Here is a 60,948-nt window from a genome sequence, read left to right on the forward strand (position 1 = left end):
ATGTAAACATTATTTATCAATGGTTTAGATTAATGGTGTAATGGTTTGGAAGATATTTTCTTGTCACACTTTGGGGCCTTTAGTGCAAACTGAGCGTTGTTTAAATGCCTACCTGAGTATTATTGCTGGTCATTTACATACCTTTGCCTGTTTTCAGCTTGATAACATGCCATATCATAAAGCTCAAATCATTTTAAGTTACTGCATTTTAACTGTCACCAGATTTCAGTCCAATAAAGCACCTTTGGGATGTGGTCCAATGGGATATTTGCATTGTGGACGTGCAGCCAACAAGAGTGAGTCAGTGAAACATCCAAATCAAAACCATATATAAAGATAAAAATCGTAAGTAGCCGCTTAAACAATGCTTGATGAGGGAACTCAATGAGAAAACTCACCCAACACAGTGGAAACGTGTAAAACATGTTTACGAGTGAATTTCAATGTCCAATAAGTTTGGCTTTAAAATTCCAGGAACTACTTCAGGGCCACAAACAAGTAAGACTTCATTGCAGAAAATATACTCCAAGTGTACCAGTGTTAAGGGAATATCAGGAATAACATAGAAAACAAAGACAAACTCCTGATAAAAAAGACAATAAATAAGTGTTTTAAGTCTCCATGAAACAGCTGAACCCTCTTTTGATGAAGAAAAAAAAACATGATGAAGTGCATTTGATGAACTCCTTTATTGAGTGTAAGTAGATTAGTGTACATAAATAAATCCGAAACAGCCATTTGGCTGTACAAAGTATTTAAACTCATGCTTCTTTCCTTCTTTTAGATGTATTTATTTACTTGGCACTATGAATAAATAAGAAAAACTTGGGCAACCATTATAAAAAGGGCTGAATATGTTTTAATGAAACTCTGCCAAGGTAGGTTTTAACAGTTGTAACAAACAGCAACCTATTGTACATTTATACAGCCATAAAAAACAGACTTCTGTGAAGTCATAAGAGATGAGCTGTTATCTTACTTCCCATTTTCAATATGAGAGTTTTTCACTCTGTCTTTGATGAAAGATCTCTCGGCACATGATTGCTGGATTTCCCTGCCTGGAAACCCCACGTTGTTTTGTTTGCATCTTCAAGTGTAACAATACCAACGTGAACAACAGCCCTGCCACCGCCTGGATTCCCAAGGGTCCAATTGCAAATACATGACAACAGAGAGAGACAGCAAAACAAACAGAGGAAGGAGGCACTTTCTAGATCACTAAGTCTCTGCCATGCTGTCACACTCGGTTACTCTCTGTCTTGTGTATATTTGGTTAGCCTTGAGGATAGGAAATGAACACAGGCTGGTTTGAGGAGATGAGGGGGTGTTACGATGTAGAGCTATTACCGACAGCAGCTGCTGACTCAGCTGTCTCAGGAAGCAACTGTCACCCTTCAATTCTGGACCGCAGCCAGTCAATCTGGAGAATCAATGAAGCTGTACGTGTGGTGGCTGGTGTGTGTGTCTGTGTGTGTATGAGAGAGAGAGAGTGCTAAAAATGATGACACTCTGACAAGCAGGTGAGAAAATGAAGCCATTAATTTCTACAGCATCACAGGGGATTTCTCAGATTATACTCAGCCACAATTGAAAAGCAAACTCTGGACTTTTTCAAATTAGGTCATAGGTAAAGAATACTGTAACAAAGCACATCTTTACAATTAATGTACTGGATTTAAAAAAAAAAAATCATTTTTAAGAATAAAGTATTCATCAATGTATAGCTGATAGACTATCTGATAGTTCCTCCTTCCTCTTCTTTTATTTTTTGTTAGAATTAAAAACACAGAAAAAACTAAATGTCTTCAATGTTTTTACACATTATTTTCACAGCATTTTCAGACCAAAAGTTAAAAGACAATATTTCACATGCAGTAACCTATGAATATATGGATTTTGGTACTTCTTATTTATCTATGAGATAAATAAAGTAGCTATGATACACTTAAAATGAACAAGTGTTTGTTCTTCAGTGATGAGCAACTGTTCACTTGATGTCACCATTTTCTTTATTTAGTGTCACACAATAATGTGTGGCTCTCTGTTAGATGGCTCCCCGAGGCCACACTGTCCTCTAATTATTTGTGGCAGGTTTATCTTTGGTCTCTGCCACCTCCTGTTTGTCTCAGCCTCTCAGCCCACAGACTGTTAGATTGTTAATAATGAAATATTGAGTTAACTATGGGGCAGTTTAGCTGCAGAAAAGTAGAATTTAAATATTCCTTTAAGCCCTTATACTAAAAATACAAACAGCTATGAATGGTGCAAACAATATATACATTTTTTTAAGTTTCTTTCGCTTTGTTGTTGCTGTTTTTAGAACGTTATGTTCAATTCTCACCAGCAGGTGTCGCCATTCTTCAATTTGTGGGAGACTTATTATCGTGTGGGAGATTAGGCAAAATCTAACCAACGGATCTACGCGTACAATGTGCAGCAGAGAAGAGCTCTGATTATTATTGTTATTTCCTTTGGTATTTTTGGTTCTTAAGTAGGTTATCTTTACATCCAATATGTACCGTGGCCCAAAGCATTGTTGCAAAGTTGAAATTAAACGCCGTGTTGATTACCCTAGCTATAAAATCAGACTCGATGAAACGTACATAAAAAAAACAAATCTGAAGTTTCAACATGGAGAACACGGCTGTAACAGATTTATTTTGTGCGTTTTTACTAAATGACAAAAAGCTTTCAGAACCTCCCGAAATCCGTCATCAGGGCAGAAATCAGTAGAAACTGTTACTCTTGACAGACGTGCAAGAACCGCCGGAAGTGGGTGGTTTGTCAGCGAGCGAGAAAGACACACACACACACACACACAAACACACAGAGGGAGAGATAGAAAGAGAGAGAGCGCGCAGTGAACTGTGAAGCGAACTGTTGGGAACTGACTGACGGAGAGGTCCATGTTGTAGGTTGCACACGTCTCTGCAGCCTCACCCCACATTTTATGAAAAAGGACAGCAACTTCATTCGATCCACAGAGGTGAGTGTAACAGTTTAATTCGCCTTTTCTCCCCCCGAAGAGGTGAATGTCCTCGCCTTGTCCCACTGAAGGTGCCCGTTGCGAAAGAATATTGTGACAGCGCTTTGTAAACAAACTGCGAGTGCGGCAGCGCTTCTCCGTCTGCAGACGTTGTGAACCAATTTGGATGCCAGTGATATGAATTGTGCTGGAGTACGCTACTTTTCCACATTTTATCTTTGAAATTTCTGGGGCTTTATTAACGCGGATGAATCAACAGGCAGGTCCCCCTGCGCGCGCGAACATTCCCAGTAATATTTCTAAATTCGGGCTGACAGCGTCTCTGTCGAGCCAGTGAGTTTGCTGTCATCTTGGCCTACTACTCAGCATATTATATCTCTTTTTCCCCCCTTCTTTATGATGCTTGTATATTGTTAAAGGTGTAAAGCTCTATTTATGGCAAGCAACCATTTCATCTTCGCTGCTGTAATGGCAGGCTTGACGCACGGTCATGTATAGCTTTAAGTTTTCTCTATGGTCAACTCACCCTTCCAGCCTCGCATCTAGTACTGAGCAAAAAAAAAAAAAGTCTTGAGCTACTCCTCATTTCTTTAAGTTTTTTTTTTAGGAAATGGGTGAAGCAATTTCCAGAAACGTGCAAACATAAATGGAATCACAGTACATAGGGCAAAAAGAAAACAAAACAAAAAAACAGTGCTGGTGAGCTTGAAAGTCAATATTTGGTGTGATCATCTTTATTCGTCAACACAGCCTGAACTCTCTTAGGCAGCTTTCTTTTTATTTCTTTAAGTAGTATTGAGAAGTAATTCTCCAAGCTTCTTGAAGACTATTCCAAAGCCTTTCTTTGAATGTTGGCTGCCTTTTTGTTCCATTCTCTTTCAAGATGATCCCACACTGCTTAAGTAATGTTGATGTCCACGATCTCGGGATTCCAATCCATGACTGATAGTGTTCCACTGTGTGTGTGTGTGTGTGTGTTTTCTATTCAGGTATGCTTTTACTGCATTGGCAGTGTATTTGGGATCATTGTCATGTTCAAAAATGAAGCATTTGCCAGTCAGATCCAATCCAGATGGTAATGCATAGTGGATCAAAATCTGATGATATTTTTCTGCATTCATAATTCACATTAATTTTGACAAGAACCCCAGCACCACTGGTTTAAATGCAGTGCCAAACCATGACTTAGCCTCCACTGTGCTTTCCTAGACATCAGGAAAGCACGGTGGAGGCTGTAGACATCAGATGTTCATCTGCTTTCAGTAATTTTTTTTAGGCCTGTCACGCCTTCTTTTATCTTGCACTTATCTATTTTCCTCAAATTTTTTAAGACACACTGCACACCACATAGAGATATACCAAGTTTATAGCTAATAGCTCTTTGGGAATCAACTTGTTGGTGTTGAAAGAAAAAAGTGGGAACAAACTTTAGGCACTTTGCTAGTAACAAAGTACCCAAAGGTATAATTTAATGAAGTTGTTTGTTATGTGTAGATGCAACACTGGTTCATCCCTTGAGTTAGGTGCCTTTTCATGCTTGAATGATTAATAGGTCAGTGTTAAGTGGCTTAAAAAACAAAAAAACCTCATTACTTTGAAAATGGTTGGGTACAAGGACTGGACTGAAAATAGGTGAAAAAGCTGCTAACATAAGTGCTCTGTGCCAGCTTTGTACTAACTGCCATATTCACATAAAAATTGAGTTACAAATTTAAAAGGTGCAAGGACATTTTGAGCGTGCCTCCATAATTCATTTCAGCTCTCCCAATTGTTGCTGTAAAACAGAACATTTTTGACACTGTTTGCTTTTCCTGTTGATATTTAATTTCCCAAAAGCATGAAAGGATAGTGCTTAAAGGTCAAAACAAAGCTGTCAAAGGCATGCCTTCTGTACCAAGTCTACAGTTTGTGCATCTTGCAAACAACATTAAAATGTCACTGTTTCTTTGTTGTATTTGTGTCATTTTTAAGAATTTGCAGATGAGCTTAGCTACAAAGATCATACTATCCTCTTATCTTTTGTCACTTTGTTGCTCTGGGAAGACTTCATATTTTTTTGCCTTCGATAAACCTGTAGCATTTTTTTCTTGATAACTGGGGTGACATTGCCTTTGCTTCTTGTGGCTCGGAGTAATTGAGCCATCCTCCATCCTCCTGTGATAATGTCTTCTGGAAGACGCTATGACTACTCTTTGACTTCTCTCATCTCAATACAGCAGCAGGAGTTGGTAGCTTGTGCCTCATTTTAATTGAGAAATTAGCTTGAGGTGAGTTTTTAGTAGTGCTAGAATCAGTTGGTGAAAAAGCGGCTGTTGTCATAATTGTTTCATTTGTTGCTGCAATTTTCTCTTTTAGGCTCCTTTGCATTTGGGAAAGAACAATTTCAGAACATAACCCCAAAGGCAGGGAAGCAGAGATATGAATTGTTTATGTTTATAATTTGTGGATGTTTTGGTATTTCATTGACTGATGTTTACACCTCTCAGTGTATGACTCAAGACTATTTTCTTGTAATTTTTTGTTTTATTATTGTTATTATTTCTTTTAATTGTAATATTTTTAGCCATTTTTCCATTTCTGCTCTTTTAGTCATGGAAAAAAAATTAAATCAGTCTGTAGGAAATAGTTGTAAGTATTTTTAGCATTTAACCCTGTTGGCCAGAGCTATGCTATGCTGCATGATCCCTACATTGCTCCTGTGCATTGTGCATTGTGCATAGGAATTAAGTTTCTTTGAACAGGAAGACATTTTCAGTTGACATGGGAACATGGCATGTTGGCCAGGCATGAGTTGGCTGGTACACGCCGTCCCTGACAGGAACCCCTGATGCAAGAGGGATGGCAGCAGGGGAGACAGGAAAACTCAATGTTTTGTCCTATAAGCCAGCGGTCCCCAACCTTTTTTGCGCCACGGACCGGTTTATGCCCGACAATATTTTCACGGACCGGCCTTTAAGGTGTCGCGGATAAATACAACAAAATAAAACTAGTACCGGTACCGAAAAAAAGAAGATTTATTCATAACACACGTGAAAAGACCCAGGAAAACCGAGTTAACGATAAAAACGATAACAAAATAACGCTGAAAACCGATAAAAACCCTGAAAACCATACATTTCACACCTGAGCCTCAACTCTCGCGGCCCGGTACGAAACGATTCACGGACCGGTACCGGTCCGAGGCCCGGGGGTTGGGGACCGCTGCTATAAGCCAACTGTGCCGTGTGGTCAAAGCATCCTTAAGCTTGTCTTTGCCTTTCCCTTTATCCATCCCCACTTTCATACAAGTATAGAAAAAACATTAACATAAGTAGAGAGGTTAGTTAGGAAGATTATCACAAAGGAGTTGTTCTAAGCATTGACCTCATGAGTGGCTGGAAATGAGAATAATAGGGCAGTGGTTTTGATTTGACTAAGTTGGTGAGTCAGAGCTGAGGTGTCAAAGATGTCACTTACACACTAATGATTGTGATAACCGTGGAGCTTCTTGTCACTATGAACAGAGGAAGAGAGTGCGCAGAAGAATTACTTGAATGGAAAGAGGGTAAGAAGTTTCTTTGCTTGTGGTCCAACTGTGTGTCGATGAAAGTGACCACAGCCATTTAGTAATGTAGTAATAACAGTTACGGACAAACAGGGATTAGGGGAGATTCAGGGTGAAAGAGAAAGGGGAAACACATTCAAAGGGAAGTGATCAGGAAGCATGTGGTGACATGCTTGCTAACCCCCTCCTCCTTCAACTGGGCTAACACTAATCCATTAGTCACGTGACCTTGAGCTTTTAGCCCAGTTTAGGTCAGGAGTGCTCTGATCCATCTGTCGAATGGCATTGCTGTTTGTTGGCATCCACAGCATGTACGCTATGATCCCTGCCTGCCTCACACAAGACTCGTTTGATTTCCATCAGCTAATTACTTCTGCAGGATTTTATCAGCAGTTTCACAAGAATTGCCCTCCCATTATCAGTTATTCTTTTGTCTGTCATTTTGCCTAACTTAAAATGAGTTGTCTTTTCTTCAGTCCTTTGAATGGGGGGGGGATGATGGTCAAACCCTGTAGACACCAAGAAACACGATAAGGCTCTGGGTTATTATCTCAGTGACACATCAAGAATAGGATGACTACTCGTAAGTTTGCACTGTGCCAAAAAAGCCACTGACAAGTCGTAATAGCAAAGTACATGCATTGTATGAATTCCAGTGAATGCAAGCATGCAGTGTAATCTGAGCATACTTCCAATTTTTTGTTTTTATTTTACATTACGTAAAAAGATTTCGAACAGAGTTCAATCCAGAATACACCTAACAGATTAATGGTCTGGATTAATCATTTCCTCATGTTTACACAATACTCATTTGGAGCCTAAACACACAGGAGCAAAAGGCACGTCTAGCACATAAGATTCTAAGTATCCAATTTGTTTTACGTCTCGTGATAGTATATGTTACAAGTGCGGACAAATATATTCCAACTCCCCCCAAAGTTAATTTATTAGAGTATGGCAAATGTTGCAGGTGTTCAGCAGTCATATCCAGTGGTTTGATCCACACTGTTACTTTTCAGTAGGGAGACATACACAGCTGAGGGTTGGCAGCTTAGGAATCCGAGTGAGTAAAAAAGACTTTGACATCAGTGAGCTCTTGTAAATGGATTCTTAACTCGGAGAAAACTGTGTTTGTGGTAAAAACCGCAGGAATAATATATATAAAAAAGCAAACCCTTCTCAGTTTGCTGCTGCTGTGTTAGTGTAGTTGTTTAAACATATGAAAGCTTAATGAAAGGTTTTTGCAATGTTGTCACTTGGTATTGATCTCCCACACTGCACAGCCTCTTTTTATGTTTTATGTATGCCTTAGGCTCTGAGTCATGCTTCGTTTCTCATGCATGAATTATGTGGATGAATAACTTTAGTTGTGCCCTAAAGGACATTGTATCATATGAAGTCTTGAACGCGGAAAGAGAGGAATAGATGCTTTGTTTAATTATCGAAAATGTGCACTAAATATTGTCAATATTTGTGATAAGTAGTGCGGTCTTCTATTGTTTGAATTGGTAAGAAGTGCAACGGTATTAACATAACCAATATACCCATGAGCAAATTAACAAGCGCACATCATAAAACTGATCCAGTTGCGAGTATACTTTGTCCTGACAAATGATGTACAACAGACACAGGATTATACACCAGACCTTTTCATATTCTAAAAAAAAGTTTTTATTAAATGTTTGTTTGCAGTTTTAACTGTTTATTTTTGACAGTAATGCTATTTCTGTTGTGGGTCGTGACCTGATACAGGTGACCTGCTGGCCTACTTCTAAGAGGAGTGTAGATTATCACTCAGAGGACCACTGAAAACATATTTGTATGCATCAGCTGGTTGAATGTCTGCATCAGTACTGGTGCAAAGGAAAAAGACTGTAACTATATTGGAAATTTCTAATGGGACCAGATAGTGCATTTTAATGCAGCAAAGTCTCAGGTAATGTAAAAAAGAAAAAAACAAACAAACAAACAAAAGAAAAGAAACTTCCTCTGTGTCAATATAAAGTCTTGCAGTAAGGATTCAATGTTTATGTCAGTATTACTTAGCATAACATTATTGTAGACTCCTTTCTCTGCAGTAATCTATTATTAAAACTATTATTATTAGATGTTTAATTGTTCTAGTATTAAACTTGGCAAAGACAAAATCCTCCTCAGCTCATCTTAGGGCTGCCCTTTTTAACATCCCAGCACATATCACTTTAATTAGGTGTCTACCCTGAAATGCAGTGTAACCTGAGGCCAGGTGACCGCATCTCTTGCCACAGAGGAAGCAGACAGCAGACAGGAAAGAAAGTGCCAGGTCTCAGCGTGCTGTTAAACATCATTTTTCATGGCTTTTTTTGCCTCTTACAGTCACGTTTTTTTTTTTTTTTACAACGTTTACAGCATCTTGAGAGCTGCTGTTAAGCACATCATGGCCCGAATTCTGTAGCAGTTCAAGACCTGAAAGTAAACTCCACTCAGCAGCTACCATTAAGACAGATCACATAGATCAGAGTTGAAGTGACAATGGCTAGTATAATTAGGCAAACTAGGTAAACTGCAGCAATCAATTATATTGAATGGCTTATTGGCATACAATTAGATAGCACAGACAACCAGGCAAATTAAATGTAGAGTTGGTGTACAGTCAGGACAGCGGACTGATTAAATACTAAAAAGTCTCACAAAGCCTAGTGCACATGATTGCATTTCGTTGTAATCTTGGGCAGAAAACACCAGTAAAAGACATTGTAAAAGACGTTGTACAAGATGTTTTGCAGTCTCTAGTTTGCAGTTATTATGCTATTTGCAAGTTAGTAAAGAGATGCCTTTCTTAATTTAGCACTGCAACTTGTTGTTGTTGTTGTTGTTGTTGTTATAGCCTTTATATGCCATGAATATAGAGGATAGATTTTCTTTCTAAAAGAAACAGTGCTACTTTTTGCACTGCAAGTTATTGATGCTAAAAACGGGTCTTCAGTAATGTCTGCAGAGAGAGATCGAGCGAGACACGTAGTATTTTAACTGAGCTGGATGATACCTAACTGCTGCTGCCACCACTGCTGTGTTCAAGCCTATTACAGGCTTACAGCAAACGAGACATATTGGAAACCCAACTGGTAGCTCACAGATAAAGTTTGTAGGGGAGGAAGAAAATGTTGGAGACAAACAGGACAATATACTCAAAGTAGAAAAAAATATTCTGCTAGTTGATGAAATTATCTTAGCAATTGCTTCTACAGTGGCAACACACAGATAGCTTGTGTATGCACATGGGAGACACAACATAAGCAATTAAATTGGTTATCATTATTCATGAGCCCTGTTTGAATGCTTTTCTGTGTCTAAGTGTGCATGTGTGTGTGCTTTGTCCAACTAGATTGAGGTCATGGATGCTTTCTAGTGTCTGGGGAAAGGGCTAACATCTGCACAAGATTACTGTAAGGAGCATTTGATTAAAAAGTGATTACAATGATAAAAAAAGAAAAAAAAGATTTCTCAATTATTGAGGCTTATGTTTCATTTATATTTGATTGTAGAGTGGATTAAAGTGTGTTGGATTAGAGTAAAACTGGGTTGAATGTTACATTCTGATTATTACAAAGAAGACCAGATCTCTCTATTATTTAACAGTGTATATGAATTTCGCTGCCTTCTCTGATGTTTTTGCACGTTTAAACTATGTAGTGTAACATGTATACACCAACAAAAGGGAGAAGTAAATGTTCTCTGTCTCTATTCTTGCTTGTAGAGTCACTGGCACAGTATAATGCAAAGTCGGTCTAGATTTGTAGAGCTGTTATCCTGTATTGATCCTGTGGATTCATCCATGACCACAGCAGAATATCCCTAACAAGGCTCTCGGATGAGCCCTGCATGACATCTCCAGCTAACCCACCACTCCTACTGCAAAACAAATCATCATTACATAGGTACTTTTGGCGTTTTATTTAAAGAATGGTTGTGATGTAGCACATTGCATTCTTGTGATTGCTGGATGTTAGCACAACAAAGATTCACTTCCTCTTTTATTTTATTTTTGTGCGCTTGTGCCTGTAATATCTGTGACTTAAAGCAAATGTTTAGCGTGTTAGTTTAGTTTCCACAAAACAAACTGTTGGTATTTAGGCCAAAGAGTGTAACTACATCTATTTAAGATTACATTCAGACCTTTTCCCAGGCTTGTGTAATGTTTCAATTGAATATTTGGCAAGTATTAACAGAAAAACATACGAGATTTTAGTCTGTTCGATATAGTTGATAATTACGTCCAAATCAATGTTTCTGTCTGCTTTTGACCATGTGAGTTAGTCACATGGACTCTTAAAAAAAAATACACTGAGACATGGGGTTAGGGGAAGATATTGCACTATGGCTAATGATGTGTGGCAATACCATCAAATCACATTTAACACTTTTTTTCATTCTCACATGATCTGTTATCCTTTTTCTTTGCTTTACACAGAGAAAAGCATGAGGCAGTATGTGTATAAACTTTAAAGTTATGAATTATAAATTGACAAATATTCCCTTAGTTACAGGGAATGTAACTGCTGATATTCTCTTCAAAATTTGAAAGGCAGCCTACCTATTGAGATGAAAGACCTATAGAAACTTCCTTTACATTCACTGAACGGGCATGCAGGACTATGCTGTATTTGTAATGCAGCACACCTTTGTCATTCTACATATGTTTTTATTCAGTCTTTCATTTAGTGATCACAGATTGCAGTCACATTTTTCTATACTGTTCTTTTCAGTGTAGCTTATACTGAAAACTGTCTTCATTCAACAAAGTTGACTAAAGTCTGATGGTCAAGTGCAATAATGGGGAATGAAGGAATTATTTTGCCCAGCGTAACAGGATTAATCATCTAGCATTTACTGCTGTGATGCTTCTGCAGGCTGGACACTACAATTGTATTCTCGTGAGTATTAGGTGACCATGAATATAATCAGGAAGGATGCTATAGAAGGAACCAAAGACGTGCAATGAAACTTAATATGAGATTAGGTGTTGTATAGATGAGGTATGTCAAGGAGTATTTTAATTATGCATTATCAAACACAATGCAAATGTATAGAATTCACACTGAATTCAGAAAAGTGTGACCAAGAGGGAGGATATAGCTGTGGTACTCTGTATAACCTCTGTGTCCATGTTTAGCTTATCCAGATAATCCCTCTGCCACTACCGTAATCACTCAGACAGCTACCATGTATACAGGATCGTAAGGTTGATGCCTTTGTTTTTCTATTTTAATATGGCAGAGGTGAGAGCTCCATCCTGTTTTTCTGTTTCTAAAGGATGGTATTTCTATCAAGAGCAGCTCTGCCACATATAGCAGCAGGCCATTGTGATGGTAAATCCCCATATGTCCCAAAAAAATACTATCAAAATATATATCTGAAAGTTGTCATGTGTCAAGAGCTATTCTGTTAACATGCTGTGTAAATAGTACTATATATATGTGTATTATATGTATAAGAGAAAAATCCCTTTTTTGTAATTCTGGTGGCTGGCTATTAACAAGTATCTAACAAACTGACATCCTGGAAGCTCTAAATGAATTCACAAGAAAAGGATGGATTTCCTCTGGGAAAACATTATAGCTCATACACTGCTCTCTCTCACTGACAACAGACAAACACTCCCTCTACTGAGTGTGTTGTGCTTTTTGATAAGCTTAATCAAGAAGCAACATTTTATACTACTTATATAAAAACACTTATGTATTTGTGATTTTTGGTTATTTTTGAATTTAATATTCAAAAATTGCTTGTAGTGTCATTGGCACAATATCATTTGGTAAATTGCGTAATGAATTGCACAACAAACCTTCAGGAGTTCCCAAACACAATGTTCTGCACTGGGACCAATACATCTCATGCTATTCATACTTTCCTTAGGCAGCATTATTAAAGCAAACTTCATACTCTACATTTGCTGTACAGATGATCGCTGGCTATATCTACCTGAGACGAGATGTCACCAATCGCTTTGTTAAAGTACAGGTATGTCTCTAAGATATAAAAATCTGGATTAGCTGTAATTTTCTACGTCTGCATTTGGATAAACAGAGCTTAGTGTGCTTGACTCTCTAAATCTCAGAAATGTGGTTTCTAAACTGAATTTAAAGCCCTTCTTTAAGGGAAGGCAGTTTTCAAAAGTAGAATGGGAAGCAGAGTTTTTAGATCCGTCATGTGTAGAACTCTTACCAGTTTAAGAAAAACTAGTCCTTAAATTTCCATTTTAGCTTAGAGTTAGGACTAGAGCATGTGACCCTGAACCATCAGTTGTATAAGACCCCGCTGCTTGGTGACCTTCCAACCAGTCCTGGTGGATGGCTGCCTCTCCCTTAACCTAGTTCTGTCTTAGGTCTTTTCCTACTAAAAGTGTCTTTTGGGGGTTTTTTTTACCCTTCCCACAGCTGTCAAGTGCTTGCTCTTAGGAAGTCATTTGAATGTTGGGGTTTTATCTGTAATACTGTAGGGTCTTGACCTCACGGCACAACGTGCCTTGAGACCACTATTTTTGCACCATATAAATTAAATTAAATTGAACTCAATAGAAATGATCTTCCCACTTTTTTGTTGTTTATTTTGTGGTTGGCTTGCAGCCAGATTATCACCATCTTCTGGCAGCAGTATTGTAACAAGGATGGGTGAAAAGAACGCTATTTGAAGATAAAAATAGCTGCTGACCATTGTCTCCAATGAGTACTCCCTGACAAACTGTGGTTTCCCAGTAAGATACTCCATTATCCAGGATATTAAGTCATCTCGGTCAGTTTACCTCTCTGAATGAAGGGTTGGATAGTTGGACAGTATAAGAGAAATCACAGTTGCTTACCTTCATTTGGTAAGCAAATTGATATGTGTCTACTGAATGATGGACCTGAGGTCTTTTGAAAATGTAGCTGTAGCCTTTCCAGGGTCTTCATGATGTCAGATGTTAGTATAATTGGCCTGAAATCATTCCGATCGCTGACATGTGACTTCTTCTGGGCTTGTATAAAGCATGGAGTCTTCCATAGGTCAGGACTTTACCCGGTCTCAGGTTTGTGTTGAATGTATGTTGAAATCTCCCCCAGTTTGACTGCATGTGCCCTAAGCATCCTTGAACACACTTGGCTACTAGACTTATTGATGCAGTCTTTTCAGTCCTCTTTTGTCCTGATCTGAGGTAATAATAGAAGAAAGTAGAATTTTGAGGTCCCGGATGTGCTTCTATGTCTGGTGGGGGAGGTTAGGTGTTGAGAACTGTTTGTGTTTCTCCAGATGGTCGGCGGAGGTGTGGGGGTGATAACAGGCCAGGTGGCATGGACAGGGCAAGCCTGTTTTAGAAAAAAGAAAAAAGTGGATAAACTGGTTTGCAGCACCATGGCTGTTCTGTGATGATTTTCATGCTTTCCAGACCTCCTTCACATTGTTCTCCTTACAATTCTGTTTCATTTTTCTTCTGTATGATTCCTTTGTCTCTCTCAGCCTTAGGTCAACCTGTCCGTGTATCGGCTTTGTGTGGTCTCTGTTTTACTAATGAGGAGATCCTTGACACGTGAAACAAGCCTTGTCATTTGAAAAGCAGCAGTTTTATTGAAAACCACAACATCCATACAGAAGTGGATGTATTCAGTGGTATAATTTGAAACCTTTGTCCTCAGTCTTTTAGCATACTCTAATCTGTAGATTCAAAGCTGTTCCCTAGAGCCTCCTTTGCTCGACCGTTTTCTTAGGTGTGGTAGCGGGTTGCCTCTGCACTGGTGGCTTGAACCTGAGGTGTAGAAAGACCAGGTTTTCAACTGATTTTCCTAGTGGGGCCAGGGAGTGATTCTGTTTGCATTCATCATATTAGCATAGACGAGATCACTTGTTGTGTTGTTCCTGGTGGGGCTATTCACAGTTGGGTAAAAGGCAAACCAGGCTGAGTATTGTCTCACACAGTCTCTGCAAGCACCCATGAAGGAATGTAAACACCAACACCAATAATAATAGCGTGCAAGAACTCCATCAGCATGACATACGGTCAGAGACTTACAAGCAACAGTTTGATATCGCAACGGCAGATCTTGTTTACAGTCACATACCCTGGGTTGCACCACCTGTTGTTGATAAAAAAACGTGCGAGAATCCTGCCTTTGCACTTTTCACTTAGCTTTGGGTTCCTGTTTTCTCTCCCAACAGATCAGCATTAGCTGAATTTCGGTGAAGCCCATTAAGCTACACTCTGTAGATCTTTGGATTCCTCACTTGGCAGCCAGCTTGTCAGTCTTATTAACCAGTGAGTTTACATTCCTCATGACGCCTGAAGGAATGGAGGCTGCTATCTCCACTGCTCCGCAGTATCATAGCCTTGAGCTTAGCAGTATCTCTGCTGCCTTAAAAGAGTCTCTTAATTCCTCTGGTATGGATTAAAAGGCTTATGGTATGTCCCATTGTTTTCAGTGAGCAGCTCATCGTTGGTATAAACAGTAATATTGCTACTGATTCAAAGTTGTTATATCCATAGCAAGAAATATATATCAAAGTTGTAGCTAGAGAGAATCAAATAAAAGTTTTCTAAAAAAGTAAGAAAATGTATTAAACATACAGAGCTACTGGAAAAGCTGCTACTTGTGTGGGCACCACCAATCCAAAGTTGCACTTTTTGAAATGTATCGACTGAAGCACTGAATCACAACTTCACTGGGAAACGTTCTCCGTTTCTGGTTTGCGTCACCATTTTGAAAGTTTACATTTTTAAATTTTCACGACCATTCAGAGAGCATGAGTGTTTGCCGACCAGTTGGCGCTTCCAAGAGTTTAAACATTTAAATTCAAAATCCTGCACTGTATATTGCACCTTTTAAAGTTTCAAGATCTGTTCTCTTTCATAAAATGGTGCTAGTGCTGTTGTTGCTGTGGGGGCAGAGCTCTCTGTGGGGTAAAGGTGGAGTTGACCTTTACTGAAAGCAATGAGCTTGCCATGAAGGGAGGGGAGACACGGTAAGGGAAGCAACTGTGTGTGGGGGTGTGTGTGGGGTCAGGGCTGGGCAGAGGTCTGGTGAGTGAGTTAAGATACTGTGTGTGAGAAAGTGCAGCTATCTGACCTCTGACACATGACGAGCTGGAAAGATCAAAGGTAGAGCTCTCTAAAGTTACGTGCATTGGTGTTTACAGATGCACTGATATAGTGGAAAACAAGAGGGTGAAAGAGAGGAGGATTTACCTTCCAGCACCAGTAAAGCTGTACTGGATATAGAGCAACAGTGAAATCTAAAAAAGGAATTCAGTATAAACCCTATTCTAAGAAATGAATTCTCAAGGATACTTTCATAGATGCTGGCTGGATTGTCGTTGGACTAGTTCGAAGATGTTGCAACAATACATAACCCATATTTGCCTACCACCCTCCCCCTGCCACACACAAATACAGCGTGTATGCACACAAACCCTCTGCTTGATTCTTGCAACATGATGTGCCTCTGAGATTGTGTAGAGGTCACAAAGTCCCTTATCATACCTGGTTTTTCCTAGTGTATCTTGAGTGATTCTTGAGTGATTTGATTTCATTTGAATTACTTCATAAACATTAATGAAACAGGAAATGAACAAGAACAGAAGTTCTTGTGTTTAAAAATAAAAGCCAAATGTTGTAGAATTAGGATGTTTAAATACAGATGAATTTGGTGTGATTTGAATTTCTCAGGTAATTTTGTTATAGTTATAGAGGCTAACTAATGTGATCACTTCCAAATGCCCCGTGATAGACTGTATTAAACCAATTTAGCTGCCTGTTTTTTGTTTTTTCGGGGGGGGTTTTCTTCTTGCTGATGAAAAGCATTGATTGAACAACCTTAATCTGATCATTTTCCTCATGGATGCAAACTCATGCAGTGCATAGTCGACTCCTAACAGCTCCCCACACAACAGGAAGCCCGAGTTCATGCCAATGAGGGTTATGAAGCAAGGCCCTCTTACCATACATCTGTCTACAGGGAAATTACTTGGTTACTCATAGTCAGTCAGGTTGGGCTAGAGAGAAGTGTTATTTATTAAATTAGACAGAACAGAAATAGCCTGCATGATAAACTGCATGAATGAAATTAGGAAGGAGCTGCCTTGTCAACATAGGAAAGAATGGACAGGCAAACAATGGAAACGTCAGTGTCATTGGAAATGCAGTGTTGTGTTTGGTCAAATGTCAGATCAATGAGGTTCTGTATTTCATCACTACAGATAGCAATGGCAGAGTACATAGCTTATGTTTGCAGTTTCTTTTGAGCTGTGTGATATGTTTTTTGTTTTCTTTTTTAATTTTCTTTTTTTTTTTTTGGTTGTGTTTTATTACCTCCACCAAAGGACAGGATAAGCCTAGTGCTGAAATCTGCTCTGGCTCCCACTTTATCCCCTGTCTCTACTGACCCACTCCTGTTTTCTCATAAAACTACTACAAAATGTGCTGCTTTTATAGGGTAGCCTGCAAATAATGAAAATAAAGAGAAAACTAGACAGCAGTACACAAATCATTGCATATGTGTATATGCTTTCAATCTTGACAATAGTATCCATATAAACTATTTGTCTTTGTTTTAAAGGCGAGCTCACAGTATAACCAAATGTTAATTCACTTAGACGTACTCATGTTGGAAAAACCTCCCCAGCAAGCATCGTTTTATACAGTTCTTCTTTGTCATTTATTAACTGCCTAATTAAGTTTTCCCCAAAACACTATCAGTTGTGTCCGCAAACCCCCCCCCCCAGCTGTCTTAATTAAATTGCCAAAAGCAAGTTTTGACTGTATGCACTACAAAGACTTGTGTACCCATAACATGACGGTATTTTTAACCCAAACCATATTTTTGTGATCCAGCTTTTATTATTTTTATGTTTAGAAAGCACAGACAAGCGATGTTATCCTGCTTTAATAGCCATTCTGGGGGGAAGTTACAAACGCTTTGGTTTGTTTAATGTGAAAATGTGAAAATATTAGCAAAATTTAAGAATAATGCGTTACGTAAAAGTTTACATTGAATATCGAGAAAACTGTCTCTAGAAGGATGCGAATAAGAGCATCATCATTAACTCAAACTGAGAAAAGGGAATGTCAATTTCATAACAAACAAGTTTAGAAGTAAACAAGATGAATGTCTGTATGCATATGTACGTATGTAAATGGGTATCTACACTAGCAATCCTCAGCCCAGCCATTTGAGATGAATACTGTCAAGTTTATCCAATAACGATAAAATTGAATTTTCTGTTTTGTGAGATTTAACTCACTAGGTTTAATTTCCTTTGCTCTCTTACAATCAAATAGCTTCTGAACATCTATTCTCATCCTCTGGTAAGTCTGGGGGGTTTAGGTAATACATTCATCTGAGGTCTTATTGCAGCTATTCAGGGGCCAAACAGCCCTTTTTACAGATCCCGTTTGGGGAATCTGCACCACCCGGTCCTATTTAGGCCTTTACGATGTTTGTCCACTTGTCAGTTTTATTTAACATGCTATGTGGGAAGACAATAAGGATGGTGCCAGAGGGGGTCAGTTGGCTGATAGCCTGATAAGCAGGATCAAAGTGTGAGAGATATTTGTACCCTGTTATGTAGGAAAACGAAAGAAGCCCCCTCCCTGCAGAAATGCTTAAAAAAATGCAAAAGTTTTTCTGCATTTGTTTTTTAAGTGTGTTTTCTATATGGCGTCTATATTTGTGCTGCAAACATGATTTTAAGTGATGAATATATTACCGTTTTACGACAAATGGAAGCTTTTTGTAAAAAAGTCATTTGGACTACCCTGTGTAACTAACCAGTGTAACTATAATGTTATCTTTTGTCAATGACATTTTTTTTTAACATTTCATTATTTTTTTTTATTGATATATTCCTTATTTGCCTTTTAAATTCATTTATTTTTACATTTGTTTTGGTAGACGTCAGCTGAACTGAATTTTAAGCGTTTCTCTATGTATGTGCCAGGTACTAATTTGGCTTAGCTTTCTCTCCAGTGTCCCTGTTAGCAGATCTGGAAAATGAGTCGTGACAAGGCCTCCCCTGCCAGGTCCTGCATATGAAGAATAGTTTCAGTGCCAATGTGCCGCTCTGCTACACTAGCTGAAATAAATAACTGGAGTCTAATTAGAGATTTACAGTTGAACAGTATTAATTTTCAGGAATTCTGTTTTGTCTTGGGCAAATTGCTATCTAGAACATCCACCAGAAGTAAAAAACAAAGATAAAATCATCTTTAATAAAAGCGTTATGTTGGAAAATGTATAGGCCGCAACATTAATTGTGACATGTCTATGAGACAGAATGCACTTTATTGTCAATTCATGCAATGGCAATGACACAGCAGCTGAGATTTAAAAACCACCATGTTGCCAAAAGCAGATTAAAGTTCCCACTGAATGTGCTTGATAAAGAACTCAAAGGGATGGGACATTATGACAAATACCCTAAATGCCCTCAGCTAACATACGGACCAGTGATCTTATTTATCTGGATCTGTTGCATGTTCATTGTGTCCAGTTCATGCTGTATGTAGGTTAAGCTTCGTGCTAGGTGATTATTTGGGAAAGGGGTTTTCTCCAGTTGGCAGAAACCGTAGCTTGCTGTTTGTATTGAAGTGCTTTTCTGTTGGTAACAATGGCTAACAAAAGAGTGTTAGTCAATAGCCCACTCTTTAATCAACAGTGGTGAGCTCACAGGAAATGAATTTGAAGCAAACATGTTAAGGTTATAGTCTTCAGGGTTACTGTGTCCAACAGCAGGATGTTAAATCAGTCAGTGATACATGGACAATATTTGGATGATCTGATTTTTGAATTCAAATTAAATTTACTATGACAACTTGGAAGAACAGCTTGTTTTTTCTTTATCTAGTTTCCAAATTTTGCACAATATCCAATGGCAGCCTAGTGTATTCCATTAAAAGTTTTAAAAAAAATGTTTCCATGAAGCACAACATCCTTCAAGGAACCCATATTAGTTCACAAATCTTGCCAGACCAGAGTGAGCAAAATACAATTTGTGGGCTGGCTTAGCAAAGCTAATGCATCCTGCTGATAAGTGTTGCTTATCGGAAGAGAATCATAGTAGTTTGTATGTTTGTGAACCCAAGACGCAATCTGTCATAGTCTAGATCGTAGTCATGTTTTGTTTTCTGTCTCTTTTGTGATTTAAAAACTCTGGAGAGAGATTTTAAAATACTTTAGTTAGACCTTGGTCTCAGGTTCTCATACTTGAGAATTTGCTGTTTTGTGATCTACTTAATTGTAAACAGATGGGTTTTTTTTCTTTTTTTCTTTTTTAGAAAAACATGATGTTTTCATCTTGGACACTTGGACACTTATCATATTTGTCATTTTTATTCTAAACATGCGATTCTTTCATTCCTTTCCATTTTATTTTATTCATTTACTTATTTGGTATGTGGTAGGGAGAAGAGAGTAATAACAATACCTAAGTAGTTTGGTATTGTATAGTTAGTCTTAAACCTAGAAGAAAATTCCTCAGCGAGTTTATGAAAATGGACTAATTTTACTACCTTTACTGTTATAAACACTCATTACACTGAAAAATGCAACATTACCAATTATTTCTGTAATGCAATGGATGCTAGAAATGCACACTTTTATTCCTACTACGATGATTATCTTAATGATTAATATTAGATATTTTATTTTTCCACTTTGGACTTCTTATTTCTCAAACATTTTTTAGATAATGTGGCTAAAATCACAGGCTTGTATAAAGTTGTGTGGTGTTTCTGCAATCAGGTCTCATTCAATCACTGTAGTTCATGACAACACCCCCTACATCTAGGCATGGGTTGTGGCTGCTGATTGGCTCTGAATGTAAAGGGCGACAGTTTGAGTCTATGACCGGTGTCTGTTTTTCTAAGTCAGCTGCCACTACCCTGCTCTGATGTCTCGTTTTAGCAGACTGCTGGACAGTGACAACTGACTAGCTGGTCTCCCCTGCTGTGTGGCTCTGCTCAGTGATTTTCTGCTGCTGGCTACTGCACCAAAAGTGGCTCCACTCCAATAAACTGGCATTCCTACTTCCCCTTGCAAGAGTGTGAGGCTGTGTCCACATTTAACTCTCCCTCTGGGCTTGATATTATATAATGTAATCCACTCGTGCTTTGTAGTTGAGACCCAAATGCATCAGTGCACCCATATGTGCAGACATGAACACCCACATTCACTCTGTGCGAATATTGACATGTAGCATAGGCCACATTCATCATTCAGAAGAGGAAAAATAAGATCGTCACTGTAGTGGGCAAGGTAGTGACAGATAAGACAAATACAGAAGTAACAGCTTTTAATAAACTAAAGAAGTCACTTCTTTATTTTATTCTATGCATTGCATTGTTGTGTTATTTGCTTTTCACACTTTGAAATACTTGGATAACAACAAGATTTGTAACTTGTTGTTTTCTCACTAGACACATAGATACATTACTGTCAAGTTATCTTGTGTTCACATAGAATATGAATTATGTCTTATCTCTAAGCTCCCACTTTGTCACTGCCCACAAGGAAAGATTGACCTCAGCTCAGCAGGGGGTGGGGATCAGTGACACTGTCTGCAAGGAGTTCCCGTGGTGGAGGTGGGGCTTTTAAAATGCTCACAGCATATGCAAGCAACAACACAACTGTCAAGTTCTGTGAGCAGAGCACTGACAGCTGAAGTTCACATCCGCCACTGAAAGGGAAGAATTAGTGTGTCTGTAGTCATTTTTTAGCAAGTGTGGAAGTTGTCTAAACTGTTTCTTCTGCTCTACTTCTTTGTAGAGCATACGACTATTTTTTTCCAGTACAAGACATTTGTATTCACTAATGAAAATATGTAAATGTAACATTGTTATCTACTGTCTTGACAGGATTTTATGTTGGCTGTGCTGAATTCTGTGCAGAAAGGATTGGAAGCCACTCCATCTGTTTAAATATTTTCTGTATCTGTTCCTACATCATAAAATAAAATGCACACAAACAAGCACATACTGTTGTTTCACATGTGCATGCTGAGCAGTTATATACACAAAGGAAAAAAGCATATGCTCCACCAAACCTATACTGAATTGATATAGAGAGACCTGAACTGCATTCATTCTTGTTATGAAAGGGAATATTCCACGTGACCAGCTTTCATTGTGAATATTTTTGTGCTTTGTGACAGTTTATTCTGTCAGAGCTAAGCTTTGCACCCAATTGACAAGATGAAGCTTATCTTGCACTTGAACAAAAGAGAGATTCGGTCTCTTATTTGAAGGTACTACAAAGCGATTTCCTTTTCACACAGGTTTCAACCTTGTCACCTCAGATACCTGGACTTGATCTTAGATGCCTGTTCACATGGTTGGAAAGTGTGAGGCGTCAGAACAAAGTAGAATGTTAGCTGGTCAAACTCTGGAAGGATTTTAGGGCAAAGGCTTTTAAGTCTATTGAGCCAGCTGAGCACAGTGAGGTCACGCTGCTAGGGAATCGGCACCTACAGCTGCAAATTTTTTGCAAGGAGCATTCACCGTCTCCCACTGAAGTGCTGGATGACGCAGCATGCTGCATATGTTTTGTTGCAATTTTGTTTTTCAGATTAATTCTAAAATTACTCAACCGCTATTGAGTGTCAACATGTCTCCTTGATAATTTCTGTATACATGCCTTTGTAAATTATAAACATATTTTGAGTTAAAGTGTACTCGCTGTGTACTCGAAAAGCTGCTTTGTTTGAACTAATGATCAAAATAGCTTGAAAAGATATTACAGCTTCTGTAGCAGGTCATTTACTTTAAATAGTCTCTTGCTTTTGCAAGGTTGCAAAAGGCTTCAATGGCTGCATGTAAAGTAAGCCTTCTCTGCTGTCGAAAAATGGCTCACAAGAGAAATGTGCGAAAAGCTGCATGAAGAAAGTATCTTTGACTAGCTAAATCTAGTAGAGTCTGTTCCCAAACCCTAAGTACCATTTGCTTGTTAGTTTGGGGCAGGTCAATGACACACAGCGTTATTTTAGAGGCATGACAGCGCAGTCCAGCAGGATCGGTTGGCTGTGGTGTATTATGTCTCCCCGATTCATTTCACTTCACACTGACTATTGCTTCATCAATCAGACTGCAGGCTGCACAGCTTATATCAGTAATGCAGAAATAACAGATTGCTAAGGTCTGGATTTTAATCAGAAAAGAAAGGTAGGTACCAAGCACAGACGCTGCAGTTGGTATCCTGTAACTGAGACCACTGGAAATATATATACTGTGCCATTTTCCAGTTTAAGCTGAGCGAGCACCTTAACTCCCGTGCCAGTTATTTTCCAATCCCTTCCGATCCCCTTCTGTAGACCAGATTTTTCCCTATGTTTGTTTGATTATAAATAATGTCCATATAAGGGTCATTTTTTCCTGGGTGTGATGAATGCATATAGGTAAAGAAATAAACATGCTTATATGAGGGAGGGGAAATAGCTGTACCACAGCATTCACATATATTCAGATAATTATTGTAATACATCACCAAAAAATAATATTTTCACAGTTAAATGTAATTTTAGTGGCTCTATAGTGTAGTGGTTTACAGATTGCCCTGGTTCGATCCTCACTGGTTCATCTGGTATAAAAATCGACAAAACAAAATCAAAGATGTGGAGCTCTGTGCTGCAGTGACCCCTTGTGAATAAGGCAGCGGTTGAAAGTAGATGTCACTAATCATTATTCATTTGGTTATAGCACTGACGCATCTTTTTATTACGTATACTCTTTATTTATACATGCCCATGCTACAGTATTGTTTGGTCTAGGATTTTGGTCCATTGTTAGGTGGTTGCTAAGCAACGTGATAAAGTCATAATTTATCGTGGCTAAAAAAAGGTTGGGATTTAAATGACATGTTATTACAGTGAAATTAAAGTGTTACACTGCTATTCTAAGGTGCTATAGGTTAATAATGCTACAAATAGGTCATGTTAATGCTTTGGTTGGCAGTTGTTAGGCAACATGCTGACGTCATAATATCTGATATTGACAAGAACTTTCAGACCTTTAGATGTACCTATGTGGCTGTTTTGGTTGCTCAACTTGATCGTGTTTACAGGCAAACAAGTTGACATTTCATTTGTTTTAGCAAGATTTCCTACTGGAAAGTTGACTTCTGCCATTAATCACGTTTCATTTAATGCACTCTGATTTTCTCAGCACCTTTAGCGTCACACCATTATCCTTTACTAATGGCTGTTTTATTTTAGATTTCTTTTCTTTCAAATGCACATTCATGCACTGAATAAGAACAGAGAATTCTCTGAGGGAATTTCCGTGTTCACTACAGAATGAGAAAATTCCTAGACAAAAACAGGGAGGTGATCGATGCAGACACCAAACTTGTCCCATTCCCATTATCTGTACCTTTCTGAATCCCACAATGCCAGCTGTCTGCAGACAAGCAAACCATTGTACTCCTCTTTGTGACAAGCAGTCTTTCTAAAAACATGTCTGTAGCACTTTCCATAAGAGCAAACCTCTACTGCAAGCCTCTTCATCATACCAAGACATGCAGTCTTATATCTAGTTGTAAAGCATTATTGCTTTGCTTTTGAGCAAGATTATATACTATGCAACAGAAAATCCTGTAATAGCTTTAGGATTGGATTAAAAATCTTTTTTCTTACTGGAGAGGATTTCTGAAAATCGATGTCATTATTTCCATGTATAAAGTCTGTCCCAAAGCAGCCCATCCTTAACGTTTAAAGTTTATCTTGAAACAAGATAACATCTCCAAGGTTCTGGGTGCGTTGTTATCTCAGACCACCAGCATGTTTTCTTTGATCTGACTCCCTGTGGGTCTCCCCATATGGGGGTGGGGGGAATGACAGTTTTCACTTTTCATTTCTGCCTCAGCAGATGACCTTCTGGTTACTTAAAATAGTGAGCTCTTGTCTGCTTTAAGGACGAGCATCATTGGGGGGATTTTCCTAAAGCTTTGAAAATTATAGTCATGTGCAGTCATGTATGTGGAGAAATGTGTTTCATCCCTTATCTCATCGTGGCCTGTTCTGTTTGCTGATGTGATCACTTAGAGCTGAGATGTTTGAACTGTAAACCGTGCAAAAAATAAAAATAAAAAATTGCATTGTAAGTAGTCAATAGGAGTAAATACAAGTATAAACTAGTGATTTTCAGCATAGTTTTAATGGTTTTTTTTCCCAGTTTGCCAAAATGTCAAAGAACAAAGGCCTTATAAAGCAAGGCTGAGGTGGGCTCAAACTGCCAGACTTTGAAAAAGCAAATGATTTCTGGTTGCTTGATCCTGTTTGCAGAGTGTTGACAACATCTACACAATACACCCTGCAGGGCATTGATCACCTGTGTGAAATGGCTATATAATGCCTGTCAGAGATTATCTTCTCTTTTTCGTTGTAGCAGCTCATCATCACAGCGGCATCCCGAGGCCTCCGGTTCAGCACCACGGGTAACTTGCTACCTGGGGGCTTTTGCAAGCTTCTCTTTTATCTCTACGCAATTACATTTGATCTCATAGATTAAAATATGTCTGGGCGTGTCTGTGTTCTTTAGATTGTAATACAAAAGGAAATATTTCCGCTCAATACAAAAGTGTGTGTATTTTAAGGTTTGCGTCATGAGACTGATGCTTCACAGTCAACAAATCCTTAACAATTGTTGATGATCGGGATTTGTGTAGAACTTCAGTGCAAGTTTTAGTTTGTATTTTGTCACTTGCAATGTTACTTGTGGCATTTTTTTTTTAAATATTTCAAATTCTGAGCATTATAATTAGGGTATGCTGCATGTAGCCTGAATTCCTTCTTTATCAATATTATAATATAGTCTAAAAAATGATGCTGCAGCTGCAGACAGCTGTTGTGGCTCTTTAAATGCGCATTTTTATTTTCTATATTATCATTTATCCAAGCCACAGCATCCTTTATTTCTCTTGGTTTTTCTGTGCATCTGCTGTGCAGACTTGTACACATCGTCTTCTAATTTGCCCCAAGTAGTTGGTGTTTGTGCTAATCTTAAATATACACGCTTTCAGATTATCTTTTCTACATGACTGTGAAACGGTCAGTGGACCGTTCTTTCTGTCTGATTTGTCAATTCTGTGTCACTAACATTTTTACTTAAATTCTCAAATTCTCTCAATTAATCCAAACCTCTTATAATTCTTACATTTGAGACCACCGAGTATCTGTGTGAATTCTGAGGTAGTACAGTGTGTTCCAAGGCAGTTCTTGACAACTTGTTTTTCTGTTGCTTCTGCAAAGGAGTGACAACAGATTATTGGCTAAGAGCGGAGAAAATCAAGACCATGATAACTTAATTAGCTTAGAGACTTTACAAGCTTACAAGCTTACACACACACACACACATATACACACAAATTAACTCTCATGAGCTTATTCTGCTGGACATTTTGAATGATTATAAGTGGTTGCTTGCAGGGTGTTAGGTTATTTTGGCCTTCATGCCAGTGATGGTGGCAGACACACTCAGATCTGGTCTTGTTGCACGAAGAAATAACAACAAGACCTTCTGACATGGTGGTTGATGGAAAGGCCTGCAGGGCAGAGATGTTCAGTTTCTAATGTGATTTAGCCATCAAATGTGATCCTTTTTTAAGGGTTAATTGAGTCATGTGAGGTGCATTTAATTAGAGTTATCCGCATTCAAATGTGAGTTCTGTCATCAGCCGACAAAAGTGTCCAAGCGCTTGCAAACAAAAACACGTGACTGAGCTAATAAATGATCTCCCTTATGTTGACAGCGTGATGGGATGTGGGTTGGAGCATAGCAACAGTACCTCAGGGCAGGTTGGACGGCACAAGGATCCTCTTGTAGTCGCCGTTCCCTCTCTGTGAGCCGCTGGCACATTTGTTTGTCATGCGCTTCTCTGTGACAACAAGTTTCCCATGTCTTCTTCTCTATTCTTTGACTTTGTGTCTTCATTGTGAATTAGCAGAGAGATTTGTTTTACTCTCAGCAAAGCCCCTTTTATGTGTTTGATAAATGTTTTACACATCCACAAATTGGTCCCAGACCCAACCCCCAAACCAATGTTTTAGACAATCGTTACACTATATGGCTATGTCTGTTTGTGTGTGTCTACACGCGTGTGTGTTGTCCTCTTTTCAAAACAGAAACTTTGATTGCTTGCATCTGATGTGCTTAGCCAGAATTTATAGATATCCCTATCAAAAAAAATAACATGGGTTACAATTTCTCCAGGTGGCCGCTGCATTAATATTTGCGGTTTTTGTGAGAACTTACTGTGAATTAATTTAAGTGGTCACATGTTTGAGCCTCTGATGAGCTGTACTTTGGCTGGCTTAAAGGGTTTGCGTGGAGGAGAATAACTGGCAAGATCCATGATAATGATGTAATAAGGATGTTTGGTCTGGCTGAGATAATGGATTTCATCTTGACTCCTGCTCTACACTCTGCCACATTTCAAGTTTTTGCTGTTTTATAGATCCATGTTTCTGCCCTGCTTCTTGCCCTTTCTGCCCTTTCTCATCTTACTATTCACAACAGCGTTGCTCTGATGACATGAAGGATCTTTTTTACTGCAGGTGATGTGTTTTGTCAAGGTGATTTGGTTCTTATATTGGGCCACAGTAGTTGTGGAAATGTATACCGCCATGTGTTTCTGGATGTAATACTGGATCTAAGTTATGGGCAATGCGGTTTTACTGTGACATGTTATTTATAACCGCTGGCTAAGAGTGGGTGTTATAATGCATAGTCTCTATGATGGAGCAGCTGGACTGTGGGGGAGAAGGAGGGCGAAGGATACAGGATGGGAAGCATAGCCGAGAGACGGTGGAGAGAGCAAACATTAAAGCTGGTTGTTTATTTGGAGCCTCTATTATTTACCTGGACAAATAAAGTTATGTGTATTCAGTGCTGTTGTATAGCTCTCCTCCTTGGGCAGCCTCTAGAATCAAGTGTGTCTTTATTCTGTTTTGTGTTTCTTTGAAAACTGCATATCAAAAAAAAAAAAAATCTAAAAGAATAAAAGTACTCATCTATGGACAGGTATTTAACAGTTATGCTTCAGACTTTGACTTTTGACAGTTTCAGCAGCATAACTGACAACATAAAAACTACAAAACAGTCTCAGCGTGGATAGAAATGATTTTTAAATCATTATTTTTAAACTGAGCTGTAAACCTTTTTTTCTTCTTCACAACTGTGACTGCATTTGTGCTATGTATTAATTTTACACATCACAAATTTGTACATCTATAGTTCTGTGCAAGAGTCTTAACCCACCTCTTTTTTCTTTATCATTATGATATTATAGGAAAATGGGGAATATGTGCAGTTATTTACACCTATTTTCCTGCATTGCATCTGGATCATTGCCATGCTGAAAAAGGAAGGCACTGTCAATCAAATGTTCTCCGGATAATAATGCATGATTGATCACATCCTGACTGTAATTTTTTGTGGTCATATTTCCATCAGTTTTTAAAAGATCCCCAATGCCACTGACTGAAACGCAGTGCCAACCATGACAGAGCCTCCACCGTGGTTTACAGTTGGCTCTAGGAACTCACTGTTTTACAATCTCTCCACCATTCTCTGTACATACTGACAATAATTTGATCCAAAAATTTCAAATCTCCGTTAGACCTGTTGCCAGTGATTTCCAATACAGTTTCTGTGTAATTTGGCATAACTCAGCCTTTTCTCCCTGTTTCCCTTCCTTAAGAATGACTTGTGGATGTCCATCCTTCTTTTTATCTGCTGCAGATAGTGGTTTTTTTTTAGGCATGCCAGGCCTTTTTTTAGCCTCCACTTGTCCATTTTCCTCAAATTTTTAAGGACCCATTGCATACCATGCCAAGATATGCCAGGTTTGTAGCTAATAACCCTTTGGATACCACCTTGTATGTCCAAAAATACTATTTTGTACCTGTCAAACTGTGTTGTCTTTGACGTTTTTTCGTAGATTCAACAAAAAAATGTGAATAAACTATGTTAAAAGCCTAAAGATCCAATTTAAAAAAAATTAAAGTTGGTTCTTTGCCCAGTTGTCTGTTATGTGCGGACACAACACTGATTCATCCCTTGAATCAGGTGCTTTTTGTATGCTTGATTCACAGGCTTAACAAACAACAACAAGAAAAAAAATTCCTCTGAAAATGGTCAAGTTACAAGGGCAAGAATGAAAAATGAAAATGAGTGGATAAAGCAGCCAGTGTCTTAAGGAAAACTTTGAAAGACCTTCAGAAATGCTGGAGAACTATTGCTCAGCACCACTTTAAATAATTACAAGAAAGTAATAATTACTTTTGCTCCTTGAAAGTAAAATATGAAGAAGTGAGGGATGACTCAAGAAGTTTTAAAGGAGAGTACCATGTTACTGCCATACTAAATACTTTCTAGAACTCTTTCTAGTATAACACTACATTTAAAGCGTGAAGGATAGAATATAAACTAACAGTTTACATGAGAATAAGGAAAAAATCGATAAATTTAATCTCTTGACTGTCAACAGCAGCTGGTTCAGACTCATGAACTCATTGAACTCAGTCGAAATAATAAATATGATCTGGTTTAAGTATTAAAACACTGGTAAACGGCCCAGCAGTCAACACAAACAGATATTCAGTTCACATCATGCTTTGTTTGTTGAATTATCGCTAATTCTTTCGGAAAGTTCACCCAGACCTTAGCGACCAGTTTTACCGCTAAGACTAAGATCTGAATACCAGCATTGATCTCATAACTCACTTTATGAAATTAGCATGTGTAAAATGAAAAATAAGTAAATAAACATCATGTGAGTATTGTTGATAATCGCATTAGAAAGGTTATCACGAGGCAGGTGGTCGGTTGAACCAGTCGGTGATAGTGCTTCACACATGTCTGTAAAGTCTGTACTGTGAACTACAAAACCTTTTAATTTAGCATAAAATTTAAAAAAATGAAAGCAGATGCAGTGAAACAATAAATAAAGAAATAAATAAGACATGCAGAAGGAATGCTGGGTAAACATGCAGAAAGTGTGAGCAAATACTGTTGACAGATTCCTTTGTTCCTTAATCCTTCAAAGAGTATTTTATTCTGAGCATTCACGACCTTTACAAACAGTGTTTACACTTCTAAAGCCATATTTAAAGGCAGCTTGGATATTTTTCTTTAGTGATGAGACAAACCAGCCCATCCTCATGTTCTAACAGCTATTTATTATAATTTAAATGATATATATAAACTATGTAGAATATTTCGGTAATGCAAAAAGTGCTGGATTTGAATCTATAACTTGACTTCAAATAGGTTGTTTTCATCATTTTACACTGTGTTAAGTGACTATGAGCTGCTTCTGCTTATGAGAAGAAATGCCTCTATCAATCAGAAAAGCCTCTGCGTATTTTCTCAAATAGCGGTTAGCAGTTTTCATGCCAGATTAACACTCGTGTCCCTTAAAAGACATTCAAAGTACTCGCAGTGTTGCATGACATGTTGTTGCCGTGTTTCCTTTCTGTTTTGTATTCTCAAGGTAAGACTGCTCTGAATGGTGGGTGGCACTTCAGTTTCCTTACAGGAAGTGCTGACGTTAATGAATGGCAATTTTTCCTCAGAGGAAAGAGTGGGTGACACGAGTTCGTTGAATTAACATGCCAGTTTATTTCGAGACCCCAAAACTTCTGAGCAGAGCTTTAAACCCACCCGTTTGTAACACTCTGTAAAACCCTGGTGTGACTGTGACGGGCTGAGAGAGGACATCAAACACACAGATGATGTTTCAGGGCCAGTGCAAGCGGGAGTTGTAGTGTTGTTTATGTTCCCTGAAAGCTGGAATATAGTGCACCTTGGCTCACAAGCGAAATTAATCGGACCGTGTCAGCAGAGAAGGATGTCTGTTATTTGGATTGTTTGGTCTCTTTTCACACATACGCAGAGAGTACACGCAGAGCTTTTCTCTATTTTGAAGCTCAGAGCTTTCTGGGCGCTGCATATCCCTGGGAGAACAAACTCTGTGAGGGTTTAGCTGTATTTCTTTTTTGTTGATTTGTCCTATAATCGAGACTTATTTAAGAGCTCGTTGAGTGGTAGGGATACTTTGAAGCTTCCCCCTGCTTAGAAATCAGTTAGCAGTTCACTTTAGCAGTGTGTGTGACTGGCATTAATATCTGTGATATATATTGGTTGGACAGAGCCTGCTAAATTGCTTTTAAGGCAACAAATGTTCAGTGGCTATTTCAATTCACCTGTAATCAGAAGAAGGGGGAATAAAGCGGTCCTCCTCATTATGTTGTTTTTGCCCTTTCTGGGGCATTATCGAGAACCTTGTGCAGCTGGTTTAAGAAAGGGATTTGATTTATTTGTTTTTAGCCGTTGTGCAATGCTAGCTGGAACCTCTTCACTTGGATTTGTATCCAGGCGTTCCGAGCTCATAAATTTGCAATGAATCTGCACAGCGGGTGAAGTTGTTCATTGTGTGTTTGCCAGTAATGTGTGAATATAGTTAGGGGGTTTTTACTTAACTTGCTGTCCAGTTGCATTTTGTTTGGTATCTTAGAGAGCAGAAGCAAACCGTGGATGTCGGAAATAATTAATTTATTTAACTTCCAATTAATCAGTGAAACGAGAGTCTGGTGTTGGTGTGGCGTTGGATTGAATTAGTCGACCTGCTTTTTTTTTTTTTTTTCCGTTTTTGCGTGTGCGTCAGAGAGCGAATATGAGAGAAGCACAGGAAAAAATTTACTGGCAGTACAGTTTGCAGTAAATTTATATTGGACAACAAAAAGCTTGAGTGACTGTGAGAATGGCTTTGAAGATGGAGCAAAGGTTATCCTTCTTTTCCAAAAGAATGACAGTACAAATAAAAGAGACTGGCAACTGATAATCTTTGATGGATGAGCGAAGGCAAAAGTCAAGTGCATTTGTGCGTGTACTTCTTTATTCTCATAAACAAAGACTACAGATAAGCAGCAGGAACACTTTTGCAGTTCAAATAAAAACCGCAAATTAAGTTTTAGAACAGCCAACAGGCACAAGGAACTAAAACATTTTATTTTGCAAATGCTGTGTTTGTCAGAACTTTTTTCCAATTTATCTGGATTATATTTTGCCCTTCCTTGTTTTCTGAAACGATACAAAAATGTGTGAGTCATCCAACTGAGATATTATCCTTTTGTATCAATTCCAAAGGCTTTTCCTCTCAATTAGTACTACTGTTTCCAGAAAACCAAGCCAAAAGTGCTTCATAGTTTCTGTTATGGGAAGAGAAACACATTAGAGGACATTAAGTATAAGGATCATTTTGAGCTACGATAATCATCTGCAGTAACTGCTTCGGTAAACCTCTCTGGTGGTATAAAACAGCACTTTAGTCTCTCTTGCTGCACAGTGATTTTTGTCTGTTATGGCTGTGGGTAATTTATGACGTCAAGCCGCTGCTGGTATTAACATGTGATTCTTTAATAACAAATCAAGGAAGGATTTCTAAGTGACATTTGTCTCCGCTCTAACTTTCAGCTGGCCTTACAGTCTTGCAGTTTTTCAGTAAGTTTAGTTTAATTTGAGTCACAACACAGTCAGTGTGCACAGTATGTGAAAAGATGCACATTACAAGCAGAGCTGCAGAGGTGATGAGTCAAGTGACAAGTTTCCTATATGCAGTGACGAGTTGAAATATTCTAGACAAAGCCTTGAGATGAAACGGTTTGATTGAAGCTTCTGCTTTGAGAGAGACAGCGTTTTGCTTACGCGCCTCAAGTGGAAGCAACTTTTTAAGGCATTAACGGGAGTGAGCTTGGAGAAAGAAAGGCAGGAGTGCAGAGGAGCTAAGAAGAAGGCAGGGAAGACTTATCCAGACTGTAAAATAAAGATGTCACATTTTTGTCTAGAGCCAACATGTGGCATCCTGATGTTTTGCTTCTTCAGGGTACAACCAACAGTGGGAGTTGTCTCAGTCATCATGAAAAGCCAAATTTGATGTGTTTTTATATATTAATGGATGAAATGCATGGCCTTTAGGTTGTAGTTTAGATAAAGCAACCGACATTTTTCAGCTATTTAAATGAAACCTGAGGGAACATTTATAGAGCGTCCCATTGGTTCAGGTTTGAAGCATGACTACTCAAAATCTTACTTTAAAAGAGCTATTTCGGCTGTGCTTTTACCCTCTGGTAATTAATTATTGTTATCAATCACTCACAGATTGGATGTTTTAGTTTAATATAATTTTGTAAATTTGTTGCGAATGTGGCTCATATTCTGACAATTTGCTTCAAAATGTGAACCAAATGTGATGTTTTGTTTTGCCCCCCCCCCCTTTCAGAATCAGTACTCCAAAATCTTTCAGATGTTCAAGTAGACTGGCTTCAGCAGTACCCCTGTAGTGACAACTGAAGTGCTAACTAGCCGTGCCAAACAAGTTGTGTTGTTGTTTACACACAGCACCCGTTGAATGACGCTCTTCTGTTAGCGGGTGATGCTAATTTATGCTCTGCAGTTTGTCGTGTTTTACAAACGTAGTATTTTTTTTAGCGCCTTTATGTACTGCTGTGGTTATAAAGTTGCAATGAACTCTAGTTTTCTTCTTCTTCTTCTTTTGTAGTAATCATTTAGGGAATTGAATGTCTCTTAATTCTCTCTAAATCTGATTTCTGGCAACACTGTTGTTTTCCCATAAATGTCTTTTTAAGTGCATCAGCTTCAAAATCCCCACATAGTGAAAGAACCTTTCAGGCTTGGGAAGAATTTTCCAATATTATGCTATTATGTTGACATGTCCAGTTCATCTGGAATAAAGTGAAATCTGTTCAGTGGACTTTCCCTTTTTTTCATGCTTTTTGTTAAAGCTCTTGTCCTTGTGAAAAAAAGAGAGCTTCCTCAGAAGCGCCCAAGTTTGACTCACTTCCTCCTTTTGGTCTCTGTCTCTTTCTTTCTTTCTTTCATTCTCTGTTTCTCTCTCTCTTTCTCTCTCTCTCTCTCTCTGTCTGTCTGTCTCAGGTTTGTGGTGCTCCTTTTTAGAGTTTCCTGCTCTTACATGGTAACACAGAGCTGAAGGTAAGGTGGATTTTATTTATTTAATTATTTGAAGCCAAAGTGAGGTTAGTGATGAAATAGCAGTGACATGTTACAGTGAGCTTCCTGTACATGGAGGAAAATGACAAAGGCAGATCCGCTGACTTGCTTTTACAGTATATTTCAGGTTCACGCCAGGATGTTTGTATATTGAGGTCAAAGTAAAGCAGTTGCTTGGGAGCGTTTTACTTTTTCTTGGGGATGAGAACTGAGGTGCTATTGGTTGTCAAACTGTGTTTGCAGCCATGTCTTTAAAGATCTGTTGAACACACTAAAACACCAGTTTGTCCCACTGTCTTCTGGCAGCACAGCAAACACTCTTTTAAGCTGCAGCTCCCATTATGTTCAGCGTTGGTCTATTTGTATATTTGTGAAATACAGGTTGGTGTAGAAAGAAAGTCCTACACCCACGATGGGTGTCACAGAAAGAGGTGGTAGAAAAGTTTTGTGCTCTTCCTGTCGGCTCCTCCTCCAATCAGCTGATTTGCAGTTTTGGGCTGATGCTCTCTGCTGATTCCTTTACAGATAACATGTGTAGGTTATTCATTTGAAAAGCACTTGACTGTCTTTTCAAAAATCTGTCTTTATGCCTTGTGTATGCTTGTAGTTTTCTTTCACACAGACAATCTGAGAATAGTTTCTTGACATTTAACATGCAAGAAATGCTTATGCTTTTTTAGGACTTTTGTTTATTTTGAAAATTAACTGTAAAGGTCAGCAGGTGAAGTCTAGGACACAATGAGAACCGTAAGAGCACAGGAACAGTAAAATAGGCTTTGTGTTGCCAGATTGTGTCAACAGATTGAGCGGAATTACCTTTTTGACCCTATTTCACCTTTGTCTACAAAGACATACAGTCAGTTAGCGAGCATGCATGTGAGCCCAGCTATTAGGCATTTATGACATCCACATGCACAGGAAAAGGCTTTTGAGTTGGGTTTTTGTTTTGTTTTGTTTTTTAATCAAGTTAATTTATTGTCTAATTGGCTCATGTTTTCTTGTACAGATGACAAGAGGTCACTTGTGGAAGTCATGGGATATTTTTGTGCAGGGAAATGGCTACTGTTCTTATGCTTTATCTGTAGCAAAATGCACGTTTTCACATGTTCTTTATGAGGAAGTGCAGACTAACAAGGTAAAAAAAAGCACTCTTCAATCGGTACAACGTGGACAAGATATGTGACAGAGACATAAGCTACAATGGAACAAAAAAGAGCAATGACGAAGAAGAGGATGAACATTTTTTCCTTTATTGTTTTTGTTGTTTTGTTTTTTGATGCAATGTGTAGTATCAATTACATGTACGTGGATATAAAAACTATACATGTACTGTCAAGCAGAACCACTGACACCACAGGCACCTACAAATACACACACGCACACGCAAACACTCACACACATACACCACAAACTTCCCGCGTACTCATATCTCTCAGTCTTTTACTGACAGTGACTGTGCCAGTTTTGAGAAGGGTGAGTGGGTGTGTTGACTGGAAACAAGCAGCAGTGACCCAGTACAAAGCCCTCTCAACCAAGACCTAACCCTCAGTATGGAGTTGTTGGCTCCACAGAGGAGCATGTTTAAGTCCTCAACATGTTCAGTGAAGGAGAAAGCGACCCAAGCGGGCTGGGCAAGTGGCCTGGATCTGCAGTCGTAGAAGGAAAACAGAGACGTGTGTATTAGTCCTAAATTTAGTCACTTCATAAAGCGGATTTAATCAACGTATAAAAAGATAGAAGTGTTTTAGTCATTTGTTTACCATAGCCAATATGTATTTTTAAAACTATTTTTATCTGTATGACTGATTCTTTTGTGATGATGTTAAATATTTCACTTAAGAACATCTCTCTCTTTACCCTGTACATTTAAAACATTTGTAAAGCTGCTAAAACCACATTGTATCTCAGCTTGCATCCCACAAACGCAGGTTGTATCCCCGATATTAAAAAGTATCTTTCTCGAGGATTAGAATGATCAGAACAACACTTCTGGAGGCATTCTTCTCGTGCACAATTTTACAGCAAGTGTTTGTGGCGTGTTTTCACGTGTGTGGCAGAAGATGGGAAAAGATGCGTAGAGTAAAATCCATGTTTTACTCCTGAAACAGAATGGCCTGGACTAATTACTACTGGAGCTGAATCCAATTATCACTCGGTGGAAACAATTTGAATTTAAAAATATTAAGTTATAACAAGTTATTTTACATGTGGTGTCTGGGAAGTATTCTTTGCTTTTGCAGAACATTACCAGCTAGGATTAAACACCTGAATTGGCATAAATGTTTGTAACTTTCTATCTATGTAATATTACACTATACTTTAAATGGCTTCATAAACTGGCTTTCAAATCTTTTAATTTAGGTGTCATGCTAGTTAATGAAAGGTTTTTAGGTTTATGCCAAATAAACATGTTGTTTGTATCATTCCACATACTTTAGCTGCTTTTTTGGTCTGTTCTTTTTTTAAAAACAAAACAAAACAAAAAAACCCCAAAACTCACCACCCTTCATATTCTTGACAAGCTATGGTTGTTGTGCTGATTTCTGCAGTCGTTGTAAAGGCGAGACACTTGGCAAATAGTAAAATGAAAGCGAAAGTTTCATAAGTTGATGAGAAGTGACCTGAAATGATCTTTTTCTCACCACTTTACATCCCTTTAGTTACTGTTTTCAGTTTAAGTATAGTAGTGTAACATATGTTCCCTGCACTCTAATTAATAATTCTCCCCTTTTTCAGCTTAAGGGTGTTGAAGATGGCGGTGTGGATCCAGGCCCAACAACTTCAAGGAGATGCCCTCCACCAGATGCAATCTCTGTACGGTCAGCACTTTCCAATTGAGGTGCGACATTATCTGTCCCAATGGATAGAGAGCCAGCTCTGGTGAGTTTATTTGATGCACGTGTGACCAGAGAATGTAAAGGATGTAAAAAAAAAAATAAAAAAAATCCTAATCTTTTTTTTAACATTTCTATTAGTTCTGTCCAACATCTTACAATTTATCGTGTGTGTGTGTGTGCATGTGTGTGCGTGTGTGTTAGGGATGCCATAGACCTGGAGAACCCACAGGAGGAGTTTAAGGCCAAACGCTTACTGGACAGTCTTATACAGGAGTTGCAGAACAAGGCTGAGCACCAGGTTGGGGAGGATGGTTTCCTTCTTAAAATTAAACTGGGACACTATGCCAACCAGCTCAAGGTGAGGCTTTTATTCAAACTCCACTGCATACTTAATATAGTTCCTATTTAGTGCTTGGTTACCTGGCAATAGCTAGTAAGCAATAGCTGTTGTGTTTTATTTAGAGTTGCTTGGCTTTGATTTGCAGTGGGAACATGTGTATCAGCTGTGGCTTGTTTGTCAGACCGTGATTTGATCATCTGTGGCTAGAGAAATAAGGAATGGAAAGTACTGGTACTCCAAGTACTGGGAATGTCAAAAACAAGTCATTGAAAAGCAACTCTGAATGAATAATTGGAACAAAACGTACTAAATGTCAGTATTACACCTACCCAGACTGTAGCGCTGTTTTAAGAAGAGCATAAAATTGTTTACAGTGTCACAAAATGATAAGCCAGTGATTGGAAGTCACAGCTGTTCAGCTTAACTGCCTCCCTTACTGTAGTTCTCAGAAAGAGCACATGTTGCACAAAATGTTTTAAGAACAGGTTGTATCCACTGAGAGGAAAACAACAGGACAGCTCGAGCGAGGGCCTCAGTAGCTAGCCAGCTCTGCTATTTATGATCGAACTCCCTCTTCACAGATCTGTTCTTCTGTTTGTTTTCTCCCCTCCCTGAGACCACGAGGAAAAACAGGGAGAATGGGGCAGGCTGCGCAAATCACACTGCAGTCCTGAATTCCTACCACACTGTTTCCCAGTTTATGGCGCTGAGCACACGTGTATTCATGTGGTTGAGAGTGACATGTTAAATGTGTCACTTGGGTTCCTCTCTTTCCTGCAAAAGTCAGAAAAATGCAGATATATCGCTACTGTGAATGATTTCTCTCTTTCTGTGTGGTATGAAGTGAAAGCACAACGAAAGCAATTCAACTTGAAACTTAATTCCTTCACTTAAAACAGGAAACAACAAGAGTATCACCCGCAGTTTTAAACTGAAACAAGATTTTGTTACACTGTAACAGACAAACCACTTAACTGGGCGTATCCTAATGAGTCATGGCCCTATATGAAGTGTGCTCATTAACTTAATAGGTTTTGGTGTGTCTGCAGTGTTAGCTCCAGAACCTTTGATTCTACTAAATTGGCGAGCCCTGTGTGCAGAAGCCGCTCTACTCGTCAAGAGCTAACAGGCCTTAACACAGCTCATGTGCTCCTTGTCTTTCAGAGCACGTATGACCGCTGTCCTCTGGAGCTGGTCCGATGTATCAAACACATCCTTTACACAGAGCAGAGGCTCGTCCGAGAGGCTACAAACGTAAGTAGGATTCACGTTTGTGCATCCAACATGTATGAAAATGAATAATTTCTGAGTGTATATGTGAAAAAGTATTTGCCACCTTCCAGTTTGTCACACTAATATTTTCAGATCATCAAGCCTATTTTAATATTAGACAAAGAAAAATACAAAATGCATTTTTTTAAATGGAGATTTTATTTATCAAGGGAGTTAACCAAACTCTTCGTGACCCTGTGGCAAAATAACCCCACCCCCAGCTTGTAAAATCATGATTTAACTGTGATTAACTGCTTTTTTTTGGGAAAGCTTGACACATCTTGCCACAATCTCAAAGAAACATGAGAACAGCTGAGAAACAAAGTCATTGACATCTATCAGCCTTGAAAGGGTCGCAAAGCCATTTCTGAGGCTTTGGGAGTCCAGTGAACCACAGTGAGAGCCATTATCCACAAATGGAGAAAAATTGGAACGGTGGTGAACCTTCACGGGAATGGCCGACCAAATAAAGTTACTCGAAGAGCGCTTCGGCAACTCATCCGTAGGGTTCACATAGGGCCAGGAGGTCACAAAAGAACCAAGTACAACAACCAAAGAGCTGCAGGCCTCGCTTGCCTCACTTAAGGTCAGCGTTCAGGATTCAAGATTAAGAAAGAGACTGTGCAAAAACTGCATCCATGGGAGAGTTAGAAAGAGAAGATTACTGTTGACCAGAAAGAACACAAAGGCTCGTCTCACATTTTCCAAAACACACTTTGATGATCCTCAAAAGTTGAACCATCATACGGACAGTAAAACATGGTGGTGGTAGTTTGATGGCCTTTGCTGACTTAAATCCATTTAGCTTTATGCTTACATGCTTCAGTTCAAAGCGAACAAACCATTGATGCTTTAAAACCCTCTAATGTGGTTGAATTAAAACAATTCTGCAAAGATGAGTGGTCCAGAATTCCTTCAAAGGGATGTGTTTTTTAATTTACTCAGGTTGTCTTTGTCTAATATTAAAATTTGTTTAATGATATGAAATATGTAAGTGTGATAAATATGGAAAAACCAAAGAAATCAGAACAGCAGACACACACCTGTGGCTTCATAGCCTGCAAAACGCAAACTACATAATGGTGGCTGATTCGGAAAGTGGATAACTATTCTCCGTTTCCTGTATTTGTTTATCCTACAGGGTCTCTTGAGTTCATTGTATTCAAACATTATAAATGTGATATCGTACCACAGCCTATACAGTCATGCTTTAAAATGGCCTTGTAAAACCAAACCATTTGTATTTCCCTACTTTAACAATGCAATATACAGGAAAGTCAGATATTTCACACTTTTATAACATGCAGTGAGTTATAAAACCATAAAGCCAGCCGTGCGTAAAACATCTTCCTTGAACTCCTGTGGTGAATTGATTTTCAGTCACAACATGCCTTTTCTGTTAGTGGAGTGAATTTTAGCCCGTTACTGAACCTTTAGGTACAGTAATGCACTTTTTCAAATTGTGGTGACCTTGCACTCTGCCTGAGAATGCAAATACATTTCTTCCTTATCAACCTGCACCGTTGCCATTATCCTTGTGTTCCCAGGGAATTTCTACAGTTAAATAGTGCAGGTGCTGGGGTCTATCCATCGGTCAGTGCATCATGTTCATGTCTGTCTCTGTTTGCTGGTCTCTCAATTTCATTTTTTGCAATTGACAGTCAAACTCTCCAGTGGGTGGAATGATGGACAGCATGTCTCAGAAATACCAACAGATCAACCAAGCTTTTGAGGAGCTTCGCCTGCTGACCCAAGACACTGAGAACGATCTCCGCAAGCTCCAGCACAACCAGGAATACTTCATCATCCAGTACCAAGAAAGCATGCGCATTCAGGGTGAGACCAGAGGGCTTGCATCTTCTTTGCGCTGCATGACAATAATGACAGAATCAATGTTTGTACTAATGCAGTTTTCACAAACTTAACCTATTACCTACTGCAAATATCAAAAAAACATATAATTAATGTCTCTAACTGTTGTTAGTCATTTAGATTTGCTGCTGTGCCATTTTAATTCCTTGTTGAATCAAGAAACAAATTGTAGTTTATCTGCTCAGTTGTTTGGTCAGCATCTTGCTTCAAATAGATCTTTTTTTTTTCCAATTATGCTGCTCCCTTTTGGTTAATCAGTCTCACTTAGTCTGTTGTGTGCCGCATGTCACTGTTCAAATTAAATATAAAAGATCATTCGTCATACAGCTATCTGAATTTTGTGTTGAGTCATGTAGATTAACAGCGGGAAACTGACAGCTTCTGTAACACTACAGATTTTTCATGAATGCTCCATGTGTCAGAAAACATCGAGCTTTTTTAATATCTGAGCTATGCAGGAAGGGGAGGAGGGGGTTTTCCAGAGTAAATCATTATTCCTCAGATGGGACATGAATATTGCATGTGCACAGGTTAGAAATTGTTACTGCTTCTCTTCTACTCCCTCTGTCTTTAACTTGTCCCCACCCCTCTTCAGCTCAACTGGCCAGCCTGGCCACACTGCCCCCTGCTGACCGCCAGCTACGAGAGCCTGCCCTTCTGAGCAAGAAAAACACTGTGGAGGCATGGCTGACGAGAGAGGCCAACACACTACAGAAATACAGACTGGTGAGACACACTTGCACTTACTTATTTTGTTCATACACGTGTGTATGTGTGTGTGTCAATGTGTAAATGACACTCCATAAAGATAAAATTAACTAGAACACATTGAGGAATGGGATCATATCACTGCAGTGCAAGTGCAGTTGCCAGATTACACCCATCCTTGAACTGGGCCTTGGTTTTGATTTTAAACTGTACAGAAAATCTTGGACAGCTGATAAAATCTCTCCACAGACGGACATATAAACACCCGGCAAAGAAGTTGAAGCCAACTTTTTGGTAGTTGCTGCTACAACTGTTGTCTCCCAGACATTTTATCATGATGACTGTCACACACATACATGCACAAAGCTGGTGCTGCATTTGCTTTTTGACTTTAAGTAAATATAGTATGGTATATAGTCACGGATAACACTACACCCACAGTGAAATCGGCCATCACTTTGATTTTAGTTACAACCCTGTAAAATTTTGTGACTGCACCTTGTACTGTTTCGAGGCAGTCACATCCAGACGGACATACAGAATGAGCGACTGTTCTCTGCAGCTTTTGTGGTAGTTGCAAACGTTACACTCCCTAAGTTAAGTCTTTACCCCTTTAAAAGCGTAATAGGAGTAACCCTTGATGCTTTTTCCTGAACTGAGCCATTTCTCTCATATTTCGGGCCTGTTTATAGCATAAAATGACTCGGTTTGCATCAGAATTAACTGAGCATGGTCTCTGCATATGCAGGTATACTTGGAAAAAACCCAGAAACTCTTTTAATAGTCGTCAAACCACATTTTTATTGACATGTATACTGAGGTGGCAAAAGTAAGAGTAAGGCGGAGGTCACCAAATGTCGCATTTATGGGGAAAAGAGTCTCTCCATAATCACAGTTTACTTCGATGACGCACACATTTGTAGCCCACACACAGATTCACAGGAACATTTTGACCAAAACTTGGTTCTGGTGAAGTACACGTGTCTTGCTTGCTTGTGTGCAGGACCTGGCAGAGAAGCACCAGAAAACACTGCAGCTGTTGAGGAAGCAGCAGACTATCATTCTGGATGACGAGCTGATCCAGTGGAAGAGACGGCAACAACTGGCAGGCAATGGGGGACCGCCGGAGGGAGGCCTGGACATCCTTCAGTCCTGGTGAGTTGGGGGTCTTTTTCGCTCTACCTCCCACCAAGATCACAGTAACTAGACTCTCTCACAAGGCAAAAGGTCACAGGTTTAAAAGCTTGCTTTGGAGTGGTCCTGTGTGGGGGTTTTTCAAAGGTTACTGGCAGGCATAGGCTGTGTTACATATTTTCTGTTTTTTGCTTTAACCCACAGTCAGAGATCCCTGGCTGTGAGCCCTTTACATTTTTAAAGGCCTCACTCATTCAGCCAGATCTGAAAGTTTTAGTAGTGTCAGCTACTTAAATTCTGTCTAATATTACTGAGCTCAGCTTTCAGGAGTTCAAATTAAAATAAGTAATGGTGAAAAATAATATTTCTGGCACTGGTCATGTTGATCTTCAAGTGTTATTCTTACTTGTGTGTCTTTCTTGTGGATGCGTGGCTGGATTGATGCCAGGTGTGAGAAGCTCGCGGAAATGATTTGGCAAAACAGGCAACAGATTCGGAGGGCCGAGCATCTCAGACAGCAGCTGCCTATCCCTGGACCTATTGAAGAGCTCCTCAACGAACTCAACAGTACTATCACAGATATCATTTCAACACTGGTCACCAGGTATGTGTGTGTGTTTCAAGTTTCTCTACACATCAAAGGCTGCAGCACCTGGCATGCTTATGTGTTGTCTGCAGGTTTTATGTAGAGCTGTGCAGATCAGCTCACTAGGAGTCGGGGGGGTTGGGGGGGAATATGTTAGAAATATGTGGAACCACTAATGTGGGCAGCTCTTGTTCGTGTTTGTCTTGCTGTTGGTCCTTAAATCCAGCCGTGAAGAAGCCATTTTATATACAGAGCTCTTAAGTGTTAAAAATGATAAATACGATCTCTATCTGCTCAAGTCGGATTTTTAACCAAGCAGCATTAAACGACTACACAGCATGTTTACACTCAGGCTATGTGATATTTTTTAGACTTTATGCAATCACGTCTGCATTTGTTGAATACCCATAATTCTTCGCTCTGCATACTCAAATATGCACACTGAGGGAACATCAATGAGGGGTCATAAATGGCACATTAATCTTATCTACAACTTTAATTTATTTTGTGAGTGTAGGCCAGTATAGGCGGTGGGCGGATCTGTTTTGCACATTGAGGAGTTGCCTTTTATGCACTCAGGTCACTGAGTGCATAAAAGGGCAATGAAAGGGCAGGTCTACTTGTGCACCTGGTATTGTGGTCAGTAGAGTGAGAGATGTCATCTGTTTGTAAAATGAAATTACTCTGGCATTCAAAATTATCCATCAAATAATGTAATTCAATCCACATGCAAAAATTTTGTGAAAGTTTGGGTTTTCTTGTCTCTCTCATACTTACTGTGAGACTGTTAAAGCAAAAGTAAGAACTCTTTACCTTGTACTTAAGATATAATCCTCATGTTGCTGCAGCCTGTTGTGGTAAAGAGAGCTGAGCAGAAGGCAAAGCTTTGCTGGACAGTCTGCTTTCCTTCCTTGACCTATGGCCACAAGCTGTTGGTAGTGACACACATAACCTTCCTTCAAGGGGTGTCTGGGCTGCCCTCAGATATGTCAGACATGTCTTCTAGATACCCCCTTTTTGAGGTATTTTGGGCATGCCCCACTAGGAGGAGATCCCAGGGCAACGTAAATGTCTCTGAAGAGGAGGAGGCGGTGGCTGAAGGGAGGGGTGTCTCATCATCTCTACTTAGATTACCACCAGTTACAACCAGTTAAACAGTGAAAGTGAATAGGTGGATGGACTGTTCTATGGCATCCGATAATGTGATAATGTGGAGGTACATTAATACACATAGCACTGTAACTGTAGACATCATTAATCCACCATCAAGACCTCTTTTCTCAGGGTAGCCCTTGCACAATTTAAGCTGCATAACTGTAAACCAATATCATGTATTACAATAACCTGGGTCCATAGTGCTAGAGTCTGGGTGGTAAAGGGAATTTTCTGTTATGGACTTTGGCTAACTGCCCCCAATAATGACTCCCACACTCCCACATAGACAAGTACTTACACTATGTTAAACTGCATAAAACAAAGTCAAAAAGTGGGGTTTCGTTTACTGTAATCTATGGGGATTATACCTTAAAAGTTAGATTAAATTTAGGATTTGGGTTTATGTAATACAGAATAATGAGTGTGATAGCAATGCATTGAGAATTTGAGTTTTAGATTTCATGAAATACGTACGAACCCAGAGACAAAGAATGAAACTAAACAGATATGCAGAAACAAAAAGCATACACTGTTCGAGAGCTTAAAGGGAAGGAAGGGCACAGGGAACTTGTTTTAGTCCATTATTTTAAGCCCCAAATGCACATATGCCAGGGTCTTTTAGTCATCCAGCATCTCTGAACAAGAAGTATTCTGAAGTTTCTGACAGTGTCCTCTCTCACTTTCCTAGTAGATTCCCTGCAGGGACCCATAACCCACTAAGAAGTCATGTCATTGTCACAACGATTTTTGACTGGCCACAGACAAGTCTGAAACCAGACAGTAATGCACAGCTATCAAGCACAATATGAATGCAGGTTATGTTTCCTTCTATCTTTACTCCCTAGGAGCCCCGGGAGGTTTCACGCTGGCAATTGCAAAGTGCAGTCTTCTCATAATCACTTAGTTCAGCAGTATTTGTTTGCTTTCAAGCTCCCTCTGAGCCTGCAGGATTAATCATTAGGCTGATTCTGCTGTTATCTCACTTCTTGGTCTCTTTAATGTTAATGTGGAAATCAGAAAACGGCTACACCGCCATACAATAGAAGCACCAACTCTTTGAGAAGAAAGTAATTGTTAACCCTGTCGGTTAACTGGAAAGCGATTACTTACATGACCTTCAAATAGTGCGCAAGGCAGCAATAAAGGTCATTTCGAAAGGTTAATGTTCTCAAGCCTGCAGGTCATTAGAGCATAAAGAGTTTGGAGTTTTTATTAACAAAACAAAACAGTTTGCTGAACATTACCCCATCATAAAACATGCTCCATCCTTTATATGCTTAAAATTTTTTCCTTAAACAATTAATGCAGTAGGGAGTGCACACTCATAACAGGTTCTGCTGCAGTGAGGTTACTGATCTCCTAATATTTGTTCAACTCTGCCTTTCACTAAAGTTCACTAAACTACAGCGATACCAGTCTTTCTAGCTTTAGGTCTCTAGAGATGCCATTGGACATTGACTCGTTTGCATGTTCTTTGTCCCTTCTTTTCTCTGCATGCTTAAGTGTTTCTCACAGCTTCCCACAGTCTAAAGACATGCTTATAGGTTAACTGGCAGCAGGTGTGGATGTGACTCTTAATGCTTACCGGTCTCTCTGTTAACCCTGTAATGGACTGGCAACCTTTCCGGGACCTACTCTACTTCCTCGCATGTGTCAAAATACATGGCGTATTTTGACACATGCGAGGAAGTAGGCTATTAAAAACATGTTACAAGTTCATGGTCATGCAGCTTAAGTAGGATGTGTTTGCTTTCAAGTTGCGTCTCAGCTCAGACAAATCATTAGGTTGCGTTATTGGGCCAATCACGCAACAGACAGTAAAAGCAGAAGAATAATTTCATAAGAGACCTGTTGTTTTACTGAACAGTCATTACCTATATGACCTCCATTAGTGGGCACAGTTACAAATAAGGTCATTTTCACCTTGTGAAGTTTCATTATCAGGACAGAGTTTGCAACATTTAGCACTTTTAGCATGTTTTACATCATAAAACATTCATGCTGTCTTTTTTATGCTTTAATGCTGTTTTATATTTTATTGAAACAGTTTCAGCGAGTAGACAATACGCTTGGTCTTAGGACGAGGGACTTTTTCGTGCACATTGTCAAAGTTGGCAGTCTTCTTTGTGTACAATTGTGTGCATAACCTGCACAACTGGAATGGAAAATTAACTGTTTCCTAAACAATTATTTCAGTTGAAACTGCAAATACTCAGCAGCAATTAAGACAGAAGTAGAGCTTCTAATCTGCAATAATCTGTGCAGCTGTACTAAAGTTCACTAAACAACAATGATACTGATCTATTTTGCTTTTGCTTGCTTTTGGAATTTGACACTGACATATTTGCATACCCAAGATTTGCACATGTCCACTGTTGGTTGTTCATCTGACACTGGTACGTACTACCGGAGCTGTTATAGCTATTGGACAACCCGTTAATTAAATGGACGGGTGGTTGGATGTCGCTTTAAGATGTGCATATAGTGGCAGTAGGTATCTGATGATAAAGACTTTTGTCACACTCTAACTTAAACTGTCACTCTTCTATCCACAGCACATTCATCATTGAGAAACAACCTCCACAGGTCCTTAAAACCCAAACTAAGTTTGCCGCTACAGTGCGCCTTCTAGTGGGAGGCAAGTTGAACGTACACATGAATCCCCCACAAGTCAAAGCCACCATCATCAGTGAACAGCAAGCCAAGGCCCTGTTGAAAAATGAAAACACAAGAAAGTAAGTTTGGTGCATTGGTGCAAATGTACTTGTGCTTTTCTACTGATCACTCAAAGAGCTTTATACAACATGCTTCATTCACACATTCATGCAGCATATACATACATCCCCTTTTTTTAAACGCTCAACTTTTGGCGTTCCAACTTCCTTGACAGAGAGAGAGATAACACTGCAATAAGTTACCATCGCGCAATTAAGATAAGCGGTTTGGATTTCTTCAGAGATTACGGGATCCCATGATGAACTCTGACCTAGTGTGTTCCGAGACCTCACCACAGAAACATGGCTGGAACTTGAACAATGTCTAAGAGGAATCTATGCTGTGGACACAGAATCCGCATTTAGCCTGTTCCACAGCCTTGTTCCACATTCCTCCTAACTAATAGAAACCTTACAGGACTGTAGGTCTGCCAGGCAGCCAGTGGGAAAGTGGCTGAGCGGCTACAGCTTAGCAAAATCTACAGAGAAAATCTACATACATCTGCTGTGTCTCATCTAAACCACTTGTCGAGAGACTTTTGCCACAACGTCTCGCTCAGAAGCATGTGACTAAAGCGGGACGCCACATGAAGTGTAGCCTAGTAATGCTAAGCGCTTTTACAAACCATACAGCGGTGTGCGCATGTCAGTAAGTTAGTATGCAGGCAGTGTCTGAGGAAGTGAGTAGTGAATGAATGTAAAACCAAAAAGCACGACATAGCTCTGCCGGTCAGTGAGGAAGTCGAAGAGATAGAAAGTGAGCAAGATGATCTTGCTAGGCAGCTTAATAGTCTCCTGAGCCCAACTTGCTCAGGTGTGGTTTCTATCCAGGTTGTCTCCACCCACTAATTTCCTGGAAGAAATAAAAACACGCAGGCTACAAGGAAAGACAACAAGCGAACAGCCCTGAACCTGCCATACTTGTGTTTAGTGTTTACTATTTAGAGAAGACTAATGGTGGTAGTTAACGACCTGCCAATTATGCACGCAATACCCCCCCCTACACACACGCACCTACCAACCACTCCCTCCATACAAAACAAAAAGCTCCTGCTGTGTAAACATGCATTAGCAGATAACATCTAACTTTATTGTCTGTGTGTTTCAGTGATAGCAGTGGTGAAATTCTTAACAATAACTGTGTGATGGAGTACCACCAGACTACAGGCACTCTGAGCGCCCACTTCAGGAACATGGTAAGTATGAGCTATTAGGGAAGATTATTTTTTCCAGGTAAAAGGGGGAAAAAAAGCTGAAGTAGTATTGCCATTGTTCCTTCTATACAAAAAGTCTCTTAGCATTTAATCTAAAATAATAGCTGCACTATACACTAAACTGAGGTAAACATGTGATTGTCTTGGGTCTATACAGGAGAGTTGCTCAGCCACTTATATAAGGGAAGTAATTGCCAATCATTATGTCCTATATAGCATTTTTTCCCCCTTGGATTAAAATTGTGAACAGTAGTATTTTGGAGGATCAGCCTGCAGCTTCAGTGAAGTTCTCATCTTCATCACTAATGTTGTTAGCAACAATCTCCAGAGCCCTCCATGGATTATTCACATATGATCCCGATAATCTGCCTCAAAGGGATTTGCATGCATGTACTGACTGTGTGTGACATTTATAAGCCTAACTGCGTAGTTAATATATACCATTTGTTTTTGCACATCATTTATCATGCAGTCTTTAAAGAGGATCAAGCGATCGGACAGACGAGGAGCAGAATCTGTCACGGAAGAGAAATTCACCATTCTGTTTGAGTCCCAGTTTAGTGTTGGAAGCAATGAGCTTGTCTTTCAAGTGAAGGTAAGAGGATGTAGGCAAATTAATTAATTAAAAAACACTATTTTAAATCATACTTTAAAAAAATAACATTATATGTATATGTGCGTGCATGCACCAGCTGCAAGTAAGAATCTGGCTATAGTACTCCCACTTGTTCCTTCTGTCTTTTTCCCTGTTGTTTTTATCATGTTTTACAAAAATGTATGAAATGCAAGAAATGTTTCATTGTGCAGCAAGTGCATTATTTAATTTTGCAGTATTCCTATAATGAGTTCCTCCTTTCTTTCTCTGAACAGACATTATCACTTCCTGTAGTGGTGATTGTTCACGGTAGCCAAGACAATAATGCCACTGCAACTGTATTGTGGGACAACGCTTTTGCAGAGCCGGTACGTAAATGTTTCAGAGATGTTGCATGCAATGCAAACCTTCCTGGAACAAGCATTAAATAATTATTCAGCTTAGTGATATTTTTGTATCTTAATGCAGAAGTACTGCGTTAACTGCAAAAGGCCTTGAATCAAATATTTCTGAAGTGCGCACATGTTTAAATAGTTTAGCTCTTACAAAATAATTGCTAGTTCTTTAGATGTAATGTAACGTGTGCAGCCCTGAACTGAAAATTTATATTTAGGTTTTTAATTTAATTATGAAATATAAAAAAATGTTTATGCAAAGGCATAACGTGTGTGTCGCTTATGGTTTGTGTCTTTGTGTTTTATCTGTTGATATAAGTGAAAATTCTTTGCCGTTTTCTCCGCGTGTCTGCAGGGCCGGGTGCCTTTCCTCGTGCCAGATAAGGTGCTTTGGCCTCAGCTGTGTGAGGTCATCAACATGAAGTACAAGGCAGAGGTGCAAAGTAATCGAGGTCTGTCGGAGGAGAACTTGGTATTTCTGGCTCAAAAAGCCTTCAGCAGCTCCAGCAACAACCCTGATGACTACCGGAGCATGACTATGACCTGGTCACAGTTTAACAGGGTTAGAAACAGCCGCTTTCTTACTCATGATCCTGTTTGTCTCTATACATGCACACAGCTTTTATGAAGAGTATTCCATATATCTGTTTTAGCTTGAAAGTATAGATTTCTGTCGTGCTGCACTTCATGCATTTTTAAAAAGCCTGCAGGCGAAGTTCAGTTAGTCATTTGAACCACATGCTTGTTCTTCATGAAAGGATTTACTATTGCCGTGTTATTCATACATAGAAATATTTCTTGCTCCATTTGCAGCAGTTCAAGGGGTTTAATAAATGTATCTCTGATATAACTGAACCTCTGAAAATGAGCGACTATATATCAAAATAGCCGTACTTCCTAATTAGTTAACGCAATATGTTTTGTTAAACTCCTTTAATTCAACATGAAAGACTTCAGTCAAATCTTGATTGTTTTATCTAAAACCTACTGTGCTCGTGCACAGTGGTAATATGACAAAAATTGTGTCATTGTCCAAATACTTACTGACCTAAGTGTAGGTCGGTTTAATGGGCTTGTTTATCCGCACAGGGAAAAAAAATGCTGAAAGCCTCATTTTCTGCTTCTAAGTAGCTTGTGATTCGGAAAATGCACTCAGATTCACCACAGGCCACGGGTCTTATTAGATTACAGGAACATTAAGTTTTAATCACTTCAGGGATGTAAGTATAGGTTACAGAAATATGCAGAACTTAACCCAGAGACGTGGAAATGTACAGCTGCACACATTTTTAAATCATAAAGGCAACTGTGATTACTGTCAGTGGTTGAGGAGATTTTCATTATTATAGACTGAATGAGCATTGGGTCATCTAAAAACATTTTAACAGTTGTCAGTTCAGTCTGGGGTTTTTTGTTGTTGTTTTTTTGTGTGTTTTTAAAAAAGAAAATTTCCCCAAACTATGCCCCTTTACAGGAAAGCTTGCCAGGGAGGAACTTCACATTTTGGCAGTGGTTTGACGGTGTGATGGAACTCACAAAAAAGCATCTGAAACCACACTGGAATGATGGGTAAGGAAACTGCTGAGGGGTTTTGTTCGGTTTTAAAAGATTCAGAATGAGAAGGGACAATAAGAGGGGACAATTATTTTTTTTTGTTTTTATTTTTTTTATAAATGTCTGTTTTCCTCTATTTTTAGAGCCATCCTGGGCTTTGTGAACAAGCAGCAAGCTCAGGATATGCTCATGTCTAAACCCAACGGTACCTTCCTCCTGCGCTTTAGTGATTCTGAAATTGGAGGAATTACAATTGCCTGGGTGGCAGAAAATCCTAACAAAGCAGGTAAAGCATGCAAAACATAACATTTCTCCATTTTTGTTTTTTAAACCACACTGTTCACCAGACGGGCCTCTTTCTAACAAGCACAGAAGCCACAGAGAAATAAAGGAATCCCATTCAGTTTTTCTTTTGTTGCTGTTTTTTCCCAGGTGAAAGAATGGTTTGGAACCTCATGCCCTACACAACCAAAGACTTTACCATTCGCTCTCTGGCTGACCGCATTAGTGATCTCAACCACCTTCTATTCCTCTACCCTGACAGACCCAAGGATGAGGTTTTCTCCAAATACTACACTCCGCCTCTCTGTAAGTGTCCTTCTGAGCTGTTACTTTCAAATTTTAATCTCACAGCTGCAAAGCCTTCATTACTGAATGGTGATCACATCGAGCCATTACTTATTCTGTCTCCCTGTGCTTGTCTGTTTTAAAGCTAAAGCAGTTGACGGTTATGTGAAACCACAGATCAAACAAGTTGTGCCTGAGTAAGTGTCCGGCTTTCTGTTCTCTTTTTCTCGTGTCCTTCCATCACCGTTTCCTCTCCATTCTTTTCTCATTGCCATCCACCCAGCATTTTATTCTGTAAAGCACAATTTAGAGTTAATCACAAAATACTGGGCCATGAATTCAGATCAGCTATTAGTTAGCTGTTACAGTTGGAGGAGGCCAATTAAGCGCGGCCTGGCTTCCTGCGTGAGCTCGTCTTCTGCTGATCATAAGAGTTAGGCTTGTTAGTTAGCAAGGCACGCTCCCTGCCTTTCTCCACAGTTGGTTCACCTGCAGATATGGAAAACGGCCATAATGATACAAGAAGGCCTGAAAATCATGCTGAGGATCGTTGCTTAGGCAACTGCTGAACACAGGCTCATGGGGGGGTTGTTGTTTTCTTTTTCTTTTTTTTCCCTGTGTCTATGTGTAGATACATTCAGACATGTATATGTTCTTTGTTCATTACCCAGATGTGGTATTTTGGTTGTTTTCAGGTTTGCCACAGCCAATCCAGACCCAGCAAGTGGGAATCCAACTTACATGGATCAAGGTGCCTCTCCAGCACCTGTCAGTCACCCTCACACCTATGGCATATATCCAGCTATGTGAGTTTACAACATTTTTTCTGTTTCCCAATTTTATGCGTGCAAGGAGTTTCTTATAACTCCTGATGTTTGATCGCTGTTATGCTGAAAGCTTGTTTGAGTGGCCTCTATCTGTTTCCTGTGGCAGGGGTGACTCTATGTTGGATGCAGATGGAGACTTTGACCTAGATGACACCATGGACGTAGCAAGGCATGTAGAAGAGCTTCTCCGGCGGCCTGTAGAGAGCCAGTGGAGTGGCCAGCAGTCGTGACCTTTGACTGTTTAACTCGCAACAAAACCAAATGAGCCCTGCCTAGCAACTTGCCCTACTCTCATCGACATGGTTTAATTCCATTGGTCTCTCTCATTTTTTTTCATATTGCTATAATGTGAAATGTTCATAATGGTTGTGATTTTTTTTTTTTTTTTTTTTTTTTTTTTTGCTTTCCAGCATGAAAACATGCATGTCAGTGACTTCTTATTGTTTTTATTTGTGTAATCAGTGTTTGTAAAAGAGTATAATGCAAAACCTCTAATGTTACAATATTATGAAAAAGAAGTAATGGTCACTCACATAGTGCATGCATTTTCAATTGATTTAAACTGATTTTTAAAAATGCTACTGTATGAAGTTATTTTAGAAGTTGAATGTTTTTATTTTATATCGTCTTCTTTGTAAATGGGTTATTACTATTTTATTAGTGACATTGAACGTGCCCTTTGACAAAAAAAGAAAGAAAAAAGAGAAACTTTAATGAAAAGTTTTGATTTTGCTCCTAACAACATAATCCAAGTCACTGCTCTGGAGAGTTACAGTCATTTTTCTTCAAACCCATATACACTAACCTAAAGGCAGAGTGACTCTTTGCTCACTGCAACTGACAGCACACACGCTTCAAAGATACACATGCACAAATTTAAGGTGTATTTGTTTCTGATTTGTTCACCAGCTGAAAGGAGGGGAGAATTATGTACCTCCCTTGCTCTCACAGGGCTACTTTTTCTTCTGTTTGTACCTGAAATGCAAATCTGAGCATCTACCCAGTGCTGCCTGCTTGTCCTCTCAGGTCCCTCCGTGCCCCTCATCAGTGCTACCTCGCATTATTCCACTGACAGTCTCTGTTAATGATTCTCTTGTTGTTTTCTGCACCACATTCACACCATAGGTACGGTCAGAGGTTTTACCTTTTTTTAATTTGCATTATTTTGTGAGAAGACGATCCCTTGCTGCACAGGCTAACTCTGTTGGCTGTTTTTATGCTTGAAACTGCTCACCTGGAAAACACCGGAATCATGAAGTGTCACGTCTGATTGTTAATGCCTGAATATTTGAGGCTGTTCTGCTCCAATGTGACTTTTCTGCCTTTTACCTTTTAGTGCATATATATATTTTCATTTTTTTGGGGGGGGGGGGGGGGGGTCCTGTAGCTACATTATGACACTGTGGCAAAAGAGAGTATGTGCATGCTTCTGTGTGACAACATGACTGTTTCAGGAGCACAAGTTGAAAAGCATCTATGAACGAGTGCAGACTTTAAATGCTTGCACATACTCACAAGCTGCTGGGTCATGTTTAGGATTCTAGGATGTTTCTTTGCCTGACTTTTGATTTCCCATATACCCCCACCCCTCCTCTCCCCCCTCCTCCACACACACATAAAAAATAATTGTCTTGCATCTCAGGAATGAATCACTTTGCTTAGCTGATGTATAAGCCAAAAAGAAGAGATCTATGTATACAAAATATATGACTTTATTTTCTCTATCTTAATTGTATTTTATTATTATTGTTTCTCTGGCACTCCCAAATTGAATGTAACCTTTTGCATGACCGTATAATACTCTCTCCGTCAGATAAGAAGTCCCCGTTGACCATAAGTAGCAACTGAAAAAGGACGCACGGCAACTGGAAATTAGAGGTGTAGTTCTGTGTTTGTCCAGTAAACACAACAGTATTTGAAATATTTCTTTTCCTTTTTTAAAAAAAAATTTTTTTTTTCTTTTGCATCACTTTCTTTCCTGTTTTAGAAATCTCAAGCTACATGGACAGTCTTGTGCTACGTCTCTCATTATCATCACTTCTGAGCTTTGTTCCACTGTAGTCTGTGTATTTTTTTAACGATATAGATGGCGCTGTGTGCTGTTTTATGTACGTACCCTGTTTGTGGTTTGGGTTTATGACTTGGAAGTTTTCCAAGCGAAAAAGCTGTTGAGTTGAAAAGAAGGAAATAAAGTTTTATAAATAATTCTGAATTCAATCTGTAGGAATGCTTTGAATTTTAAATGTCTTGTGGTAAATATGTTTTGTATGTGCAAATACACAGAGTAAAACAAGTAATATGTAATAATATGCAGTACAACATGATATCGCAGTGTTGGACTAATCTATATTCGATGAGGCCTTCCATATGGAGAAAACAAATAAAAGTAATTTATGCCAGATTAAGAATGTGAGCTGAAGTCATCACCAAGGATTCTTGATTCTTGACATGGAATTAAATGACTAAAAACAGTACTTTAAAAGAACATGCCTAGCTATTTGCATGAATATATTGACTATTGCACAAACCGTACCACTGTGATTTAGAGTTTTACACGTTTCTCCGCCAGGCAGTTGTTTCCTACCATAAATTATAATTCACCCACACTGCCTGTGAAGCTTTTGAATGATGTTAAGCTGTTTTCAACGGTGTTAACAGGCTTGCAAACTGGAGCATGGAGAATTCAAAATGCTTTTCATATTGCACAATGAAAAATTACGTGGCATTGGGCCAACGATAAATGCAATTAAAAACATGAGATTCACATTCAGTTATTTTGAATGATCAACTCTAAATAGTATAGAAACAGAAAGCTTATTGGAAAAATAATAGACCATTTGTCAAAAGTCAGATCATCCCTGATCTGGGGCAGATCTACTGTGGTGGTGTGGACTAGCATGTCCCACCCCCAGTGCCACCATAGTTTTGCATATGACAATGCTGGTTATTAAAATAAGCTAGAATTAACACTTTGAGCCTAGCTACAATTAACATTGAATATAGTTTCTAAAACTGAATATATTGCATAATATAATATTGCATAGCAACCAACATTGCTTTATTTTCTTGTTTTTAGTAGCAACTGACACCTGTAATTGTGCCTGAGCACAATTTGAATCAATAACATGGGCATTTCAGATTTCAACACAGGTGGTTGATTGTTACACTGGAAATGCCATGAAGGTGAGTGTTATGTAACCCAGTAAATCATGAAAAATGAGGTTTAAATTTCTGGTGGAAAAATACACCCATTTCTTCATGACAGTGTAGATTTCTGACATTTGGTGTAAATTTAAACATGTAACAATTTGATTATTACTAAAGACTTTTTACTCCATTTAATCTATCTCATGTGTATCTTTCTGGATTTCACACTTATTCGGCTACATGCTTATTTATTATATAGGCTATACAGTACATAAAATCAAAATTGGCATTTTTTATGTAACTGAAACATTATTTGGGCCCAAGCCAGTAAGAAAGTTACAGACTATGTTTTATAGGAAACATGTATACCTGGTCCATTTGATGCATTTAAACCATATATAGTACATATTACAGAATTTGCACCCGTGTATGTGTTAAAAAAAAAAAAAAATGACTTTGAGTTTGCCACCCTAAGAAAAAATCTCTAGATCCACCCTGGTGTCTTCCTCTATTCAGAAGGAAATTATTTCACATGCTGGGAATCTATATATGTAAGCTCGTTTCTGCCATCTGGTGGAGGCAGGAAACATGGCTTTGTGGGGTTTTTTGGGCTAAAATGTCACTTATCTGGCTTGTGTCATGCCTAGATAAGATAAGAATTATTTTTCATTGAATTTTGTAAAAATTAACCACATTCTGCCGAAATTCTTTTACTGTTGCTTTTTATTTAAACAAACAAACAAACTATTGTTAAAGCTTAAAGGCTTGAGTTTGCATATGAAGACTCAAGTAGAAGTTTTCCTGTAGAAATTGGGCCCCAAATAATTTACAGTACAGAAGGGACTGTAGAATAACTGCAGGTAGGTCCATAAGTTTATAGACAATGGCACATTTTGGGGGTAATTTTGCCACTTTACACTTCCACCTTTACATGTCCACATTCAACATGTGATTAAAGTGAAGACTTCCAGTCTTAATTTAACAAGTTTGTTTGATTTTTATACATAGTCCCACATTTTCACTGAGTCAAACGTAAGTGGACTGGCAATCAGTTTGATGGCCAAGTCAGGCCCATTCCCTGAGTATCCATGACAAAGTCTGGATTAGATTTGGAGTTGATTCCAAGAGTTGAATTTCTATTTAGTTGCTTTTCACTGGAACTCTTAGTATGAAGTGCAAAGAGATGTTAACGCAAGGAGGACATCAATAGGCCAATAAACCTATCTGAGACATAGGAAAAACTTCATGAGTGACAAAATGAAGAATCTGGTAAATTCTTTTATATTCTTGATTGGCTGGTTCTGCAAAACAAAAGACAATTAAGGTGAATTATGACAGAATTCTACAATCCAGTCAATGTCTCTATGAAGTTAAATATAAAAGGTTAACAACAGTGTTAGGCATCAAAACAAGCAACAAGCAAAATTGGAGATTTTCCTACAATGATTTTCAACACTCATCCCAGTGCTCTGAAGGAAATAAGGAGACGAACAGAAACAGCTTGTGATCTGAAGCATGGCGGAGGCAATATTATGGCATGGGCACGTATGGCTGATCCCTGCATTTGTTGATGTTGTGATTGCTGATATAAAAAGCAGGACGAATTCTGAAATGTACAGGGCTTTACTTTCTGATTAGTTTTCCAAATCCTGCAAAACCGACAGAAATTGTGAAAAATTGGATATTATTTGAAGACTAAGTCACAACCCAGTGACGCATGCTTAGTTACCGTAGACAAAACTGAATGTAGACTAAAGGCGGCTGCAGTAAAGGCCCGGCAGAACACCTTAAAGGAGATATGGCATTTGATGATGTCCATTGATCGTAGCTTTCAGGCAGTCATTGATTGCAAAGGATTTTTATCAAATATTGAAAAAAATAATCTTTATTTAAAAAATATATTTTTCCTAATTAGTACTGAACCTCGTAATTAAGGGAATTATGCATTATAATGGCTGCAATTCCCAGTTAATGCAATATTATTTGATTTCAAATCCACGGTGTACAGAAGAAGAATTGCCCCAAAAATGATACAATTAAATCAAATAATAAATACTGAAGATAGACAAAGTGAGATATATGAGATTATGCTTTTATAATTAGGCTATAGTAATTATGCTGTGTCCATTTGCAATGCAAGTAATAAAATACATGATACATGTGAGTTATGAGGGCGCAGACTGTTTTGTAAACTGCTAGGTCAACCAAAAAATAATATACTCATTTTAAAGTGTGGTTATTTCCTTATGCTTCGATGCGTGCCCAATCATCCAGGTAAGGAAATCCCAAAAAGTTGATTCTGTTCTGCTCATGAAAGGATGATACTTTATTTTCCATCTATAGTTGTGTAACTACACATAGGTATAAGTTAGCACATTTTCTGAGTTAAGGGCATAAAAATAAAAGTATATATTTTGACTTTGTAAATTGTTACTGTGTCTCCCTTTGATGTCCTAAATGAGCCTAACATGAGGATGACAAATTTTATGACACATATATTAAAAAACACGAATGAATGATTGAGTCATGATATTAACAGCAAATCATTCGAGGACAGTCAGCTAAAATTAAACAAAACAGGAAACTTTTAAAAAAAGCAGCTGTTAGTCATATTCTGTACTTTAATAATCTTTATTCTAGCTTTTATGAGCCAAAATAAAGAGCCACCACTAGATGTCAGTAAAGTCCACAGGATCAGAAAAGGGCCACCTATTCAGTGTTTGTTGTTAAATTTCAATTGATAAAGTGCAGATTATTAACAAAGCTTATTCATGCAGACTGATATCTGTTGACTGGAAAGGTCTACGTGTTGATGGCTTGGGTCTTATTCATAGCACTGAGCTGGCTTCTTTTCACATACAAATATGGTCATAGTGCAGAAGATCTTTTTGCATCTAAATAATGCCTCCCATTGGCCTGTGGGATATTCAGGTATTTTTAGGTGTCCTGTATATTTGGTAACCTATCTTCTGGTAATCCCGCCCCTTCCATCCCGGTCACCTTCACTTCTTTGCTACTGTTAGCATGCCCTTTTCCTGTCTGAATACCATTTCTGAAGATCCTGGTACACTGATGTCTGATTCACTCCTGGCATGCATGCTATTCATGTATATAGGATGTTCTCTTCAGAACCTGTATCCATATCCACATTTTCAATAATCTGGCTAAAGAGGTGCTTGTCTTGGTCCTATGATGGATAAAAAGTACAGCTTTTTCTTTTGAAGTACATAGGAGGAATAGCAGAATTGCAAAAACTGATTTCACCTGATAAGGTAAAAGACTTTCTTGTCTATTGTTGCTTCTATTCACATTATCAGGCAGCGTAATCATTACGCTGTGTACAAAGAGTATTTCAATTATTTACTGTCTAATATTAAGTCATGAAAAATTGTCCTCAATATTTTGGCCCTCCGTGGGCCAAGATTAGGCCACTGTCAGTGGGGTAAATTGAGCTCAGTTTCCCCCATTATTCAGAGGAGTCATTATCTAATGATCTTCTGATTTATTACTTTGTGAACAAAGCTGATCATCAAATTACTACATCACTACAATGCACATAATGATAACTGGCAAGGTTATCGGCAAGGTTTCGACAAGCACTCCAAATAGACATATAGTAAAAGCTAGTGAACTGAAGATGAGAAATACATCTGATAATAGATCACCGCAGAGCAAGAAACTCTTCTTTATGAGCAATGAAATCAGTTCTTCAGATTGTGAAAGTGAAGTTGATGATGCATCGAAAGCTCAGGCACCAAAGACGACTTTAAGGGTGACTTTATTCTAGTCAAAACGAGTGTCAAGATGTGTATCATTTACTTCATCTCGCACACTGATGCAACTGATAGCTGATTAGGCATCGACAGCGCTGCCTTCGTAGCAGATCAAAAGATGTTGTTGTTGAGAAGTTATCTTAACCAAGATATGTTTAGAGCTGAGATACAAGAAGCAGCAAGCTGTACACCCATGCTGCCTCGGGTGAGCAAGTGCAACATTAGTCAAACAGTTGAACTAGTTGACAGTCCACATTTCCCATTTTTAGCATTTTATGTAAACTTCTGCGCACATGGTACTCTTTCTATAATTGTTGTAGTCACGAATCTATCTATCAAGTTATCTATACAGTAAGATGTAAGCTGGCTGTTTACCTCTGGAGAAAAAATCTTCACTTTGCAGAACAGTGTGTGAAAATCACACACTGTTCAACACAACAGTGTCACTTTAAGATTGTGTAGTGTGTAGTCGACATGAAGGATCGGCTTGGTCATTGGCATTGCAGCTGGCTAGTTATCAGACAGTGATCTCTTTTGACTTTGTCCTTAAAAAAATCAATTGGAAGTGCACAATTAGTGTGTAAAAAACAAAGCACAGTTCTAAAAAAACGTATCTAATGTTCAATCTTTTATTCGTGGTTTCAATTCCTGATTAACCAATTATCACATGTGCTAGCACAGGAAGTGGTGACAAAGATCAGGAAGACACACCCTCCGCTCCCCATCTGTGAATATCATGAACTTCCTCTATAGATAGTCATCGCTGATATTTAGAGTTCTCATTTCTCACCATATACTAATATATGCCTTGCTGTTGCGGTTTCATTTAAATGTCTGAGAAGGCAACTCCTCCCAGCCCTCAGGGAGGAGAGAGCCGTTAGATGCTTGCAGGTATGGCAACGGCGATTCCATTGGCCTGAACCTGGCAGCTACTGCAACAGCAGGGAGCAGCGCCTTACTGTATACAGCTATGGCTGACATCCTGCCACAGGAAACTATAACAAACCTCAATGGTAAAAAACAAGGTGTTATTTTAGAGTATCACTGCCATTTCAATGTTTAAAACTGCTGATGCGGCCTGCTCTGTAATTCTCTTTCTTGCTCACAGTTATTTTAGCTCATTTTACTCTCAGTCAAACAAAATGATGTTTATTTAGTTCCTGTGATTCTGATGTGGTAATTCATTGGGCCTCGATGCCCACAGTGAGTAAAGAAGTATATCACAGCTCAATCTAACATACAGTTAATGTGGGTGGATAATGCCCCTTTAAAAAGACTGACTGCGGTCACATCTTGGGAATTCTTTTGAACTATCACTTGAGTTTGGAGACCGGTCGTCTGAGGCCTTTTCACATTAAAGTGAGACAGCTGGGGTGGGTGGGGAAGCTTTTAAAAGCAGGATTTTTGCTAAATAATTTCTGAGAATGCATAATACATGACCCTCAGAGATCGCGAAGGGAAAGGAGGGAGAGCAGCGAGCGAATAAGGGGAAGAAAGGGGTAGAAGCCTCTAGCTTCTCTTTTAAAAAGTCACTGCCTATTTATATCAGCAGTCGTTTCATTCTCTCATCTCCTTGCCACATCCTACCTGTCCTTGAGAAGAAGCTGTAGGGTGCTTGCATATTTTTTTAATGTATAGGAATGCATCGTGGTCTCAGACTGAGTAGAAACACAGGCATCCTGAATGAGAACTTTAATTTCTACAGACCTTCATACCCTTTGAACACATCTGATGATTGTATACTGTTCACAATAATCTTGTGTGTGTCTCCTGTGGGTGTTGTGATTTAGCAGACATAATTTCTCCACGGTATGCAGCATTCACGTAAAAGATAACCACCCAAATATAGAACCAAATCTGCTCGTGATATAGAGATGCTTTTGCACTGATAAGTCTGGCCACATTTCACAAATCTGAGCATAAGTCATGCTCTCTGCTGCACACGTCTCTTCATATACAGATTGGACATGATTTGATTTGCCTTCTTAGTGGGTTATAAAGGAGGCTGCTTATCCCAGCTCAAGGGCTATAGCTCAAGTGATGATGTGAGTTGGTCTGACACTGAATGTTACACCCCTCATTGTTGTAGTTTTTCTCGTCTGACCTCAGAAATGTCAGCAGATGCTCAGTTTGTGGTATGTATGTGGCTGTATGACAAGAGTATTTTCAGTTTACTTTGTGAATATTAAGAATATTGTAAATGAGCTCTGAATACTCAGTGTCCTCTGTTGTGTCGTCCTTCCTGCTGATTGTCCCTAAATTAGTACATAAGTAGGGAAGGGAGAGTTGGGAAGGTCATCCTTACATGCTACATGAAGAGTGATAATATAACATTGAAAAAGAGCAAGAGTTCTGGCATTAGCTTTAACTGCAAAACATGAAGTAATTAAACAGTGTACATATGCACATCATAAGCACGATTGGCATCATTTAAACTACAATAAGTACGTAAATGTGGAAATGTACTTTATTGCCCTGAATATCCAAAAACCACCCAGGAAATTAGGACACTGTGTTTCTGAGGCTAGATCTGGTCATTATCATACAGTTGCTGCTGCAGGACTGACCTGTATGCTCCAGTCTGCACCACCTCAGGAAATTAACAGATGATGAAATTTTGGCACCATATAATGCCAAGGGATAAGTTACACAGTATTTAAGATGTTGAGCCACAGCATCCTGCCTGCACAGCTTCAGTGTGTGCCT

General features: G+C 38.9%; 1 protein-coding gene and 1 long non-coding RNA gene across 3 annotated transcripts; one reads left to right on the top strand and one right to left on the bottom strand.

The window, feature by feature from the left end:
* The first annotated feature begins 2,809 nt into the window (after positions 1-2,809).
* Positions 2,810-53,534, top strand: stat5a (signal transducer and activator of transcription 5a). 2 transcript variants are annotated; one of them, XM_005468847.4, is made up of 20 exons: positions 2,810-2,986; positions 33,478-33,534; positions 36,289-36,432; positions 36,591-36,747; positions 37,894-37,983; positions 39,663-39,837; positions 40,469-40,599; positions 41,585-41,736; positions 42,164-42,319; positions 46,012-46,191; positions 47,279-47,366; positions 47,857-47,979; positions 48,255-48,347; positions 48,730-48,936; positions 49,849-49,943; positions 50,072-50,214; positions 50,361-50,516; positions 50,641-50,692; positions 51,191-51,301; positions 51,429-53,534. In XM_005468847.4, exons 3-20 carry the CDS (start codon positions 36,305-36,307, stop codon positions 51,550-51,552), a joined length of 2,361 nt encoding a protein of 786 aa, XP_005468904.1. In that variant the 5' UTR covers positions 2,810-2,986; positions 33,478-33,534; positions 36,289-36,304; the 3' UTR covers positions 51,553-53,534. The 2 variants fall into 2 exon arrangements, with proteins under 2 accessions (XP_005468904.1, XP_003442082.1); XM_003442034.5 differs by lacking the exon at positions 33,478-33,534.
* LOC112846619 (uncharacterized) lies at positions 33,456-36,282 on the bottom strand. Its single transcript, XR_003219675.1, has 2 exons — positions 36,053-36,282; positions 33,456-35,198 (listed from the first exon to the last, which is right to left on the bottom strand). It is a non-coding gene; the product is annotated as an uncharacterized LOC112846619 (long non-coding RNA).
* Positions 53,535-60,948: the final 7,414 nt, after the last annotated feature.

Source organism: Oreochromis niloticus, linkage group LG4, assembly GCF_001858045.2.
Source record: "Oreochromis niloticus isolate F11D_XX linkage group LG4, O_niloticus_UMD_NMBU, whole genome shotgun sequence".
Taxonomy (NCBI): Eukaryota; Metazoa; Chordata; class Actinopteri; order Cichliformes; family Cichlidae; genus Oreochromis; species Oreochromis niloticus.

Coding starts and splice junctions, on each gene's coding strand:
- stat5a (XM_005468847.4), top strand. CDS start 36,305: ATGGCGGTGTGGATCCAGGCCCAACAACTTCAAGGAGATGCCCTCCAC. Junction 48,348..48,729: donor ACAACGCTTTTGCAGAGCCG/GTACGTAAATGT, acceptor GCGTGTCTGCAG/GGCCGGGTGCCTTTCCTCGT. Junction 50,215..50,360: donor AGAAAATCCTAACAAAGCAG/GTAAAGCATGCA, acceptor GTTTTTTCCCAG/GTGAAAGAATGGTTTGGAAC.